General features: G+C 43.5%; 2 protein-coding genes across 9 annotated transcripts in view; one reads left to right on the top strand and one right to left on the bottom strand.

Annotated features, from left to right (window-relative positions):
- The window catches only part of thrb (thyroid hormone receptor beta), a 221,069-nt gene extending 198,389 nt beyond the window's left edge, over window positions 1–22,680 (top strand). For 6 of the 7 annotated variants that reach the window (XM_078239245.1, XM_078239210.1, XM_078239218.1 and 3 more), the window contains 2 exons: window positions 4,284–4,542; window positions 13,312–22,680. In XM_078239245.1, coding sequence (XP_078095371.1) covers window positions 4,284–4,542; window positions 13,312–13,553 — 501 coding nt within the window. In that variant the 3' untranslated portion in view covers window positions 13,554–22,680. The remainder of the gene's footprint in view (window positions 1–4,283; window positions 4,543–13,311) is intronic. The other variant, XR_013500555.1, reaches the window with a different exon arrangement.
- A 7,384-nt stretch (window positions 22,681–30,064) lies between these two features.
- nr1d2b (nuclear receptor subfamily 1, group D, member 2b) lies at window positions 30,065–59,589 on the bottom strand. 2 transcript variants are annotated; one of them, XM_078239016.1, is made up of 8 exons: window positions 59,304–59,589; window positions 44,242–44,514; window positions 44,001–44,089; window positions 39,512–39,656; window positions 38,790–39,349; window positions 38,339–38,524; window positions 36,002–36,212; window positions 30,065–33,121 (listed from the first exon to the last, which is right to left on the bottom strand). In XM_078239016.1, exons 1-8 carry the CDS (start codon window positions 59,320–59,322, stop codon window positions 32,925–32,927), a joined length of 1,680 nt encoding a protein of 559 aa, XP_078095142.1. In that variant the 5' UTR covers window positions 59,323–59,589; the 3' UTR covers window positions 30,065–32,924. The 2 variants fall into 2 exon arrangements, with proteins under 2 accessions (XP_078095142.1, XP_078095151.1); XM_078239025.1 differs by lacking the exon at window positions 36,002–36,212 and having other exon boundaries at window positions 32,178–33,121; window positions 59,304–59,576.
- Window positions 59,590–72,089: the final 12,500 nt, after the last annotated feature.

Raw genomic sequence — 72,089 nt, 5'->3', positions numbered from 1 at the left:
AGGGCCACCTGGACATCTGGACATCCAGGTGCATACCGAAACTCTTTTTTTACCTTACTTAACACAAGATATATTCAGCTTAAAAATGATACAATGTTCCTTACGCCAATCAGTTAGGTTTATCAGGAAGTTGCCATCTCTACCATTACCTGATGGGGTTGAAGGTTCGGGTGCCGTATTGAAAAAGCACCTGGACAGCCATTCACTCGCTGCAAGCCAGGAGCATCAGTCTGGCTGTTGTTCAAGAGCAAAGACCAAATGCAGAAAGCAGAATGTCGCAAAGCAGATTATCTATGGCCCGACGGCTCAATGAAGCCTGTCTGCAGTTCTCCCCCACACCATTCAGGAAAGGTGAGAGCAGACGGTAGTGTTCCCAGGGCTGGCAGCAGGAGGCCCTCTCAGCTCATCATGCCAGCCTGGATGGAGAACACAGTGGAGGTTAGTCCCCATGGAGCCCACAAGAGAACCGCCAGCAGTGTACAAGAAGGACGAATGATCTGCTGGTCTCCGCCAAGGTAAGTGGCACAATCTACTCACTGCAAACTGATATTTTTAAGTGCATCAGGCAGTGTAAGTGTGCAAGTGCACATGGGAGTCAGACAGGAGTTTGAGCGGAAGGATTCGGCAGCAGATGGGCCATGTGCACTGAATGTGTGGCAGCCACTTCATGTTCTCATTGTTCTATCAATTGCAGGACGTCCTGTTTGTTCATCACTTACTGGAGAGGTCTCAGGAGTTGGCAAAGACATGCATGTTCCTAAACTGCTCGTGCACCCATTTGGATGGCACTCAGTCCTTCTGTCTGTCTGCAGAACAAGAACAAACACAACAGGAGGGCCCAGGCCTAGGCCGAGGCCCGGGCCAGCGGCTGTTCTCCAAATTTGAGTCCTCACCAAATGTGAGGATGGGGCTGCAGAAATAATCGGTGAGGGAAGGGACTGAGCCTGACCAAAGGATAGACAGGACTCCCCCAGCGAGACAGGACTTCCCCAGCAATCCAGTGAGAATGCCTCCAACCTGTAGTTAAATGCACCAACAGGCCTCCATTAAATCTTTTCCTTCTTCATTCCAGGTATCAAGAAAAGGGGGAGATAAATTATGGAGACCTCCCACAGACCCAGCTCCAAACCAACCTCTGAGAATGATGCTTCAGATTCCACAGAGGATGCACCATTACTGCATTCACCTGCACTCTCCACCAGCACAGAGATATTCATCTCACTGGTTGCATGTACTAGAGTAGATTTGAGGTCACGATCTGGTGAGAACATCACAGACATAAATCCACAGTTAGTGGAGGAAGTGACAGTCGAGATTTCTGACGCTTAAAGGATTGCAGGAGACCAGTCTACTGCTGAGACTCATGCAGATAATGAGCCTCTAGGCTACACCATATGAGCCATGTTGGAGATGCAGAGATAGGAACATCAGGCTGAGGTGCCAGAGACTGTGCAGTGACTTGACTGAAGACTGGAGGAGTTCACCCACATTCTGTCTACTGTCGTTCTCCAGAATGCAAATATTTGGCTGTCTTCGTGGAAAGGATGGTGACAGCCTTGGAGGCCCAAATCCAGCAGAGAACACGGTGACTACTGGATGCACACTCAGACCTGCACCCCATTACTCTAGCCATGGGCAGACAAGCTCCTGACAATCCACTAGCTAACAGATTCCAGGCAGAATTAGCTGACATTAGTTATCCTTTACTATTTGATTTTCTATTCTCTTCCGACTGGTAGACTCAGCTCCGTTTTTGTAACAGGCGTTATACTTTTCTCTCGTATCTTGATTTATAGATGAATTAAATCGCACTACTTAACGTCAGCCCTGCTGGTGGTGTGATCTTTTGCATTTGTGAAACTGTGCTAATGTACAGCCCGCGCTGCCTCTTGCTACTCAGGTCATTTCCCCGCCTGGCCCTGGGCCAACCTGCACTGGTTCCCCTTCATCTACACCTGAACCAGTAGAAAGGTGGGATTGCCTGGAGCCTGCATTATCGAGGCCTCAGAGGATCTATCTAGTGATTGCACTGATCTATCTAGTGAGTAAATTCTTTGCAGATTAGCCTCCATCTCTGAGCCTCAAAGACAATGCTAAACTCTGCCTGACTTCCTTCTAAATATGGCATCCCCACCCATTCCAGCTGTCGGACATCCTAGAAGATCATTTATGACTGTGCATTGACTGGGTGATGACAGCCATGTGCTGCTGTCCACCACACTTGGAGACATCCACCTCCTTCCCTTCCACCCTGTGACAGGAGCAGATACCAATTATCACATAATGTATGGCAGACAGCTTCAGACCTTGATGGAGTGGGCTAATGATTAATAGGCCACTTAATGGCCCAAAGCGTGAAGGATTGACTCCTCCCGTATTTAATGCTGGATGAGTTTTACAAACTGTGCAAAAAGCTCACAATTCAGCATGGTGCATGTGAGGTTTGCAAAGGTCTGTTACCCTCCCCCCTCTTAACCATCAAGTTCCCCCATCCTCCCACACAATCATCGCCTTATCATTCCTCACCCTCCTGTAACCATTCAACCTCTCCCTGTTACCTGGGACCCAGTTGTAATTTTTGTGGTAATTCCTGATGTCCCCCTGTTCCCATCACTATTAATGTGCCCATGACCCTCCTGACCCCTCCTATTCTCAAGGCCAGCTGTATTCTGAATTTCCAAGACTCTCACCCCCATAAGACCATCCACTACCCATCTATGAGCCTAGCACTTCCTCTCTACTTGCTCTCCCCTGACTGTCACTGTGCCCTCAGCCTCCCATACCCTCATTCAAACCCTTTGAACTAAATGCTTGAACTCACCAACCACACCTTTACCTATCTCTCCATGATGCTCATGGACTAAAGGGACCTTCCACCACCCCACAGCATGACCAAGGCGTGTGTGACTTCTAAACAAGTCCCAGATAGTCTGGCTTCCTTTCCTTCCTGAGTCTGCCTACCCTGTCTAGCCAATGTTCCATTGTTCCTCACTTAGCCTGCCTCCCTTGTCCAGCCTCCACTCCACCCTTCCCCACTGGCCTTGCCTCCACTGTCCGAGCTCCATGCAGCTTGGCTTATTGGTACCTTAGTTATCAGGCTGACATTTACAAGGAGTCCTCAAGAAAGTCACAGCAGCAGCTAGCTACTCACTCCGAAGTCCGGGAGGAAGTCTACCTTGCCAGATGCATGCCACTTATATGACATTATAATCCATAATTATGAATGTCATAATTTCACACTGGGGGATAACGTAATTTGGAGGGGGCACGTAAATCAGGTGAGCTGGCCTTTTCTTGAGCATGCAAATACATGCAAAAGGACTTTCCAACACTGTTTATCAGGAAGCTTGACCCATCTTTTGAAGTCCCGAGAACTTGATTGCAAAAGTTCATCCCGCTGTCGGGAAACTGATGTTTGGCTTCCCACCAAATTAAGTTTCCCCCACTCGACACCCTTCCAACTCCAGGTGGACCCGGAAGATTTCAGCCACTGTGTCAACTCGTACAAGAAGCTTGCGCATTTGTACGAGGTGCTGGTGAGCACGTATGAAATGATAGCAGTGCCTTCAGGAAGAGAGTTGGAAAGAGGAGCAAAACATCTACAATATTGTCAGTAAAGTGATTATAATGGTTTAAAAGAAGAATGTGCTTTTATAAAGGTCCTCGGGACCCCCCAAAGTGCTTCACAGTCAGTGAAGTTCTTTCACAGTGTAGTCACAGTTGTTAGGTTATGGGTCAACTGGAAACCTCAGGTATAGAGTTTAAGATTAAAATCTCATAGGTTTGTCTGCTGATGACTTTAGGCATGCAAACCAGAGACAGACAGCCCTGTGTCCCTCTTTGGCCCCTATCTGAGCCATCTCTCACTTTGAAACAGGATGATAGTAAACAGGTGAGCTACAAAGATACAGATATGTTTGAGCAGTTTGATAAATAAACTGCAGTTACTTTGGTGTTGCTTCCTATCATAATTGGCCAAAAGACCCACTTTGAGGGAATCTGAACCATTTGCTACAGCTGCATACAAACAGATTAAGTTTGCATTCAGGACGGTGCAAAGTTAAATCTTTGGACCATGGCTGGGGCCATGCTGTCCACGGTGTCAGAATAAACTCTGCAGAGTAGCCAGTTAAACATGGTCAAAGGCTGAATTAGCCTAAATACTCAGCCTACAAAATCATGCTCGCAAGAGAAGAAAAATTAGAAGAACATAAACAAATGAAAGTTATCAGTGCTCGAGTACAAATAACGTTTGATTGACTGATTCCTCCTTTATTTTCTAGCTACCATGTGAAGACCAGATAATCCTTCTGAAAGGCTGCTGTATGGAAATCATGTCTCTTAGGGCAGCGGTTCGCTATGACCCTGAGAGTGAGACTTTAACTTTGAATGGTGAGATAGCTGTCAAACGAGAACAGTTAAAAAATGGAGGCCTTGGTGTTGTATCTGATGCAATCTTTGATCTGGGAATATCTTTGTCTGCATTCAACTTGGATGATAGTGAAGTGGCTCTGCTCCAGGCTGTGCTTTTGATGTCTTCAGGTACAATGACCTTTTCTACAGTGTTTTATAAAACATTTTGCTGCAAATGGATTGCTTCTTTTCGAGTTCTTTGCAGTAACTCAAACTCTATATGTGTCCCTACAAGAAACTCTCAGGCAGACACCGAATGCTTAATGGAGGAGGCTTTATCTTTTGCTTAGTTTATTCGTAAGTGAATTAAATAGTAGAGCAAATCCACTCACCTGGTGCAGGGGATAGCAATGAAACAAAAGGTGCCCAGATTACCTGCTCAAGCATGGGTTTATCATCTAACATTTCAGAGTTTAATGTCATAAAGCTGCCCAGCTGCTACTGTCAGTGATCTGACCATCAGTGTTGGATGACATTCTTAATCACCCTGGTCTAACGTTACATGTACCATTTTCCAGGTAATTTGCAATGACATGGCAACGGTTGATGGTGGTGTTACAGAGAATTATGTTTACAGAAATCTTTTTTTAATATCGTAGACCGAGAAATTCAGGTTTGTGCAAAAATGGAAAATGTTAGAGAGTCTGGTGGGAGGAAAACACAAGTTGCCTTTTTCAGCAGTGTCCTTTCAGAACTGAAAAATAGCCAACTAATAAAAAAAGACAATGGGCAAAGGGGAAAAACAGATTTTTCAAGCATAGAATGAAGATTCAGTTAATTGGTAAATGGCCTGTAAGTTGCTTAAATGAAAAGCAGGATGGAAAGGTGCAACCCAGTTAAGCAGTAAAGACAATAATGTCAGTAGCATTGTGATATGTTACTGGACTAGTAGCTAAGACTAATGCTCTGGGGTATGAACAAAGAACAAAGACAAAGAACAAAGAACAGTACAGCACAGGAAACAGGCCCTTCGGCCCTCCAAGCCTGTGCTGCTCCTTGGTCCAACTAGACCAATCGTTTGTATCCCTCCATTCCCAGGCTGCTCATGTGACTATCCAGGTAAGTCTTAAACGATGTCAGTGTGCCTGCCTCCACCACCCTACTTGGCAGCGCATTCCAGGCCCCCATCACCCTCTGTGTAAAAAACGTCCCTCTGATGTCTGAGTTATACTTCGCCCCTCTCACCTTGAGCCCGTGACCCCTCATGATCGTCACCTCCAACCTGGGAAAAAGCTTCCCACTGTTCACCCTAACTATACCCTTCATAATCTTGTATACCTCTATTAGATCTCCCCTCATTCTCTGTCTTTCCAAGGAGAACAACCCCAGTCTACCCAATCTCTCCTCATAGCTAAGACCCTCCATACCAGGCAACATCCTGGTAAACCTTCTCTGCACTCTCTCCAATGCCTCCACGTCCTTCTGGTAGTGCGGCGACCAGAACTGGACGCAGTACTCCAAATGTGGCCTAACCAGCGTTCTACACAGCTGCATCATCAGACTCCAGCTTTTATACTCTATATCCCGTCCTATAAAGGCAAGCATACCATATGCCTTCTTCACCACCTTCTCCACCTGTGTTGCCACCTTCAAGGATTTGTGGACTTGCACACCTAGGTCCCTCTGTGTTTCTATACTCCTGATGACTCTGCCATTTATTGTATAACTCCTCCCTACGTTATTTCTTCCAAAATGCATCACTTCGCATTTATCTGGATTAAACTCCATCTGCCACCTCTCCGCCCAATTTTCCAGCCTATCTATATCCTGCTGTATTGCCCGACAATGCTCTTCGCTATCCGCAATTCCAGCCATCTTCGTGTCATCCGCAAACTTGCCGATTACACCAGTTACACCTTCTTCCAAATCATTTATATATATCACAAATAGCAGAGGTCCCAGTACAGAGCCCTGCGGAACACCACTGGTCACAGACCTCCAGCCGGAAAAAGACCCTTCGACCACTACCCTCTGTCTCCTATGGCCAAGCCAGTTCTCCACCCATCTAGCCACTTCTCCTTGTATCCCATGAGCCTTAACCTTCTTAACCAACCTGCCATGTGGGACTTTGTCAAATGCCTTACTGAAATCCATATAGACGACATCCACGGCCCTTCCTTCATCAACCGTTTTTGTCACTTCCTCAAAAAACTCCACCAAATTTGTAAGGCACGACCTCCCTCTTACAAAACCATGCTGTCTGTCACTAATGAGATTGTTTCGTTCTAAATGCACATACATCCTGTCTCTAAGAATCCTCTCCAACAACTTCCCCACCACGGACGTCAAGCTCACTGGCCTATAATTTCCTGGGTTATCCCTGCTACCCTTCTTAAACAACGGGACCACATTCGTTATCCTCCAATCCTCAGGGACCTCACCCGTGTCCAAAGAAGCGACAAAGATTTCTGTCAGAGGCCCAGCAATTTCACCTCTCGTCTCCCTGAGCAGTCGAGGATAGATGCCATCAGGCCCTGGGGCTTTGTCAGTTTTAATGTTCCCTAAAAAACCTAACACTTCCTTCTTGTAATGGAGATTTTCTCTAACGGGTCAACACCTCCCTCCGAGACACTCCCGGTTAACACGCCCCTCTCCTTCGTGAATACCGATGCAAAGTATTCATTTAGGATCTCCCCTATTCCCTTGGGTTCTAAGCATAATTCCCCTCCTTTGTCCCTGAGAGGTCCGATTTTCTCCCTGACAACTCTTTTGTTCCTAACGTATGAATAGAATGCCTTAGGATTCTCCTTAATCCTGCCTGCCAAGAACATCTCGTGACCTCTTTTTGCCCTTCTAACTCCCCGTTTGAGATCTTTCCTACTCTCTCTGTATTCCTCCAGAGCTCCATCTGTTTTCAGTTGCCTGGACTTAACGTACGCCTCCCTTTTCATTTTAATCAGATCCTCAATTTCCCTGGTTATCCACGGCTCTCGAATCCTACCTTTCCTATCTTTCCTTTTTACAGGCACATGCCTATCCTGCAGCCTTATCAATAGGTCCTTAAAAGACTCCCACATGCCAGACGCGGACTTACCCTCGAACATCCTCTCCCAATCAACATCCACCAATTCCTGCCTAATCCGGCTATAGTCAGCCTTCCCCCAATTTAGCACCCTGCCCGTAGGACAGCACTCATCCTTGTCCATTACTATCCTAAAGTTAACAGAGTTGTGGTCACTATTTGCCACATGTTCCCCTACCGAAACTTTGACGACCTGACCAGGCTCATTTCCCAGAACTAGGTCCAGTATAGCCCCCTCTCTAGTCGGGCTATCTACATACTGTTCCAAAGAACCTTCCAGTACGCATTTTACAAATTCCTCCCCGTCCGGACCCCCAGCTCTAAGCACTTTCCAGTCTGTGCCAGGGAAATTAAAGTCCCCCACTACAACAACCCTATGTTTTCTGCACCTATCCTGAATCTCCTGACATATCCTTTCCTCCACTTCCCGTGGGCTGTTGGGTGGTCTGTAGTACACCCCCAGCATAGTGACTGCACCCTTCCTGTTTCTGAGTTCCACCCACAGCGACTCAGTACATGACCCCTCTAAGTTGTCTACCCTCTGCACCGTGGTAATATGCTCCTTAACTAATATCGCTACTCCCCCACCTTTTTTAGCCCCTCCTCTGTCTCGCCTAAAACACTTATACCCCGGAATATTCAGCTGCCAGTCCTGTCCTTCTTTTAACCAAGTTTCCATCACCGCAACCACATCCAAATTCCGCATAAGCATTAAGGCCCTAAGTTCGTCTGTTTTACCCGTTACACTCCTCGCATTGAAGCAGATGCACTCCAGACCTCCAGGCCCAGTCAGGTCCTCCTCCTCCAGAGTGCTCCTCTTCTTAGCTAGCCTTGCCCTGGCCCCCAGCTCAACCCCAGCCTCAGTATTTACTGACCTCCTGTTTTGATCCCCACCCCCCTGCCACACTAGTTTAAATCCTGCCGAAACACTCTAGCAAAACTCCCAGCCAGGATATTTGCTCCCTTCCAGTTAAGTTGTAACCCATCCTTTCTGTACAGTTGCCATCCTGACTTGAAGATTTCCCAGTTATCTATGAATTTAAAACCCTCCCTCTTGCACCAGTCCTTTAGCCAAAGTTCAAATTTCACCACCACATCTGTGAGAATTTAAATTTAATTCGTGAATAAACCTGGAATAAAATGTTTGTCTCGTTAATGATCATAAAACTATTGTCTTTCAAAACTATTGTCCTTCAAGGAGGAAGTTTGCTATCCTTACCTGGTTTGGCCTACACACTAGCAATGTGTTTGGCTCTTTACTGCCCTCTGAAATAGCCCAGCAAGCCACTCAGAAAGTACTTTGGGTGCACCTACACCAAATTTATGTTCACAAATGCAGCTCACAACTACCTTCTCAAAGGCATTTAGGGATGGGAAACGAATGCTGGTCTTGCCAGCAATGCTCACATCCCACGAACAGTTTTTTTTTAAGTGCCAAACACATTAAAGGAGTAAAACTTGCAACTAGTTAATGAAGAAAGAAGGTGAGAACATGCCAGAAATTGAACGAGTCTGGCTGAAAAGAGCGACATGTTGCAGAAGCTTTCATCTTGCACTCATCAGGACAAACACAAAAATGCCAAATTTCAAACAATGACAATTTATACTACAGGGTAAATGGGTGCTGATTGGTTGGCAAGTTAATTCTAGTCAAAGTATGACCATGAAGAAAGCAACAGTGAAACCACTGGCTGCCCAAGATCCTGGGTAATTCAGAAAGGCACAAGATTTGAACATATTTGTTTTGTTTGTAAAAACCCTGTCCCTGTATATGAATGTCTGTTGCTGCTAGCAAGTTAGATGAACTTCATTACGAGCTCAACGAGAAGCTTCGGCAACATGTCTCCCTTTTCAGCAGATTGAATATACAGAAAGCCTGTATTTCGAATCTGAAATAGAAACTCAAACCTTGACAATTCATAGAATCATAAAAATGCAAAGAAATCACACAAGGAAGCTATTCAGCCCATTATGTCTGTGCCAGCAATTCCCACAAAACAAAGTAGCAACAAAGATGGAGATTCTAGCCCTGATCATCGTTATACTTGCACTTAGATGAGACTTCCACCATGTACAGTGATGGGACCATGACCCTGCCAACTATCTAGCCTTGGAGCATTCACATACTGGAGTTCTGTTTCCAGGCCAATACCACTGAATCACACCGAGCTTGAGGTGTAAAATTCAAACAGCATTTCTCAAGGACTTGCAAGATTGGCTTTCCTTTTCATCCTAATTTTACTTTTCTTTCTTCAGTCTATGCAAGACAGGACTCTGTAAACTCTTGTACAGACCCTGACCGTATATTTGCTTTAGTTTTAGGAAAATAGCCCTCTGATGGCTCGTGCATCAAGGCACCATGACTGTTTCCAGGATAGCTGGCAAATGGCTGCAAGGTCAGACACCAATTGTGGTACATTTCAGCATTTAGATGCTGATCTGGCAAAGCCTCGCGTGCAAACAGTGGCATCCTACACCATAAAGAAGTCCAGTATCCCGGAAAAGCCGCATACGCACTTTCTCCTTTTCCCTCTGTTCAGGAGGAATGTGCTGTACTTCCTTCTCCTTGCGCCCAGATTGTCAGTCACTACCTTTATGCAGCAATGGGCTGCAGGCTGGGAGATGTCACCAGTCTGGAAGGATTCCAATGCAAAGAATCTCTTGGCCATGGTCACAGTTACTGGCTGCACCACTTTTGCCCTGCTGTGAGGTCTGCCTACAAGAGGTGGCAGATTTTAGTGAGCACCTCCTTTTGTAAAACATTGTATGTACTATTTCTCACTGAGATTGAGGTAAGGGAGCTGCTTCCCATAGAAACTGGGTTAATAAGGCAGCCATTCTCCCCTCCTCCTCTGTCTGCTGGCAGCTTGTCCTCTTCTGTGTCTTCCTGTCATGCTGCAGGCCAAGGGTAAATGGGAATCACAGCACTCATGGTTGGGAGCAAGTGCTCTGAGTAGGTGCATTGAAGTGAGAACCAAGATGTTCACCATGTCAGTGCCATTTCCTGTTGACTTCACAAACTATAAACGTAACAGTAAAAAACTCTCACCACATCTAGAAATGATGTGGAGTTGTTGGCGTTGGACTGGGGTAGGCACAATAAGTAGTCTCACAACCACATCTAGAAACTTAATAGGAACCAATAGAAATCAATAACTAACCTGAAAGTAATTATGATCCCTTTGAGGGTTATGTTCGGTTGTCCATGCTTAAGAGAGGTTAATACCTGGATCATCAAGTTAGAATTAAAATTGCATTACATACTGGCTGATGTCACAAGCTGCATACTTCAGCCACTTGCTCCTAACCCCCATCCTGGCACACAAAATGACACCCATAATAGTGCTACAATACCGAACTTCACAGTCTGAGATTCTTCACAAAAGTATGGGGGAAAAAAATAGACCAAGCCAAGAAAGGAGGTATTAGGAGGAAGCTAACAGCAAAGTCATCCTAAGTTCTGGTCCTAAATCCCTTCAGGGGTCTGTATGCCTTTGATTCCTAAGCAGACACAAAGATGGATCCAATGTAAAATCTTATGAAAGGGTAGAAGGAAGTTGGAACAACTGTGATGGTCGCAATGTAATGATAAAACAGCACAGATTGCTAGACTGCTGTGAGAGCCTTTGAGTATTGGGATTTAAAGCCAAGATGAAGCAGTCTGAACCTGCTGGGTTTGCCTGGCAGCAAGAATGGATCACATGACCTCATTCTGAGCCTCCATTGCAGCAGCCTGTGCTCTAATGGATGCTGAGACAGGGCCACCAAACATTGTCACAGCTGGGTCTCTACAAGTGTGGCTATGGAGTTAACCATTAATTCCCCAATGGAAAGGATGGCCTCCGAGCTCTGTATGAAGGCCTGTGCCAAACTGGTCTGCCACATATCCCTGGTTAGTGACAACAGGTTGGTTTTTTTCAGTGACTCTGTACCTATCAGCATTCCCTTGTATGCCACCCATCAAAATTCTCATCTGAGTCCACTGCAACAGAACCTGTCTGCCACCTCGCTCTCCAGGGAGCTGGTACACATGTTATCCTTTCCCCCAGCCTGGCTAGAGCACACTCGCACCCAGTGACTCACCACGTGCAGACCCCAAATCTGTCCTGATCTCAAAGTTTGCACTGTGTCAGTATGTGAATTGGTGGCGAATGTCAGATCAAGTGATGGTGCTTCTTTATCACACATCTGCTCTTACTCGCGCTCTTTATAGTCATGCTGCACTGGCTGGCAAGGTAGCAGTTTTCGTCTATCTGAAAGCAAAAATGCAGGCGTGGATGGTTGACGTGAGAGAAGGTGGATTGGATGCAAAGCGAGAAGTCCATGGTCACCATCCAGAACTTGGGGATAAGAGTGAAATGGGATTGAAGAAGGTGCAAGAGGCAGCAACATGCCATCAGCCCGGATGATCTCCATGACGCTGATTGTAATGACCTCAATGACAGCCAGCCCAATAATTCACAGGACCATCACCTCCAGGGGTCTCAGGAGAAGCAGGCGGCACCTGTCCCCCATCAGTTCCCTGCTGCTCCCTCCTGTTATATAAGACCTTGTCCTGCAAGAGAGGAGAGAAGGTGATGTGCTTGTTACAGTTGAATAGCTGGCAGACAGTGGAATATGTGGGTTGTGGGTGTCACCTTGCAGGATGGATAAATGGTGCGGGAGGTGTGGGCCCTCTGAATGTTAGACATCAGTCTGGGTTGCTGCTGGTGCATTGAGCTGTGTGAGAGATTGATGGCGTAGCTGTTATGATATGACATTGGTAGGATGATCTTGACTACCCATGTGTGGTCATTGAACTTTTAGTGACACTGCATCCAGATCCTTAAGCGAGACTCCTTGAATTAACCTGCCTGGCTCCTGCTCCCATTCCCTACGCCTTGTGTGTTTTGAGGGCCTCCTGACCCATTACAGAAACATGGCCTCTCTCTCCTCCTTTCCACCTCTACACCCAAAGCTTTCAGCATCACGTCAGTGAACCTCGGAGCTTTCTCTCTGACCTGGTGCTCCATTATTCTTCCCTGAAACACTTTAGGAGACGAATCTAACCACTGTTGCACCTGGACCTATCTGCCTTTTAAGAGGTGCAGAATTACAGTACAGATTTAACTCAGACTAGTCACATACTGAGCATGCAGCCAGTCAGCAACATAATTAGTGCTGGACTGTACATCACAGTCAGGGAGGTGAGCAGACAGCACGATGTTTGTCAGCTGACTGCATCCCTTTGATCAGACATGAAGGTAATCATACATCATGATCCCATGCCCACTAACTGGCCTTATCAAATGTTTAGCCATATGGATTTTGGATGCTTATATTTGCTATTGATATGAATACTTATATTACTTTTATATTACTTACATTACTTTTTTTATTCATTCGTGGGACATGGGCGTCACTTGCTGGCCAGCATTTATTGTCCATCCCTAGTTTCCCGAGGGCAGTTGTAAGTCAATCACATTGCTGTGGCTCTGGAGTCACATGTAGGCCAGACCAGGTAAGGATGGCGGATTTCCTTCCCTAAAGGACATTAGTGAACCAGATGGGTTTTCAACAATCGACAATGGTTTCACGGTCATCAGTAGATTCTTAATTCCAGATATTTTTTATTGAATTCAAATTGCACCGTCTGCCACGGCGGGATTCAAACCTGGGTCCCCAGAACATTAGCTGAGTTTCTGGATTAACAGTCTAGCGATAATACCACTAGGCCATTGCCTCCCCAATTTATCAATTTTATTTTAACAAGATTGATAAAATTATGTTTTATATTACGACCATCATCTGATTTTTGACCTCAATTCAGACTTTACTAATTTGACTTTTATTTTTGTTGGTTTTAATAATGGTGAGCCTTTCATATTCTTGTGTAGATCGGCCTGGCCTTGCCAGTGTAGACAAGATAGAAAAAATCCAGGAATCCTTCCTCCTTGCATTTGAACACTACATCAATTATCGCAAGCACAATGTTGCTCACTTTTGGCCAAAACTACTGATGAAGGTGACTGACCTGCGAATGATTGGAGCTTGCCATGCAAGCCGCTTTCTTCATATGAAGGTGGAATGTCCAACAGAACTTTTTCCACCATTATTCCTGGAAGTCTTTGAAGATTAGGAATCAGACTTTGAACAGGTGCACTACCCGAATATCTGTGAACCGCGTTGGCACTACTGAGCAATGTTTCATTGGACTTCACAGGGTACCTTTTCCAGATATGATGACAAACATTCCATTAATGCAGGTACTGACTAGTGATTTTGTGACCGTAGCTTTTTGTACACATTTTTGCTTATCTTGTATTCATGTTTGTTTTCGGATAAGACATACGGTAGAATATCGCTTTGTGGTAAGGAACTCCAAACTCCAGATGTCATATAAATTTTCTTCTGCATGGGTCTTTAGTGAATTTAATATGACAAAGGCTACCATTATGTATGGCTGAATCAATTTGATTTTAGAGGGAAATTGCAGAGCTACTTCTTGTTCTAGAACCAAAATGCACGCACAAACAAAATTACTGCTGGAGTTCCTACTCCTCCCCCTGCATTCTTGCCATTATTCAATTTAAGTACCCAGAACTGTGAAGTATGGGTAAAATAGATGCAGCTGAAGTGTGCAGTGTAGATAAAACAAACATTAATGAATAGGCACTCATCACATTTCAATACACAACAGGAAAAATAAAATAGGGCTGAACAACACCATAACTTGCCACATTATCCTCTGGCATTCTCATCCAAGCTGCCAATTTCAGCACAAAGTATAAATGTGCCACAAACCACCATGCCAATCAGACTGATTGGAGGGTTAGCCAGAGATTCCAAAGGGAAAAGTTCACGGTTTTGCAGTTAGAATTACTCTGCTAAAGTTGGAGTTGAGGCTTGTAAGGCAGGAGTATTTAGAGCTCTTTTCTGACTCTAGCTAAGCTGCGCCTGCCATGAGAGCGTTTGTTTGGTGCTGACACTGAAAACCAGCAAGAGAAAAGTATTCTCTCCTGACACTGCCATCCTTTGAGCAAAGGAAATGGACATTATAAAGTGGCTTGTCCTTGAATATTCTACCGATATCAAATCAAAGAGGTTCAAGGAGAAAGAGCAATTTTGCTATCGCTGATATATTTTATAATATGATTGGTAGCTTCAACAGATACGCATTTAAGCTGTTGTTCTGGAACATTTATTAGGAACATGCTTGATCTTACTGCACATCCACTTACCAACTCCAAGGAAAAATACTCAAAAATAATCGTTTTATTTAGTGTTTTTTTTTGCTCATTATCCATACATGATTTCCCACAGCTTGATAGAGTTCATATTTTACATGGTGCTAATCCATTTGCAGGTGGTGCTTTAATGCCTCCAGCAAATTGAGCTCTAACTTCTGCAGCTTTATCTCTTCAAACTGTGGGAATAAATATTAGCATTAAAAATGTCAATAGATAAGCTGTTCCCTGCATGGTTTGTAGTTTACCAGTAATGGGTTCCTGATGGATGCTCACTCTAACCATGAGATACCTTGCAGTTTTTGATGCACCTTGATTTTTTTTTACCTAACAGGATATGTTGATTGAAAATTGAAGTTCCATGCACGATTGTCTTAAAAGACCAAAGCCAGACCTTTTGAAGCAAATGGTTGGTCCAGGCATGACTAAACCAAAGCTGTTTGTGTTCGTTTGATCTTTTTTGCTGCCCAAGGTCCTTCTGCTACCTGGATAGCACCATATAGCACGAAACAACAGCAGACACAGTGAAAATATTTACCACTAAGTGAGGGGTTGAGGGGAGAGAGTGAAAGAAAGGTTTTGGGGGTTAAAAAAGTACATTCAATAAGAGGACTAATAAGATTGTTTTCGAGGAAGAATTTCCCATAAAATTTTAAATAAGCTTGACCTTCTAACTGGGCTTGGTTAGTATATTACATACTTTGTCGTCAAGCTGAATGTTTTGTAAACTAAAAGGTAGTTTATTCAAATGCCCAATAGTCACTACTTAGCTGAACGCACAGGCTAAGAATATCAAATGCACAGACAATCAGGATGGAATAAAAACTGTGTAGGAAGTCTGAATTCTATTTTTGATATATTAATAACAGAATGATATACCTAAGGAAAACAAGCCACTTTTTAAAAATCATACCAGGTGTATCATGTTTGCACAGTATTAATTAAATTTATGATATTTCCTTGGTATTTTAATAAAAGAACGACCACTTTACAAAGTAGAATTTTAAAAAATAAAGAGAAATACATCTTTCTGATCTTGTTGCAATTATGTTTAAATAAGTTTAAGTGCTTTGAAAGTATGATAGTTCGCTTGTTTTCATTAGCTGTAATGTCCATTGTGTGAGGAAGACAACATTGGCTAGCAGGTGGCAAATAAGCCAGAGGAAGTGTCATTGGTTTGAACTCTACCTTAAAAAGCCATTTGAAAATTTCTACAGGAATATTCCATAAATGAAATTTCACAATGCTGTTTGTATGTTAATACATTTCTGAATTAGGGTCTTTCTTGCATAAAGTATTCATATGGGGCAAAAATGTTTTGGTGAACACATCTCTGCTTTAGCTGCCTCTAAATTTGATGCATGCTTTGATCAGTTTTGCTTTCCTGTCATCAACACCACAGTGTTATGTGGCCTTAACATAGTTTGTATGGCAATTCTGAACTTTTGTGTTTTAAAATGTAATTCTTTCTCGCACTTCATGAGAAAACCATGCTGTTGAGGTTTTTAATTATGCCAATTTTGACTAATATTGAATGTCCTTTGTATAATAGAAGGGGATGCAAAACACTTTTTTTTTAAAAGGAATTATTGCTTGATTTACTGTACAACATTTATATCAGAATTACTTCCAGACACATTCTTGAAACCAATCTGGTCTGTTTGGGCTTTCCAAACATGCATCGTCTCTCCACTATTTGTCCAAAAACCTGCAAAATCTTCCTTTTTTTTAAAGTTACCTTTATTTAAAATCAATAATTATTCAAAATAAGGCAAAGGTTTCAACTTGTAATAAACAAGGACCTTTGTTCCCAAGACAATTCTGGATCAGCAGATGGAGAATTGGTTTAATTGTATTGCATTCTCTTTTCAGTTATGTATAATTTAAATAATCTGCTCAATGGAAAACTTTGAAATATGCCGCCTACTTCACCCAAGGTTGAGTCTCTCATCCTTTGATTTTCTTGAGTATTATACCCAGTGCTTAGTCTGTAAATAATCTCCATATCCCATTGTCTTCAAATATATTGTCACAGACTCGGAAACAGTGAATGAGCTAAAATAGCAAGGATTTTCACTTGAGCATTTTTGGCACTAATGCGTAGTTAAGGCCACAGTACCTAAACACACGTTTTTCCATGGGATATTGAAAATATTTCATAAGAAGTTTGATCTAACCCAGAAATGATCGTGCTTAAGTTAGATGAGGTCAAGCTGATAATATACTTTCAAAACCAAACGAAAAAGTACTTTCTTGAATTATTTGACATGAAAGGGCTAAGAAAAAGCCATGCTTCTGTTCAGATTGTTAGAATTTGTTTCTGTGTGAAACTGTACTTTCCTTCTTGGGGACTGATGGTACTAAGTGATGGGATACTTATCAAAAGCTGTTATTGAATCACCAATAGATCTATCTGGGTTAAAAAGAGAAAGAAAAACTTGAATTAATATAGCACCTTTTCCCACCTCAGGATCTCCCAAAGCACTTTGCAGGTTAGATGGACACTTTGGATATTAATGCTCTCCCCTTTGGGTAATAGTAGTCAGTGGATGGTGAATAATGATTTTCAGAAGCTACTTTCAAAGCATAACTTTGAAAAAGTTCTATTTTTTTTAAAAAAGCATCAATATACAATCTGATGTTATTCAATTTGGTGGAGTTATCTGTAATTCTGCACCATAGGATACGGTGCGTGGAGGAATATTCGTTAGAGAAGAAGAATCTGAGGAGCACGCGGGTGTATTTGGAGCATTCTAAAGTGCACTAGAGTCACAAAATTCAGTCTCCTGTTAACCTGCACTTCACAGTATTGCTTATTAACATCCAGCCACTGATTTCTTAATTTGCCTTCAAACCTGTCTTGAAATATTCCCTCTGCCTGCCCCTACCCCCCCCCCCATTTTCAGTTTACTTCTGTGCTGTATTTTGTTATTTTCAGTTTGAATTATTTTGTATTTTATTAGATTTTATTTTTAGCAAATTATAAAGCTGGTGCATAAGAAAATATCAGTTCCAAAGAAGATATATTGATGTACTATATGCACTTGTTGATCAAAGTGCTAAATGGTGCATGCACTTTTGCCACAAGATTTGTTTATTCTCAACAGATTAAAATGGGGCTCCAGTTAGAAATAAAGGGAAAGATTGAGAATATTATTTTGGGCCATGTTCTCTCACTCCAGAAGTTTCCCCTCCTATCCTCCCCCCCCCCCCCCCCCCCGCCCTCCCCTCACCACAATGTCCATCCATGCCCCCCGCTCCCCCCCTTCCTCTTCCATACAATTCAGCTGCTGGTGAGTTCCAAACACAAAGCAGAGTCTACCTAAAATAGGCATTGTGCCCCTTGAATATGCTGGTCAGGCTGGTCTGTTTAAGGGTCCCAAATACCAAAGGTACCAAATTGAGCAAAAAGTGGTCAGAACAGCCACTGTACCTGCCCCACTTGGTTTTTCTAAACAAAAGTCCTTCAAGAGGTTGCTGAAGGTTGCCAAAAAGCTGGTAGGTTGTTGTTTCTCACTTGCCTTAACCTGGACCAGGAGGACCAAGGGTGCAGTTTGCAGCCAAGCTGCATGAGGCACCCCACCTTAACCAGCGAGCTGCGGTCAAGTGTCCAAATGGCATCAACAGCTCGCTAGTACTGTAGACATGAAGCACTAGGTCTAATTTAGAACACGCAAAGCTGCCAGACTTTCATCAGAGTAGGAACTGGGAGGAAGTGAATTTCTCTCTAAAATGTTTTGTATTTGTGGGAGAATGGGGAAAATTGCTTTTGTTGAACTTCTAATCATGGCTTTCATTTGATGGTCATGAAGTAGTGTACTGTCTGGACTTGTTTGAAATGAGCACATGATAGGTACCAACATGTAAGGAGAAAATAGAGGGGCCAATGGTAACTCAAGTTTTAACTTGATTGAATCAGACTCCAGAATCTCAATTATAAAGAACAATTATTAAACAGCATGCTATTTATTTTATATGAAACTTATTTATAATACACTCTGCTTGCCCAACCATAATTGAATTCTAAAATCCTGTATATAAGATTAATATTGCTTGTACAGAGAATGAATATTGTAAATATATAGATAAATAGTTGTATCCTGATTTACTTTCTTTGTTTTGTTTAATTAATCCATATTGTTCCCTTAATGGATTACCATCTCAGTTGATAGGGAATTGTGCTGGATTCAATTTCCAATTAAGTCTTAATATTAATTAACAGAATCAACTAAACAAAAACCAGTCTAAAAGGCTGCTTGACATTTTCCCCGATTGTACGAGATAGAAATACTTTTAGTCCTGATAAAGTCTAGTAATAGCAAACACTTTTTTTTCCATAACAAGCTTTCCCTTTGCCCTTTTAACCATTGATCTTTCTGACCCCTGAACGTATCTTTCTACAATATTGGCTATTTTGTTTTCTTTTGACGTGATGTCCAAGTGGCCATGTGAGATTTGACAATGAATGTTAGCAGGAAGAGTCCCGTCAGAATGCTGCGAGGGGAGGGGAGGGAAAGATGTGGTTGCATCACTCTGGAGGCAATGGAAATGGCAGAGGATGATCTCTGAAAGCGGAGGCAGGTGGATTGATGCCACCACCAAACACGTCAACCCCTACCTCCTCTTTCAGCTTTCTGAAGGGTCTGTACCCTGCAATACCGTGGTCCACTCCTCAAACATCGACACCCCTTCCCATCAGCACAGGAAATGTCATACCAGCCCTTTTGCCTCTTGAATTCTCACCATCCAAGGCCCCAAACGTTCCTTCCAGGTGTAACAGTAATTTACTTATTTTATTTATTCATTTGTTTGACTTCTCCTCCTAAAACGTAGGTATTTGTACTTGCATTTCTTTCTATTCAGTACACTAAATTCACTGTTCATTATGCTGTGTCCCCTACAATGGGAAACCAAATGCAAATTGGCTGACCGCTTTGCAGAACATGTCAATTCAGTTCGCATGAGCACATGCTTCTGGTCATCTTGACATTTTAAGTGTGCACCTCACCAACCACCCCCCCCCCTCCCCCTCCCCGGCCTTTCTGTCCTCAGCCTCACTCTATTCCAGTGAAACGCAGCATAAGTTTAAGGGACAGCATCTCATCTTTCAGTTGTTACTTTACAACCATTTGATCTTGTTGTTCAACATTTTCAGATCAGAATCTGTATTTGTTATTTTTATGCCCTTTGGGTATTGTTTTTCCTGTTTTCAGATGGCAAACTGAGGGTGCTGATTCTGCTTTTTCCATTTGCACTTTCTCCAAAACGAAGTTTTGCATCTTTATTTGTCCCATTCCCGAATCCCTTTGTCTTGCACTATTATCCCACTTATGCTCACTCTAAATAAACTCAGTGCTGTCTTCAGATGACATTCCCACATCTGCATTTCCAACAAGGTCACTAGATAACAATCAAAAGCTTGGTTGATTTTTCTTTTTCTCCCTAACCCACACGTATTAAAACCAATTGTAATGTCCCTACCAGTTCACCAAATGAAATCAACCAGATCAGCACAGGACTGGCTGTTTTTCACAGTTCAGCTGTTTTTTTTCTTTTTAAACAAATGTCACTCGCCCGTTGTCCCACATAATTAAAACCTTAGTGATAATATTTATTGAGGCATTATGTTATTTTGTGCCAGTGTCCTATGCAGGTGTCCTTACTAAATGCTTGCAGTCAAGCATAACTGATACTGTCCTTTGTGAAAGTAGATTGAACACTGTGAAGGTAGTGTTATAATGGAGGTGGTGGCAGGTCATAGCCCAGCAAAATAAGCTTCCTTTGTTCCCTTGTTCAAAGGTATAAAAAATGTTTCTTTATGGTTTATATATGTAACAGAGTAAAAAATGAAAAATTGACTTTTTATACTTGAGATTGTGATTTTTTTTTCATGTTTGATCATCCACCCTAAGTGTTAACTCTTATTCATTTGGTTCCCTTGGAACTGTTGAATTCATGTCATTAGAATTGATTTTTAGTTAGCAGAGTGCCTGGTGTGTAGAATTATGGCCCACACTCGAGTCTCCACATGAATAGAAATTCTGAATGAATAGAGCTACTAACATTTGCTGATATTCAGGAAAAATTGTTAGAATCCTTATAAAGGAGTTCCTCTGGAATCAAAATAACTGAGAAATCTCCAATATATCCGGTGCAATTGTGTTTTCTGTTATTTTGCTATTAAATGGCACATTATTGCTTATGGCTGGTAATTATTCTTTATGTACATGCTGATGACCGACGGTATTTTTCCTAATAAATTGTAAGATAAAATGCTGAACCCAGAAATAACTATGGTGTAAATAACTAGGCTGTGCTGAAAGTTGCTGATCAGCTTTTTGTTAATTATATGGATTTCTATTGCACACTGTGAAGAAAGAGTTATACGATGCAGTTTTTATTTGCTCTCAAATAATGTTTGGATAGTTGCTGTTGACAATCACATTGTATGCATCATGTAATGAATATCAAATATGTTTCAGCAATGTTGCAGAACAATATTTTATGTAATTGTGGATGCTGTATTTTAGTATAGATATTTTATGTAATAAAACAAATCTAAGAGAAAAAACATGGTCTGCAAAATAAGTTAGTGGTCTCAATTTAGCTTTTCATATATAAATAATTTCATTGTAATTCTGACATTTGTTACAATGCTTTTGAGTGCTTCTATGAGAATGATATTGATAGATTTTTGTTAGTTTAGGGAAATTGAATAAAGATCCATATCGAAGGAAGAGACTGAGAAAAAAGTAGATCTTCTCTCACTGAGGGAATCACCCTGACCTGTAAGTTTGAGACCTTTTGAGTGGCAGACAGCGGTCCGGGGAAGCAGATTTTGCCTATTTATTTTTAGTTGTGGAATGGTACTTGTCATCAGGAGCCAAAAATGTACACATTGTTGAAAAAAATTGTTACTTTTGCTCCCTTTTCCCCTCTAGAAACAAAAGCAGAGTTTTTTATACTCTTATGCTTCTGGTGGGTAACTTTATCCACCAGCAGCACTCAAGATCTGAATGCACTGCCCACCAATTTCTGGCCATGGTCTTGTCAGGACATGCTCGACTGACTGGCAGGTGACAGAGTGACTCGATTGTTTCTCCAGTCCCATTCTGAAACAAGATGCTGGATGTACAAAAGCATCAGAGTGTTGGGACACTATTACCATACCTGCCTGATGTAAGTGTAGAATTAGGCTTACTTGTTTCCCTTAGAACAGAGGAGGCTAACTTGAGGTGTACAAAATTATGAAGGGCATAGATAGGGTGGATAGGAAAGACTTGATTTTCCCTAGCTGATCTTCTCAGAGGCAACCAATTAAGAATAAAAACAATGTGCTGGTCTAGCAGCATCTGTGGAGAGAGAACATTAACATTAATAAGGAGGGTTAACTTTTCGAGTCCAATTTGACTCCTGCAGAACTGGAATAGGTTTAATGAAGCCCAGTAAAAAGCTGCCTCCAATCAAAATCCATCTAGTTCAGGATGCTGGGCAGACCAGTGATAGATCCAATGGAAGGGATGGCAACAATGTCCAGCAGCCAGCCCCTCCCCATGAGGTGAGTGCTGCTCTGTCAGGGGGACCTTGGCACCTCAAAATGGAGGCACTCTGGCACATTGTAAAAAGTGCCGTGCAGAGAACAGCTCTTCAATCAATCTGTTGTTACTTTGAATCCACGTGTGCAAACCACGTCTTTTTCTATTAAAACCCACAACCCCGAAAATAAGTAGGACATTACAGAAAGAAAATTGGCGATGACAACAGGATTTTGTTTCCTCGAGAATATTGCGAAAAGATTCTAAGTAGAAGAAAAAAAATCATTGTGGTCCTTACACTTTGAATATTAGAATGCTGAGGAAAAGCAACAATGGGATTAAACATTAAACTGCAAGTGCAGGAAGACCCAAGTAAGAAAAAAGCTCAGTATGGTTTTAAAAGAAGGTTTTTTTTTCTGATCAGAGTCCAGGCAATATATGGCATATTTAAAAAGAAGGAATATTTTGCTATACAGCTGGAATTGTTTGCAAAACAAAACATAAAGTCAATAGTCTCCAGATTAAAAAGGGAAATACTGGGATGACAGGAAAAAAATAAAAACATATAAACTGAACAGTCTGGAGTTGCTAGTCCTGCAAGAGAAATGATGAGTCAATTAGGATCCATGGGCCCTTTCAATGAAGAAAATGAATCTTGGACTGCCTATGCAGAGTGTTTTCAATACTTCATACAAGTGAATAAAATTGCAGGTGTGTTGCTCGTGCCAGCTCTTCTCAGTACCGTAGGATGTAAAACCTTTAATTTGCTCCAAAACGTACAATGCCTTGGCAAGGATCATTGAAGAGCATTACTCTCCAAAGCCACTGATCACTGTGGAATGGTTCAGGTTTCACCAAAGGAATCCAGTGCAAGAATGAAGATTCACAAGTTGAGAACTGCCTATAAGAAGTCAAAACAGCAACAAGCATGTCACAGATGTGCCAAAAATGGGCCATTCTGCAAGTGAATGCTGGAGCAAGGATAGCCAATGCAAGAATTGTGGAAAAAGGGGTCACATTGCAAAAGCTCACTGGGCTAGACCATCTTCACATGAGAAGAATATTCAGAAGAAGAATCTGGATGCCTTAAAGAAGAAGAACATGGTGTATTCTACAAACATGGTTATTTTTGGTGGCTGGGTCTGGATGCTCAGATTAAGAAGTGGGAGAACGTTCATCTTGTGCATGAATAAGAAATAATGTGGAGATGCCGGCGTTGGACTGGGATGGGCACAGTAAGAAGTCTCACTTGTGAGACATGCGGCACGGTAGCACAGTGGTTAGCACTGCTGCTTCACAGCGCCAGGGACCCGGGTTCGAGTCACTTTATGTGTGGAGTTTGCACATTCTTCCCGCGTCTGCGTGGGTTTCCTCCGGATGCTCCAGTTTCCTCCCACATTCTGAAAGATGTGCTGCTTAGGTGCATTGACCTGAACAGGTGCCGACTGTGGCAAATGGGGGAATTTCACAGTAACTTCATTGCAGTGTTAACATAAGCCTTACTTGTGACTAATAAATAAACTTTACTTTTACTCTTAATGAATAAGAAATACACCACTGTTGTCTCTTTTACATCCTTGGGGGTGGCCTAAAATGCCATGGCATCAATTAAATGTAGATTTTGCCGGTCTGTTTGGGGGTCATAATTGATGCACACTCAAAGTGGCCAGAAATTATGAGATCCACTACCACTGAAAAAAACATTGACAAACTTGACAACATTATTGCAAGGTGTGGTAAACCAGAACAGGTTTAGTGATAATGGTTCACAGATTACTTCACAAGAGTTTGAGGATTATCATAGAATCCCCACAGTGCAGAAGGAGGCCATTCGGCCCATTGAATCCGCACCGACCACAATGCCACCCAGGCCCTATCCCCGCAACCCCTCGCATTTACCCTGCTAATCCCCCTGATAATAGGGTCAATTTAGCATAGCCAATCAACCTAACCCGCACATCTTTCGACCGTGGGAGGAAACCAGAGCACCCAGAGGAAACCTACGTAGACACGGGGAGAATGTGCAAACTCCACACAGACAGTAACCTGAGGGTGGAATTGAACCAGGTCCCTGGCGCTGTGAGGCAGCAGTGCTAACCACTGTGCCACCGTGCCACCCAATCTCAAAGTACTGATATAAAATGGACACTTTATCATCTATCAACCAATGAATTAGCTGAAAGATTTGTACAATCCTTGAAACATTCTTTAAAAGCTTCAAAAGGGTAGAGTTCTTATCATGTCATGCACATGTGCTTTTGGCATCTTACAGAAACATTTCTCATGCGACTACCCAAAGTTCACCTGCATTACTACTCTTAAAGAGAAATTTGAGAACTATGTTTGATTTGTTAGAGCATCAACAACAATCTCAAGTTGCTAGATGAGAAGTGAGGGCAAAACAATGCTCATTTCAACAAGGAGGTTGAGTGTTAGCGCGTAATTATGCCATGAGTGAAAAATGGGTACCAGCCATAGTTTTAGCACAAACAGGTTTGATTTCTTACATGATTCAAACTGAATGCTACACTGAACTATTGTTGTCACCTCAAAATGGTTTCTCAGAATCATCTCCAGAGGTGCCAACTTTTTTAGTCTCTTGTTTAATGAATACTATTTCAGAAGACTTAGCTGTATCTGAATGGCCTGATTGTGTCTCTGTTACTTTCCAAGAAAAGTGTCTACTGAAGTTCCAAATCATACTTCTGTGGTCAAAGACAACTAAGTTCCAGAACTTCATACATAATCGAAGAGGAATAGACGTCCTCCTGATCAACTTTCTTATTGACTGCGTATAATGATAAATGATGCATAGTACTGTATCTAGAGTATTGTTTACATATAACATCATTGTAATTTGTTGTCATGACTACAGACGTAAAGGAGGAGGGATGTTATTTATTTAAAAGGGTTGCAGGTTGCTTCAAGAGCTGATCACATGATTTGATGGTGATGTCATTAAGGTCTTGCAGTGGCTTCTGTTTTACTTTCAGTTTCGTACTCTGTGTAAGTGCAGAGAGCAGCCCTTTAATAAATCTGTTGTTGCTTTGAATCCACATGTGCAAACTACGGGGGGGGGGGGGGAGGGGGTGTGACCGATCATCCCCTGGGGGGTGTGGGAGGGGAGGGGGTGTGACGTATCATCCCCTGGTGGGGGAGGAGAGCGGGTGTGACATATCATCCCCTGGGGGGGAGGAGGGGGCGGGGGGGATGGAGGAGAGGAGTTGTGACGTCTCATCCTCGGGGCGGGGGGGTCGGCTGCCAGTCTGCGGCCGATCCCTCCTGACGGAGTGGACATGCGGCCATGCCATCCCACGAAACCTTCCGGATTAAGCGATTCCTCGCTAAGAAGATGAAGCAGAACCGGCCGATTCCACAGTGTAAAGGGATACACCATCACTGGTACACTACCAGCCACAGCCATCTCTCCTGCTCTCTCGCCTCTGCAGGGAAGTGTAATCTGTGGCTGGTAGTGTACCAGTGATGGTGTATCCCTTTATACTGTGGAATCAGCCGGTTCTGCTTCATCTTCTTAGCGAGGAATCGCTTCATCCTGAAGGTTTCATGGGATGGCATGGCCGCACGTCCACTCCATCAGGAGGGATCGGCCGCAGACTGGTAGCCGACCCCCCCCCCCCCCAACCAGAGGATGAGACGTCACACCCCCTCTCCCCCCCCCCCCCAGGGGATGATACGTTACACCTCCCCTCCTCCTACCACCCCGACCAGAGGATGACCTGGGTCAGAGAGCCGTTGCAGTCTCTGACCCCGCTCTTCGGAGGCTGCAGCGGCGACTTCGGACTTTAATTTTGCAGGTGGGAAACAGCGCGGATGCGGATCGGGCCAGAAGACGGTAAAGTGGGATTTGGCGGTAGAGTTGGGCGTGCGGTTCATTAAGTCGATTTAAATGCATGCGAATGCATTTAAATCATTGCGCCGCCCGATTCGGGCGTGGGCCGGACCCACGCCGAATCGGGTGTCGGTAAAGACGTGATCTGCTCAGATTCGGGTGAAGATCATGTTAAAGGCCCGACGCCCAACTTTACCATGATTTCGCGCCCAACAACGGGTGCGAAGCTTTGGTAAAATCAGGCTCCAAGTCTTTTTCTATTAAAACCTACAACCCCAAACATAGTTAGGGCATTACAGCTATCAGATCACCTATACTTCTGTAAGTAGGACAGTTGGATATAGGATCACTTTGAGACACCTGCACCTTCTGTAGCCCCTCTTGCCACTTCCCTACTGTTAAGACATTCAGCGGAAGCCAGCCACCTGTGAGGTTGTTTGCAGCTTACATAGTCTCATTCCCCAGCATGATGTATCCAGACGAGAGAGACTGTTGGAGGTTGAGGAAAATACACTTGTGATAGAAGTTATATTTGATCTCCAAACGCTCAACTAAAAGCAGAGGAGCCTGCAATAACAACACTTTATACTTTATTGCAACTTAGTCAGACAGCATACAACTCTGCATAGATATAAGTTGTGGATCAAACCGCCCCTTGACACCCCACACTATTTAAACTGCCTGACAAACTTGCCAATGCTGACAGTGAATTTCTAAATCATAAGCAGGCCCTGTGAGAATCTGCATGTCTGAGTTCTGCAGCTAAGTCATCCCGCAAACTGGTTCTCTGGCCAGCAGGCTGCAGTTTACACTTGCTCTTCTACTTCCTTGGTTATGCTCTATGCTTCACTAAGTGCTTCCTCCTGCAGCTCAATAACTCTCCCCAATTAGATACAACTATGCTGGTGTTTGCCACTGTAGGAAGAGGTGGCATCAGATGTAGCGAGGTGCTCAGTTGAGAATGGCCATTGCACTCAGTCACCTACTCCACCTGGGAATCTAGAGTAGATGGAGTACGTAATTATAGAATAGCCTGATAAGATACCCTAACAACTTATGATGTATTACAGTGTAATGTGTGCCTCTTTGTGAGGAATGAATGACTGAAAAGATTAAAAAATGATACTAGTTAGACCTTTGACCTCTACTACTCACTTCAAGGCCCAGAAACTCCATATTCCTCTCCTCAAAGACTCAAGAGCCATAGATTCATTAATTTCTCCCTTTTAAATTTGTTGGCATCATTTGCAGCCTTCTCACAAAAGGAGGAATTTCTGAGAGAAGATAGAGTCCAAAGCAGCAACACTTCTCATGAATGGAGTATACATACAGGTACATAATGTAAGCAGCATCTTTGGTGTCTGTTATTTTCCACATTTACTGGTCACAAGACAAATGCGTTGTCCTACCAACAATTCAGAATGCAATTAGAAAAGGAGGGTATGCCAATGTATCCAGAAAGCTCCCAACTAATTGGCAGAACGCCTTGTATTTTCTCTACATAATGCAGCAACAAGCTGGTGAAGCAGTGCTGTTAAGTTTCATTGTAGGAAAATAGGGGCAGCTGTTATATTGGCAACGTGCCAGAGGCAAGCAGATTGGAACTCCCTGCCAGACAGGACTGTGGGAATATCTTCACCAGATATACTACAGCAGCTTGCCCTCGCCTTCTCAAGAGCAACTAGAGAAGGGGTGTCCCCAGTGTGAATGAAGAAATCAAAAAAACAGTAAGATTCTGCTCCTGTTTCTATTGACAGCTGAGTTTGCCCTTTCAATCCATACTAATCTGGCAGTATATTTCACTGCAAAAGCAACCTTTGTCCAATTGGACTACTTGCAATATTAGTTCTAAAGTAGATTTATCAAATGGATCTTCTCTTGTTGACTTATTCCAACCCTTTTAGCATCTGTTCCAATGCAGGGCATCTGTAAATTTTTAAAAAGGAGTCTCTTTAAGAACAGCAATTTCCCCTATCTGGCCTTTCTACACTCCCAGTGTGACATTCACTATGTTCTAGAAGCATCATGCTGGTATTTGCATTAGCTGATCTTGTATCATAGAATCCATACAGTACAGGAGGCCATTTAGCCCATCGAGTCTGTACCGACCACAATCCCACCCAGGCCCTATTTCCATAACCCTCATTTACCCTGCTGATTCCTGACACTAGGGTCAATTTAGCATAGCCAATCAACTTAACCCACACATCTTTGGACATATGTGGGAGGAAACCAGAGCACCCAGAGGAAACCCAAGCAGACACGGGGAGAATGTGCAAACCCCACAGTGACTCAAGGCTGGAATTGAACTGAATCCCTGGCGCTGAGGCAGCAGTGCTAACCACTGTGTCACCCCTATCCAGTACTATCGAGCAAAGTCAGTTGTCTGCATGCCACAAATCCCTTTTCCACCTCCACGATTTTCAAATGGGAAATGCTGGACAGCAACGAGGATCAGGAACCCTGGTTGGAAAGTCTAATTCATAAAGACATGATCGTCATTAGGTTGAGGCACCTGACATCGTAAAACCAATACTTAAAGAGTCATAGAGGTTTACAGCATGGAAACAGCCCCTTCAGCCCAACTTGTCTATGCCACCCAGTTTTTATCATTATGCTAGTCCCAATTGCCCACATTTGGCCCATATCCCTAACTTACCCATGTGACTGTCTAAATGCTTTTTAAAAGCCAAAATCGTACCCACCCCTACTACTACTACCTCTGGTAGCACATTCCATTCAACCGTGAGAGAAAAAATTGATCCTTTTGTATCTCTCCTCTCTCATCTTAAGCCTTTGTCCTTTAGTTTTAGATTCCCCTACCTTTGGGAAAAGATGTTGACTATCTCTGCCCCTCATTATTTTATAAACCTCCATAAGATCACCCCTAAACCTCCTACGCTCCAGGGAAGAGTCCCAGTCTATCCAGTGTTCAGCAGGATATAAACCCTAAGAGGAGTATTGTCAGAAACATAATAGTGACCATGCAGGTAAATCAAACCATCAGGGACAGAGGGGCATGTTTTGGTTCAAGTGGCATGTTAAATTTGATACAGACCTCAACCCAAGGCAATGATGGTGGCCAACCAATGCACTCTCAGGAAGCAGTTCCGTCAGTCAAAGCTCATAGGAGGGTGTATACCTCAATTTTAACCACCATTTTTACTATTTTTACTGATTTATTAGCTGTACTTCCTGAGCCTTGAGAAACTTGGCAAGTAAAAGGATGTGAGAAGAGTCAAATCCACAAGGTAAGTGTGTGTACAAAGAGTCTTTCAGTCAGGCTCGACAAGCTCACCTCTTCATGAAAACAGAAAATGCTGAAGTACTCAGCAGGTCTGACAGCAGCTGTGAAGAGAAACAGTTAACAGACCCAATTTTAACTCAAGTCAAAATCCATTCACTTGCACAAATTAAAATTGGGCCAGCTAAAAATGTTTCTCTCTCCACAGATGCTGCCAAATCTGATTTTTTAAATTTCTTTTCAGATTTTTAACAAAAGTGGTAAGTTGCTTTGTGTGGAGCTATCCTACTTTGATCTCCATCCCTAACAGCGCAGCGGGCATACCTAAACGACATGAGCTGCATCGGTTCAAGGCAGCGGCTCAACACCTCAAGGACATTAGGGATTGAAAATAAGTGCTGGCCTAGCCAGCAATGTCCATATGCCATGAAAAATAAAACAAACAAAACTTGCTTCGTCCTGGTTATCAGCCAACTCTTCCAGCCCCACCTCCATCCACAGACTTTCCCTGCAGTTTCCCATCTCCACAATCTCTCTACCCTGACAAACCTTCCACACCCTCCCCATGACCACTGCCATACTTAAAGTTTCCCACCCAAGTCTCCTCCTCTGTCACTTCCTGTAAATTGACCCGAACAGGCACCGGAGAGTGGCAACTAGAGGAATTTCACAGTAAATTCATTGCAGTGTTATGTAAGCCTTACTTGTGAAGATTGCCATAGCTTATTAAATGTGGCCTATCAATATGATTTCCATAACAGAAGACAATCTCCAGAGTTTTATGCATATTGGCAGTATTTATTCCTTAGCTGTGCATGTTTATACAGTGCTATATCACATATACATTATGAAATGTTTAATGCAGTCTGTGCCCCTGGAGTTTTTACTTCCATTAATAAGCACATCAGATTAATTTCTCATCAAAACAATCGAGCAAATACACAGCATTCAAATAATCTAGAACGCAAATCTTTTTCTGCCAGTCTTCATGAAAAAGCCTTTGCAAATGAAAAAATCTCTCTTCCCAGAAAAACCACCAAACAAAATGATACTGAACACCACATTGCATCACATCATTCACATGCAACGTCAGCGAGATAACAAATGATGCAGCTTTCCAGGCTCTGCTTCCTAAATATATTTGCAAAACACTTTTTCGTTAAGACATTACCTTTTTCAGCAGGTGCTCTTTCAGCATGGATTGCAAGGTATAAGGGGAGATTTAAAGAGCTTTTTAAAAAAAGAAAATCATAAATATTATATGCCTGGAAATTAGAGCAGTTATATGAATGTTTAATATACTTTCATAAATGAGTTACACTCTCCATTAAAATAGCAGAGATAGAGATTTTATACAAGAGTTTTAAGTGTTCATGCGATAGCTATAATTTCCAGGTTATACTTCAATCTTATTGCAGTAGCCAATTTCGGGTGGCATAGACATGAAAAGGTGTTAGATCACAGTTAACAGTAGTCATGGGCAGAAAATACATTAGTCTTGGGGCATTAGATCTGTAAAACATAATTGTACCTCTGGCTCCTATGTACTTCAAACTGCCTGAAAAATTAATTCCAAAATGTTTGCATCAATGATTAGGATGCAGAGTGTAAGGGACCGATATTTTGAGCACAAAGATTAAAAAGGTCAAGACCACCCAGGAAGAGCTGCATTTGTTATTAATCATTATACAAAATTATTGTATAAAAGCTGTGATAGTGACTGACTGAAGTATTTAGATCAACCTGACACAACCATAAAACGCATGCCTATACAACATTTACTTGAAGTCATCATTATTCTCCACACTATGAGTAACATGCCTTTTCTAGTTTAACATTACTCTCCCCTCTGAAAAGACATTGAATTGCTTTGACTGCTGGATGGTAACTAATACTGGAATTCCTATCAACTAATAGCCTGGTCTATTGATCCAGCAAACAGCTGAGTCATACACGTAAGGGGGCAATTTTAACTTTGCATACCTGACAGAAACCAGCTAGATTGGTAGTAAAGACCCCACAGGTTTTTTACTAATTCAAATACCAACCTTTTCATCTCATTTCAGATTTTTAACCTTCATCCCTACAGCAGACAAGGGTCCCACGAACTTATCGTGTACAAAGAACCTGACTGGGGCTGAAACAGGAAAGGAAAAGTAGCCCACCTATTGGAATGAAGCATTCCAAAAAACAGAAGAGGCCCCCTAGTACAAAATTTTCTTTTCTGTGGCCAGGAGCAGCAGTGCTCCAGTGGACACCTTAAGGAAAGTCATAGGTTGGGATTCTCTGGCCGTGCTCGCCCCAAAATTGGAGAATCCCACCCGAGTCAATGGACCTTTGCATGGTCCACCCCCTGCCCACTATGACTCCTGTGGCGGGCGGGATGGGAGAATTCCCCCCATGGTATCCAATGACCTAGATAATTCACTTCCTTCCCAGGAGACCCTCCTGAAATCAGATCCCCATGACTTATCTGCTTCTCTAAGTGCTGCCAGCAGTCTCTGCCGCACTTCTCAGTTGGTTTCAGGCAGGCAGCTGAAAAAGAGCATGTTGATGATGCTCAGCAGTTAAAATACCCTGGGCCTCAAGCACTAGTACATGAGCACATTTCATATATGCACCTCGCTTCTTCCCCCCCACCCGCCGCTTCATCAACCCAAAGCATGACTGCAGTCAAGATACTGTCAGTTCCCAAGGGTAAGAGGAGGGAGTAACAATATCAACCAGGGATTCAGCTCTTGATCTTTTTCCCAATCCATCTTAAAATACACACATAATCATCTTTTTGCATCCAACAGCCTGCTATAGTGAGGAACCGGATGGTGACCTTCGAGTACCAAACTGACTCATTACACAACACACAGACAAGAATAAAAGAAAGTGCATTGCATTTCAAACCATTACTTTACTGCATTGATTCACATTCAAAAATAATAATAGATTAAAGCACATTTTACAGTAGTCGATCCAGAAGGACAATATTAAACTTTAAAATGTTACGCAGGTACAAGAACGGTTGCATTATATGTAGATTTGCTATCAGTGGATGCGGCAGCTAACAAAGATAAGACATATAGACATGCTAGTTGCAATTTTTTGCTCAAGCGCTTCAATTTAGTGATTTTTTAAAAACTGAAGCACCAAGAGAACTGGACATTGATCACAAACTCTGCTAGTTACTGCCAAGCTGTTACAAATTTTAAAATGGGACAGGAAATTAGTTATACAGTCGAGGATGCAGTCCAGGTTCCTTAAGCTGTGCTCTTATTGTCCCACTGATATTAAGACACAGCACCACAGAACATGAACTTATGTTAAAGCTCTAAAGTAAAAAAAATACATAAGTGGAGTCATAATTACCTAAATCATCTTCAAGGATGAAATGTAAACATTGAGTCATATTTATACATATTCAATAGTCTCAGGTGACATACAAGTTAAAATTTCAAAATATATTTTAATTAATATCTTCTGTATACTTCTAATTTTCAATATTTGATTATATTACTCCCTTTATAGCTCAAAAATAATGCAGGAGAAAAATGCACTTTATATGTACATAAATATGCATACTTGTTCACATAAATATACAACAACAGAATAGAAACAAAAAGTGGAGAACATGTTCATAAATTTAAGGGTGTATTTTAAAGGCCAACAATTCTTCTGAATGCATATTGTTAAGAGAACGCAGGTCAGGTAATTTCAATAGGAGCTTTGTAAAGATAGAGGATTCATTAGGATGATTTTTCATAATTAAGGTTCTGAGTGCCCGAATGAGAGTTTCCTGCAATTGCTCCACCGAGTTGACATTTTCTATTCCTGAGCGGTCTAGAAGAGAAATAAACAATTCAACATCAAATAAAAATCAATCATGTTTGTTTCTATGACGAAAGTAAGTTCATCAATACATTGATTTTAATGACTAGAAAATGAACTAAGTGTCTTACTACAAAGCAAAATAGTGAGAAATTGGGCCTGTTTTTAGAGCATAATAGCGCCAAAATGGCATCCATGGGTGTGGGGAAAATCTCAGCCAGATGCCATATTAGTCCAACAGCCAGCACGTGCACAATGAATGTCCACCCGAAGTCGACACTGCAGATAGATCATTATATCAGTATACAACAGGCACTCAGTAGTAGGATGGACCTCTCATCAGTGATGTTCAAAGGAATCATCAACTACTATAGCTAGGTTAGTTGCTGACCGATTTATTTTATTACTACAATTTTACAAGCCTTTGGCATTTTTCATTGTTCTTTCAGGTTGCAGAAGTGTACAAGGAGTGGTGTGGCTAGTGCTGAAGGGGGTTTTTCAGATATTAGTAGCTCCCAAACATGGGTACATTAGCAGGTATTCCCTTTGGAGTAAAGCATGACTCAGAGAATGAAATGTAGCCAGGTAGGGCAGGACAAGCTGCTGGAAGAAAAAGGAGAGAGTGGGAAGAGGGGTTCACAGCTCAAGGTCATATTTGCCTGGGGTATTCAGGGATCATTTCTCCGACCTGAATCCCAGCAGGGAGTAAAGCAATGTGGTCCTATGAAGGTAATAGTGACAATAAACCTTTTCTGCTCTGGAGCTGGAGACATTTTGCAGCTTGCCATCCAGTGTAGTAATAATTGTGATGCTGTAATTTCTCTGACCATTTAGAGCCCTTGTTGCTGTAAGGAAGCTCAGCAGTACTCTCCACTCAAGGATAGATAATTATGTTTCATTATTTCTTGCCAGAGAAGAACAGGCGAAGTGAACCAGACTTCACAGTGGTGCAGGATGCACACATATAGCTCTGTGGACTTTGCAAGTCAATTCTGCTCTCTGTACATCAGGACTGAAAAGAATTTCACTCCCTCAATGTCCAGTTGGTGTGATTTGTGTTGCTGCATTCTGCACAATCTCTTCTTCATGAGGGAACATTTCTTACCATCAGCAACAATGCAACTAATGAACAGGAGGATGAGGTGGAGGAGTAGAAAGTGAAAAAGGAAGAAAGGAGGCAACCTACTGGGTCCTTTTCTGTCTGCAACGTCCAGAAATAATTCATCCTAGTCTGACACAAGTAACCTTAAATCCAATTCCCCAGTCAAAAAAATAACAGTTCCATATCATACCCTGCCTCTGTCAATGACCTCAACGCAAAAATAAAAGGCAGCATAAACATTACAAACCAAATTTATAAATGAAATCATGACATACTGCATGCAGAAGTTACCTAATCATTCTTGCATTGTCTTCCTGCCTGTCAATCATGTGCCTTTTCCTGTCCTAATGGTTTGAAACAATGCTACCCCTCTGGCTGCTGGAGGAAGACTGCTGACTTTCGGTGGAGGAGAATGTAGAAAGCTTTGGCCAAAGAAAGCAGGTTGTGATTAGCAGGTTTTGGTAGGGGCAGCAGCTGTTTGGGCTGGCTGGCTAACAGGCAACAGCAAGGGCACTGGTGAAAGGCAGGGCTGGGAGGATGAATGATGTCTACTTGGGAGAACACAGTAAGAAGTTTAACAACACCAGGTTAAAGTCCAACAGGTTTATTTGGTAGCAAAAGCCACACAAGCTTTCGGAGACTTAAACCCCTTCTTCAGGACTCGCCTGAAGAAGGGGCTTGGAGCTCCGAAAGCTTGTGTGGCTTTTGCTACCAAATAAACCTGTTGGACTTTAACCTGGTGTTGTTAAACTTCTTACTGTGTAAACAGCACAGTTTATGCTCCATGGAGGGCAAATTGCTGGACTGCCAATGACACCCTACAAACCCCTCTTCATTCTGTAATACTCAGCCACAATGGCAGTCCAAGCTCCCATTTTAACACTCAGATGCTGAATGACTGCTCCGTGTGTTGCACTGGAAGCCAAGGTTTTCTGGCAGGATTCCTAATGCACTGAGCATTTCACTGTACACATCCACTAGTCTTCTGTCGGCTGCCTGTAGGATCCATAAATAACCATTTCCTCCATCAACCTGACACCTTTGCTATCCTTGGAGCCTCATGCCCAGTATCAAAGCACATGCAGATTCCAGCTCCTACTCATCTTCAAAAATATGTGCTGTGTTAAAATGTGAGCCGGCAGCTGCAACTGTAAAAATCAAATGATGGTACTGATTTTTCATCATCAGTCCCTTCTTGGTGATCCTCCATTGCCTGACCAGATTGCATCTCTGGGAGATATGAAAGGAGAAAGGCACATCTACACTAGCAACATTAAAATTGGCACTTGTATGCCGTCAGCACCCCAGCATATTTGCACTGCTGAGTCAGCGGGAACTTGTTGGCTGGGTCATGTGAGCCGAATGGATGACAGCTGCATCCTCAAAGACACCCTCTATAGTGGGCATGCTATCAGCACAAGACCACATCTGTGATACAAGGATGTCTTGGAGACTCCAAGTTGACAGGGATCAGCATCACTGCATGGGAAGTCCTCACTGTTGACCAAAGTACCTGAAGGGAAGCTTCACGAAGGGTGTAGAAAAGGCAGAGGACAACTAAATGACCAGATGGCAGAAAAGAGAGCCCACTGGAAGGAAAAAACATCAGTCGAACACAGGCCAATATTCATCTGTGCAAAGCCGCACAAGAGACTGTCACTCGTGTAACGGCTTCTACAGCAATAACAGGTGATGTTCAATACAGAGTGACATACACCATGGACACAGTCCATCATCTCCTGAGACCGACAATAATAATGATCAGACACAATTATAGTAGATTTCCTTACCAGCAGAAACCAGGACAACAGCTGTGAATAAGCTCATCTCCTCCTCACTGAGCTGTAGGGCACTAAGCTTCTCACTAAACTCAAACATGGAGATCAACAGATCACCAGCCCCCAGTAGCTGTAGCTCTTCCATTCCATAACTCTTTCCACTCAGAAATGTGACCGTTCGCTCATGTACATCAAATAAAGCAGCAAAGCGTACCATTAGTACCTGCCAATGACAGAAACCAGTATTCATCAGCACATCATTCAGCAAGACACTGGTTATAACATTATTGAACTTTTAAAAGAAGAAAAAGGGTTTCAAAAATTACAATTCCAATGGTCTGAATTTTCCCATGTGAGTTGCAATCCTAATGGTGGCCTGAATTCCAGGTCAGGAACCCCAAAGTGGCTGTATCAAGATGTTGGATGTGATCTTCCCCTAGGCAGCCATTTAGGAAGCTGCTCTGGGAGACCAATCCACTTAGGGACAGTGGTGGGGTTCCAAAGTGGAGAAGTCTGTTCAGCATGGCTTGTGGGGAGGGTTGCCAGTTGCTTTTTGCAGTGTGGATGTGGCTGAGGAGCCAGCAAAAGCAGCAGCAGTTGGCACCATGGAGGCACCGATGATGATGAATAAAGCACTGCCATTGTACATTCGTGCAGATATCAGTCTCAATGAAGTGGCTATTATAATATGCCTTCTGCTTGCGAAACCCTGAGCACTGCATTTAATGCTAGCAACTTAATAAAAGGCCTCATTCACAGTTCAGAGCTCCCGCTGTGTAGCCACTTATGTTCCATTTATGGGCTCCTTACAGAGCAGGGACACATGCTGCCCGAAAATTTTCAATCCAATTCCACAATAGGAGCCAACTGTCGTTTTAAGCACCCTAATTGGCTACCCGCTGTTGCAGGACATGTAGACGTCGCTGCTAGGATCCTGCCTCGGAGAAAAATGCATAAATGCAGTAACATGTCGGAGAACTGACCTAAAGCGAGTCAATGACAAATTCCCCATCTCCACAAGGCTGGAAAAATTCAGCCCAATGTCTCCCAAAAAAACTCATCATTAGCAAACAAAGATGTAAATATTCGTGTCACAACTGACAGATGAATACTATTGAGCCCAAAGATTCCCTATAAAATTGGTCAAGGCTGGGATACTAATTCTGGTTCTTTCAGTTTAGACTCAAGAATGTTTTTTTCTTGGTGGTTTTGGGTGGGGGGTGGTTTGTATTTTCTTACCATTGGTTTCAGACATGCATGGGAAGGAAACAAATATTGTAGAGGGGGGAGCCCCTGGGGTTTACTTTCTCACAGCTACATCCAGCTCCAGAATTATTAGCAAGTGGATTCTCATTCCTATTCTTAATTGGAACATAATATTTCACAGTCTAACAAAAGGTGTCTGATCGCTAACTGTCCTTTCTCTTAGGAATTACCATGCAGTGCAGGACATTAGCTATATGCTGCAAATGGATGCTCAGGTTAGGATGATACTGAATAATATGAGATACAAAATCCACTCACATGCTTTACCATCACAGTAGAAAGAGTACGAACCTGAAATTCTGAATTCCCTACTCTGCTGCTGGAAGGAGTAGTGTTGGACCATAGCCACTGAAGCAGATCTTTACTTGGCACACAACAGAAGTCAACATTCTGCTGCAATGATTTTCACTGGCCTAGTGTAAGCATTCAAGAGCAGAATTCTCAAGGATTATCTGGAACTTTGCCAGTCAAACTGCAAAGCAAACATTGGAGGCAGGGATGGGTGGAAGACAGAGTCACTACCCCCTCCAAAATGTTCCAATCTGTGTTTCACATAGGGAGGAACTTTGAAAGAATCTACTTTCTGCCCTTTTTGAGTGATCCACCAAAGTTCTGTTCTCCTGTCCCAGCAGAATGTCTGCTCCAATCTGTCCAAAATCATCAATGGAAATTCTGCAGAAATGTTCAAACGCCTTTATAATGTTCATACTGAACCACACAAACCACAAAAGGACTGGGTTTGGATCCAAATGTCCTGAGCCAACCCTCATCAGTGGAATGACAATGGGACACAACATCCCTTTATCCAGTTGCTCCTATTCAAAAGGGTGAGGTCAGGACCGTTCTTATATCTTGTTCTCACCTCTGTTCTACAAATGATCAAACAGCCTAACACACACTGGCTTGCACATGAAGGTTATCCATTCATCAGAATGATTGAAAAAAATGTAGACTAGATATATTGCACTTTGTATTAGTCAAAACGCAGACTATTTACTTGTGCTGAATTAACACAATTTCTGATCATTTGGTGCTTCAACAACTACAAAATATTTGGAAATGAAGAAAATCTTCTGCACATACCTCAAATGTTCCAGCTTTCAGCAAGCTAACTTGATCATGTTGTGATAGATCTTTGAATCCTGGAACTCGTTTTGCAAACTCTACCACCTCTCTAACTGCAGGTGTAAAACTCATGGAGAATTCTTCCCAGATTTCCTGCTCTGATTTATCAGGGTTTACGTAGGGAGACATACTCATTGGGCACACCTGGCCAAAACAATGCCAAGATTTAATATGAAAATCATAAATACAAGTTTTAAACTTAAGTAAATGTTTTAATTTTCTATTCAAAAATGTAATAAGAAAATTGCAATATTAAATCATGCTTTTAAGATTATTTTGCAAATATGAACAATTCTTTTCTTAATATTATTATTTGATCTTATTTCAGAACTCTCAAATGAGTAAACATCCCAATAGTCAATCAATTTGCAAAAGTACGGCCCTTGTCTCGTACAGATGGCATATTTACCAGATGCATTCTTCTTTCCGTGGTCCAAGAATGTTCATATGTGGTGCTACTTTGGGAAAATCCATCTTCTGCAAATGCATTTTGTGTATATCCATTGGAAACAGTATGACAATGCCTGCTTATGAATCTATCTGTGTGACCATTTGGACAAAACATATGGTTATTAACCTTATTTGTGTTACAGGCTTTGGGCTGGTTTGCATTGTTAAAACAGTGGATTCCATTAACTCCGCTTGTGGGGTAACCAATCATCCAGTTATCATCATTGTTTTTCTGAAGACTTTCTCTGTTCTGGAACTGCATGGCTTCAAGCATTTTGTCTGGCTTATCTTGAGTACAGAAAAAAGTTTCCTTATGGGCTTTAGTCACTCTACCAATTACATCATCTTCAACATTTTGAAGTCTCTCTGGCTGCAGTGGTGGGGAAGAGGTCTCATCTTGTAATATCTTTGTTTGCAGGTAGCCATTCAGCTGATTATTCATCATGTTTTTCATTGCACTTTGCATTTCAATCAACATTCTCTGCTTCTCACGCTTAGGAATGCGTCCAAATCGAACAGCTGCAAAAGAATACACCATTCAACGGTTTTCAATATTATAGTGGATGAGATAATGTCCATCGCAAATTTATCTTCCAACATTTAGGAATTATGGTAACATTTGATTTATGCTTTTCAGTATTTTACAAAATAAGTTTGTTCCCAACTGCAAAAGGGACTCACCATCTCGGGACATGCCAACAGCCAGGCACTTCTTAAAGCGACACTGTTGACACCGGTTCCTATTCATTCTCATTATGGAACAGTTTTCATTTTTCAGGCACTTCTTGTATTGGATATTCTGCTGAATGCTCCTTCTGAAAAATCCCTGAAAAGATGAGATGAAGGATGTTCAAGCTAAAAAGAAAAAGCTGCACCAGGTGGCCTGTAGCTGCAATTGTCCAAACCTTTAGTTTCAAACACACAGTCTGCAATGTTAGTCAGTTTGTGCTCCTTTAAGTTAAGTGCTAATGGTACAAACTACAGAGAGATACCTTAGGCTGCATAATATCACATTCTCGATACTTTTACACTCTACTCTGTTCAGTCCCTTAATGATTTTGAACACCTCTATCAAATCTCCTCTTAGCATTCTTCTATCCAAGGAAAACAGTCTCAACCTCCAACCTATCCTCATAACTGAATTTTATTTCTAGGATTCTTAGTTCAGCTCCTAATTTTACCATACAGTGTTATACTTTGATATGGATCACACAACAAAGTTCACCACAATCTATGAATTACTATGCAGTGCAGATGTTTTTGGCATGCATTCACATGGTAAGGATAGATATTTTTGCTGAGTTAAACTAAAGAATACTTCATGCATGTATCTTAGAATAAGGATGCACAAATGCAACAGAAATTGCATCTAACATGCGTGACATGCTGTAAATGTTCTAATTCATTTGAAGAGGAGGGAAAACAAACATATTTCACTGAAGCACAAGTGTGCTTCATTTAATGAAAGGAATATAAATGTTTGTCTTACTTTTTCCCCCCATTGCTAAAATCTAGCTCACCACTCATATGTTTTGGAATACAAGTTTTAGTTTCCGGAATAAAAGTTTTCAACACGGTAGCACAGTGGTTAGCACTGCTGCTTCACAGCTCCAGGGTCCCGGGTTCGATTCCCGGCTTGGGTCACTGTCTGTGTGGAGTTTGCACATTCTCCTCGTGTCTGTGTGGGTTTCCTCCGGGTGCTCCGGTTTCCTCCCACAGTCCAAAGATGTGCGGGTTAGGTTGATTGGCCAGGTTAAAAATTGCCCCTTAGACTCCTGAGATGCGTAGGTTAGAGGGATTAGCGGGTAAAATATGTGGGGGTAGGGCCTGGGTGGGATTGTGGTCGGTGCAGACTCGATGGGCCGAATGGCCTCCTTCTGCACTGTAGGGATTCTATGATTCTATAACTGTGGAAAAACGGGTGCATCTGGTTGAGAAACTGGTAAAAACAACTTTGAAAGAAATACAACTCAAGCAAGCCTGGGTTGATAGTGAAAAACCTAAAGAATTGAAGGTCTATCTCTAGTCTTGTAATGGAGTCGGGAAGTCTGGAGAAAGGGTCATAAAACTGTTCTCAATAAAATAGATTATTCATATGGGCTAACAGAATCAAAGAGTTGTGTTGAAGGTAAAATAATTTGTTTGCTATCCTGTTTGAACCATCCCAAAACATGCCACATTGCCATTGAGATAGTGACTTAAGAATGGAGCCTTGATTGGAAGGTTATTTTGTTTAATTTATGGGTGCGCTTGCTGACAGAAGCAAGGAGCTCTGTTTGGGAACAGACAGTTGAGATTCGGTCCTGTGTAGGCTGCAACTCACAGAATGGGGAGAGCTAATGGAAATGAATATTAAGTCAGTTAGGCCGACACTTACCAGCTTCATCATTCATCACGTGGTGTGCATGTGGGGCTCTCAGTTTGGATTTAATGAGGGGAAACGCAGCTGGAAGATTTGCTCGAGCTTGCAGCTAGTGAAAGAAATCTAGAGTGTTCCTCACAGAGCCTAATGGCAGGAAGCAGTCAGAGGAGTTAGCTTGGAAGTCTGTGGGAAGGCAGTTGGGCATTTGCTGGCAACCCAAAAAAGGAGCTGAGGCATCAATGATCAGGAGGCCTGTACAGAAAAATTGGAGATCCATGTAGCCAAAACCTAATGGAATGACTCTGTTGGAATCTTACCTCAGATAACTGGGACACTGGGGAGAACTAAAGTGAATTCCAGAGGGCCATGGCATACTTTTGAGTTGGTCAATTGCTGGGATTTCAGATTTCTTTTTTAAACATGAACGTCTCTAACAGGATCATAACGCCTCACTGACTGAGTGAGTGAGCTGTGACTGACAGTGTAATAAGCTTTCCCGCAGGACAGCACGGTGGCACAGTGATTAGCACTGCTGCCTCACAGCGCTAGGGATCCGGGTTCGATTCCCGGCTTGGGTCACTGACTGTGTGGAGTCTGCACATTCTCCCCGTGTCTGTGTGGGTTTCCTCCCACAGTCCAAAAATGTGCAGGTTAGGTGAATTGGCCCTGCTAAATTGCCCCTTAGGGGGACTAACTAGGGTAAATGCATGGGGATAGGGGGCCTGGGTGGGATTGCGGTCGGTGCAGACTCGATGGGCCGAGTAGCCTCCTTCTGCACTGTAGGATTCTATGCCTTCTTCTACGACTCAAAGCAAGGATTTCACAGAAAATAGATAAGATACAACAGGATAAAGTGAGCCTGGAACAACACACTCAGATCTGCCATGGTAGAAGTGCAGATTCTAAACTGTGAAAGGTGAATTTAGGACTTAAGCCAAGAAATATTTCTTTATGCAGATTGTAGTCAACAAATGGGACAAGGTTGTCAAGGCCAAGACTCTGGAACAAGTTGGTAACAGGCATTCTGGAAAACTAAAATAGGTTTGGCTGCAAGTCTATTACTGATACATACATTTACACATCAAAATAAGTACATAAACTAATGGCCCAATCATCAGCTGCTTTATCAATGACTTTCCGCTCTCACAAGGTCAGAGAAACTGAGTGGTTTGCTGATGATTGCAGTATTCAGTTCTATTTATAAAGCTCAAAAATGAAGCAACATGTGCCCACACAACTGACATCTTGGATAAGCAGCAAGTAGCATTCACAAGAGTCAGGCAATAACCACCTCCAACACGAACAGCCTAACCATCTCACCATACCATATAATATTACTGTCAGTCAGTCTCTCACCATCAATACCCTAAAGGTCACCACTGAACAGAACCAGTCACATAAATAGAGTGGCTACGACAGTAGATCAAAGGCTAGGAATTCTATAATGAGTAACTCACCTCCTGACTCCCCAAAGCCTATCCACCATCCATCTGTCTGGACGACTGCAACTCCAACAACACTCACAAAGCTTGACAACATTTAGGGCAAAGCCATCCCCTTAATTAACAGCACCTTGAGCGCGAGTATAAATACCTATCTCTTTACTCAACATCACACGATGAACGCAGTGTGTACCATCTGTAAAATGCACTTCAGCATCTCAGCAAGGCTTCTTCAGCAACAAGGGCAGCAGTTGCATGGGACCCACCATCATTTCACCCCATCTGGACTCGGGCGTCTATCATTGTTCCTCCACCTTCTCTGGGTTGAAACACCCTACTTAAGAGTGCACCCTCACTACATGGATTTCACCTTCTCAAGTGCAGCAAATGCCAGTCTTGCATTCCGAAAGCATGCATTCAAAGAAAAGGTGATTTATAGTAAATCCTCAGATCTCTCCCATCCCCAAGGAAAGAACCTACATTATGAGCCCAAGTTCTCTAACTCGGCAAAATAAATAAAACAATGTTATAACCTGCCTAATATACAGTGAGTCACACATGATTTACAATCTGGGATATGGACATTACATTAATTTTCAATTAATGAATCATGATTCTGCTACAGTATAATAATGTGAACTCGCTTTCCTCAGTCAAACAATAATGGGAGCATATAAGGAAATTTGGCATGCCAGCTACAACTCTCACCAACCTTTACAGATGCACCATAGAAAGCATTCTTTCTGGCTGTATCACAGCTTGGTATGGATCCTGCTTTGCCCAAAACCACAACAAACTACAAAAGGTCATGAATGTAGCCCAATCCATCACGCAAACCAGTCTCCCATCCATTGACTCTGTCTACACTTCCCGCTGCCTTAGCAAAGCAGCCAGCATAATTAAGGACCCCACACACCCTGGACATTCTCTCTTCCACCCTCTTCCATCGAGAAAAAGATACAAAAGTCTGAAGTCACGTACCAACCAACTCAAGAACAGCTTCTTCCCTGCTGCTGTCAGACTTTTGAATGGACTTCCCTTGCATTAAGTTGATCTTTCTCTACACCCTAGCTACGATTGTAACACTACATTCTGCACTCTTTCGTTTCCTTCTCTATGAAGGTATGCTGTGTCTGTATAGCACACAAGAAACAATATTTTTCACTGTATGTTAATATATGTGACAATAATTAATCAAATCAACATGCTGGAAAATTTTTAGATTAGTACTTTAATCAATTCCATTGATTCAAATAGTGGTCCAATAAGTATATAAGTATTGCTTGGAATATTTTATGAGTTTCTATTTCTTAAGAAATACCACATCTCATTATTTATATCAATTCACAGAGAAACTGTGCCTTACCTTGCAACCTTCACATGCATGCACACCATAATGGAATCCGGATGCCACATCTCCACAGACTTTACACAGAAGAATCATCCCATTAATTTCTAAAAGAAAACAAGGATCCAAAAGGATAACAACAGAAGCATCTTATTAGTTACAAAGTAATACTCATATTTCTCCATTGATTTTGTGATGTCAAAACAGCATAATTCAATAATTCTGTGATCATGTTATTATAAGGACGTTATCAACTCACTAGTAATGCCACTGGTACTTTTGCTCAATGGGCTTGTGTTTGGTCCATCCCCTTTAGCTGAACATGCAATCTGGATGTTGCTGGAGCCTCCTAGTTTCAATGCACAGCTATCCGCAAGCATGTCATTGGGGATGTGGTTATCGGATACAAAGCTGTTAGGTGATGATGGAACAGGAGACGAGATTGGCTGGAAACTGTTCTCCGAACTGTCACTGTGATAAGAGACAGGACTACAGCTGGAACTTGATGAACTTATATATGTAATGACACCACCTGCATTAAAACAAACAAAAAATGAAATGGAGGATAATTATAAAAGTTAAATGGACAGATCAGAAGTCCTTCACACTTTGTTCAAACTTTCTTTTTTCAAAGGGGTGTTGTGAATGTTTCCCACGTTTTATTTCTCTTCTGTTTCATTTAATCAATTTGGTCTACCCAGATCTGAAATGTTGTGCGAGGAACTGCAAGACCAGAGGGGAATCTCTTTTTCCTTGGAATCGTAGAATACTTAATCATGTAAGAATGCCATTCGGCCCTTGAAGCTAATGCTGGCTCTCTGCAAGAACAATCCAGTTAGTCTTACTCACTGCCCCAATCCTTTCCCAGGGTCCTACGTTTATTTCCCCTTCAGGTAATCCAATTCCCTTGCGAAAGACGTAGTTAAATCTGCCACCACCACTCATTCAAGCAGTACATTACAGATCACTGGCCAAGTAAAAAAAAAATTGTACTTTATGTCATCGTTGGTTCTTTTGTCAATCACCTTAATTTGTGTCGTCTAGATCTAGACTTTCCTGCAAAGGGAACAGTTTTGGTTTTTCTCTATCTCCTCTTGCTAGATTCCACATGATCTTGAACACCTCTATCAAATCTCCTCTCAAACCTCACTGCTCCAAGGAGAACATCCACAACCACTCCAGTCTATCCACATCCTTGTCTCTAGCACCATTCTAGCAAGTCTAAGGCCGTCACATCTGTCCAAAGTGTGGTGCCCAGAATTGGACACAATACTCCAATTGTGGTGTCACATATTGTGGTATTTTATCAAAATGTTTTTGAAAGTCCATATAATCCAGATCAACCATAATCCCACCATCAACTCTCTCTGTTACTTCCACAGAAAACTCAAATGGGTTAGCTAAACAATCTGCTGTTAACAGATCTATGCTGCCTTACCTTAATTAATCCACTTGTCCCAGTGACGTTAATTTTGTCCAGAATTATCATTTCTAAATGTTTCCCATTTCTAAAGTTAAACTGACTAGTCTGTAGTAGCCTGGGTTGATCTTTACATCTCCTTTTGAACATATAAAACTCCAGTATACAAGGAGATTGCAAGTTTATGGCCAGCACCACTGCAATTCCCACCCTTTCTTCCCTCATCAACCTAAAATACATCCCATCCTAACCTGGTGACTTACCTGCTTTAAGTAAAACCAGCCTTTTGAGTACACCCTCTTTATCATTTCTTATACACTCAGTATCTCAACTACCTCCTTTTCCTGTGACTTTGACAGTACTTTCTAAGATGGTGTAAGGTACTCATCAGGTACTTCGGCCCTGCCCTCTTTCACCATATACTGTTTTTGATGCTTAGTTGGATCCACACTTCCTCATATTACCCATTCACTATTTATCTGCCAACACAAGATTTTTGGATGCCCTTTATGTTAGCTGCTACTCTATTATTATACTCTCCTTTTCTCATTTCTCCCTCAGAACTTAACTCAACCTTCTTCTCACTTGTATTATCAACCTGGCATCTGTCATATATTCCCTTTTGCTGCAACATCTTACTCTCTGGGTGGAATTTCCCTGTCCCGCCCACCACAGGAATTGTAGTGGGTGGGACACGGACCACACAAAGGTGGTCCATGTTCCACGGACACAGCCGGAAAATCCCGCCCTGTATCAGCATCCAGGATGTTGTGATTTTGGTTGCCTTCCTGACTCTTTTTATGGGAACGCAATATGATTGTACCTAAACCAACTCCGATTGAAAAGCAGTCAATTGCTCAATTGCATTTTTGCCTGCCAATCTTTGGTTCCAATTTACATACAAACATGAAGCAGCAATAGGCCATTCAGCCCCTCGAGCCTGCTCTACCATTTAATAAGATCATGGCTGAATCTGATAGTAATCTCAAATCTGCATTCTGCCTATTCATGAAATTTAAAAAATACAATCACATTACTACAGAAAATAGTGCACTAGGAGAATTCATATCAGTTCACGGAAATGGCAGAGAGAGATTACCATTGTAGTTTGCGCATGTAACTCATCCCAATTGTGTATAATGGTTTAAGGATATAACATTGCTTACCAAGAATCTATCCACCCCTGCCTTTAAAATATTCAAAAACTCTGCTTCCACTACCTTTACAGGAAGAGAGTTTCAAAGACTCAATACCCTCTGAAAGAAAACATTTCACCTCATCTGTTTATTAAACAGTGTCCCCTAGTTCTAGATTGCCCACAAGAGGTTCCACCTTCTTCACATCGACCCTGTACGTTTCAATCAAGGCACCTCTTACTCTCGCCTAAACTCCAGCAGATACCAGCCGAGCCTGTCCAACCTTTCCTCATAAGACAAGCCTCCACAATCCTGGTGTTAGTCTGGTAAACATTCTCTGAACTGCTCACAATGCGTTTACATCCATCTTTAAATAAAGTGACCAATAAGGTTTACACAATACTCTAAACGCGGCCTCACTAGTGCACCAGCACAAATGAAGCATAACCTCTCTACTTTAGTATTCAATTCCCCTTTGCAATAAATGATAACAAGTAATTAGATAAGCTAATAGAAATGTTATGTCTGCGATTCATGCACCAAGGCACCCAGATCTCTCTTTTAAAACCTCTGAAGTCCATCAGAACCCAGGCACTTGCTAAACAATAACTCCCAACAATTTACTCAGTACCACTTCTCCGGAGACTGTAAATTTCCTGAGTTCCTCCCTTCCATTTCCTGCTGCTTCTGGGTTGTTGCTTATATTCTCTGATGAAAAATACCTGTTCAATTCATCTGCCTTGTTTTCCATTATCAATTCTTCAGACACATTTTCTATGGAACTAATGCTCACTTTGTTAACTCTTCTCCTTCTTTAAATATTTATTTAAAAATCTTACTATCTATTTTTATATTTAAGGCAAGTTTTCTTTCATACTCTAACCTTTCCCTCCTTATTAATCTTTTAATTATCCTTTGCTGTTCCCTACAATTCTATCCAATCTTCTGACCTGTCACCTGTCGTTACATGATTATCTGCTTTTTCTTTAAGTTTAATACCATCTTTAACCAAGGATGTCTGTTCCTTGAACTTTTTCTTACTCATTGGAAAATGCCTACTCTGAGCATTCTGAAATATCCCCTTTAATGTTTGCCACTGCATCCCTTTTGACCTATCCCTGGACCTAATTTGCTGGTTCACTTTCGACAGCTCAACTTTCACACCGTCATAACTGCCCTTATTTAAGTTTAAAAACATAGGCCGGAATTCTCCCCAAAAAATTCCAAGTTCCCAATATGAGGGAAAATGGGAGTAAATCCCGCTGTTTTTTTTTTTAAGCGCAATTTCTAGAATGAATCTCTGTGATGCAGAGTGCCCAAGTGTGATTCACTTTGGAAAGCAGAGGGCGGGGCCTATTCCTGTCCGAGAGGCCAGCAGCATAGTGCTGAGTGGGCCACTGCGCGCGCGCCGATCTGTCCCGAGCTGAGTCGGCACATGCACAGTGGCCAACCACAGCCTCCAGATCGCTGGAAGATCAGAGGTCGAATGCCCGTGTCCGCTGAAGCGTTCCCCAACAGGAAGAGAACACTCTTGCCTGGTGATTGTCGAGCGGTGTTCATTCATCCGTTGTCGCAGCGTCTCCCAGCAAGGGGGGTGGGGGGGAGCGGTGGGGGGCTGCATGCTAGCAGGCCTGGAGAATTCCATCCAAGCCCACTAATCATATAGAAATGTCAATTACCACATGACATTTCCTTCTGATTATCAGCTCCGCGCTGATTTCCGGCATGGAGCTGACGACATCAGAAATCTTTGCCTGGGAGACGCACGGAGGCCATGAGGCCTAGCGGGAAGCCTGCAAAACGGCCGTCGCTGATGTCTCCCGGACTGCTGTATTGCTCAAGCAGTGCAGCGGGCTGGGAGAATCTCCCCCATAGTTTCAGAATCACTTCTCTCTTCCTCAAACTGAGTATAAAATTCAATCAACCATAGTATGGTTTCTGCTATCTAGGGGTACCTTCACCATGAGATCCTTAATTCTTCCACTTTTATTACAGAATACCAGGTCTAGTACAGCCTGCTCTCTGGTTGGCTCCAGAACATGCTGTTCTAAGAAACTATCCTGGAAACATTCCCTGAACCTCTCATCTCGGCTATCTTTTCCAGTTTAAACGTAAACTAAAATCACCCATGATTATCGCCATGCTTTTCTGGTAAGCTTCAATTATTTCTTCCTTTATTCTCCATCCTACCATGTGGTACCTATGCAACCTCCCACAAATGACTTCTTGCCATTACCATTTATCAACTCTACCCAAACCATTTCCACACCCTGGTTTCCTCAACTTAGGTCGCACCTTAGGTCCCACTGATGCTAATACCATCATTAACTAAAAGAGCCATCTCTCATCTTTTCATCACTTCCTATCCTTCCTAAATATCCTCTACCCTTTAATATTCAGGTCCCAGGCCATGGCCTCCTGAAGCCACATCTCTGTAATGGCTATCAAATTGTACTTATTTATTTCTACGTGCATCTGTTTTGTTTCAAATGCTACATGCATTTCCAATACAGAGCTTTTAGCTTTATCTTTTTATTACCTCGGTCTCATCTGTTGATTTACTATTAAATCCTTATCCCTTCCTGTCTATTTTTCATTTCATGTAATAATACCTTCCTCTTTTGCCACTCTTTTATTTATACATCTTCCCACATCTGATCCTTGCCCCATTAGTTAGTTTAAAACCCTCTCTTACTTCCCTATTCATGCAGCTCGCAAGAACACCAATCCAGGTGTAGACTGTCCCAACGTTACAGATCCCACTTTCCTAGTACTGGTGCCAGTACCCCACTAACCAGAACCCACTTCACTCACACCAATCTTTACCTGAAAATTTTCAATTTACCTGGGCCAGATCTGCTCACAAGCCACTAAAATTGGCACTTCTCCAATTAAGTTTTTTTTATTCCAGATTGTTCCTTGTCCTTTTCCACAGCTCCTGATACTTGCTCCATTTATCACACTTCATTTCCCAGGAGCATCAAAGCCTCCTTCCTTGTTTGGCCAGAAACGTCACACACCTTGAACATGTGAGTCTAACCTCAGTGGTTGGTAAGTTGATGGAGAGGATCCTGAGAGACAGGATTTATGATCATCTAGAGAAGTTTAGTATGATCAAAAGTAGTCAGCACGGCTTTGTCAAGGGCAGGTCGTGCCTTACGAGCCTGGTTGAGTTCTTTGAAAATGTGACCAAACACATTGACGAAGGAAGAGCGGTGGATGTGGTCTATATGGACTTCAGCAAGGCGTTCGATAAGGTCCCCCATGCAAGACTTCTTGAGAAAGTGAGAGGGCATGGGATCCAAGGGGCTGTTGCCTTGTGGATCCAGAACTGGCTTGCCTGCAGAAGGCAGAGAGTGGCTGTGGAGGGGTCTTTCTCTGCATGGAGGTCAGTGACCAGTGGAGTGCCCCAGGGATCTGTTCTGGGACCCTTGCTGTTTGTCATTTTCATAAATGACCTGGATGAGGAAGTGGAGGGATGGGTTGGTAAGTTTGCTGACGACACCAAGGTAGGTGGTGTTGTGGATAGTTTGGAGGGATGTCAGAAGTTGCAGCGAGACATAGATAGAATGCAAGACTGGGCGGAGAAGTGGCAGATGGACTTCAACCCGGATAAGTGTGTAGTGATCCATTTTGGCAGATCCAATGGGATGAAGCAGCAGTATAATATGAAGGGTACCATTCTTAGCAGTGTAGAGGATCAGAAGGACCTTGGGGTCCGGGTCCATAGGACTCTTAAATCGGCCTCGCAGGTGGAGGATGCGGTCAAGAAGGCGTACGGCGTACTAGCCTTCATTAATCGAGGGATTGAGTTTAGGAGTCGGGAGATAATGCTGCAGCTTTATAGGACCCTGGTTAGACCCCACTTGGAGTACTGCGCGCAGTTCTGGTCACCTCATTACAGGAAAGATGTTGAAGCCATTGAAAGGGTGCAGAGGAGATTTACAAGGATGTTGCCTGGATTGGGGGGCATGCCTTATGAGGATAGGTTGAGGGAGCTTGGTCTCTTCTCCCTGGAGAGACGAAGGATGAGAGGTGACCTGATAGAGGTTTACAAGATGTTGAGAGGTCTGGATAGGGTAGACTCTCAGAGGCTATTTCCAAGGGCTGAAATGGTTGCTACGAGAGGACACAGGTTTAAGGTGCTGGGGGGTAGGTACAGAGGAGATGTCAGGGGTAAGTTTTTCACTCAGAGGGTGGTGGGTGAGTGGAATCGGCTGACGTCGGTGGTGGTGGAGGCAAACTCGTTGGGGTCTTTTAAGAGACTTCTGGATGAGTACATGGGATTTAATGGGATTGAGGGCTATAGATAGGCCTAGAGGTAGGGATATGATCAGCGCAACTTGTGGGCCGAAGGGCCTGTTTGTGCTGTGGCTTTCTATGTTCTATGTGCCTGTCTTTATTTCCCCCTCATTTCCACAATTTCAAAAACAGCAGAAGTATCCCAGTAAGTTCACCCATGGTTTGTTATAATTATGAGTTTCATAACATAATACTTTGGGAATGTATCCTTAAATTTAGGGTAAATGAAATGGGTCTTGTGACCCATTCTGCAGTCTGCCTGGGTGACTTGATTGAAAGGAGGCTTAGATTGCTTTACACTTGGAGACAATGATAGCAGTCTCGGAGTAGACAAAGCCCCAGAAATATGTTAGTAATATTGGGTTGTAAACAGCTATGCTGTAAATAGTTAATTTACTTCTAAGATGAAAGGGAGAGAGGATCAAATACAAAACCCTAGTTAGACCCCACTTGGAGTACTGCAAGCAGATCTGGGAACTACTGCCTCAGAAAAGCAGCCAGCATAATCAAGGATCCCGCGCACCCCGGACATTCTCTCTTCCACCTTCTTCCATCGGGAAAAAGATACAAAAGTCTGAGATCACATACCAACCGACTCAAAAACAGCTTCTTCCCTGCTGCCATCAGACTTTTAAATGGACCTACCTTGCATTAAGTTGATCTTTCTCGACACCCTAGCTATGACTGTAACACTACATTCTCCACTCTCCTTTCCTTCCCTATATACGGTATGCTTTGTCTGTATAGCGCACAAGAAACAATACTTTCCACTGTATACTAATACATGTGACAATAAATCAAATCAAAAACCTCAGAAAGGGTATGCTGGCCTTGGAGGGAGGGCAGCACAGTTTACAAGAATGATACATGGACTCCAGGAGTTTAATTATAAGAGATTTCCCAAATTAGACCCATTTTCTCTAGAATTTAGACAGCAATGGGTAATCTGATATTCAGCTTCAAGACACTAACAGGAAATGACAGGGTAGAAAAATAGATAAACTATTTCCACTGGTTGGAGATTCCAGAACTGGGGGTCATAATCTGAAAATTAGGGTCAGATTGTTCAGGAGAGATGTTAAGAAGCACTTCTATACACATTGGGTGGTAGAGGTTTGGAACTCTCTTCCACATATGGCAGTTGATGCTAGGTCAGTTGCAATCTTTAAATCTGAGATAGATAAATTTTTGTTAAGTAAAGGTATTCCCGGCTTGGGTCACTGTCTGTGTGGAGTTTGCACATTCTTCCTGTGTCTGCGTGGGTTTCCTCCGGGTGCTCCGGTTTCCTCCCACAGTCCAAAGATGTGCGGGTTAGGTTAATTGGCCATGCTAAATTGCCCCTTAGTGTCCCGGGATGCGTAGGTTAGAGGGATTAGCGGGTAAATATGTGGGGATAGGGCCTGGGTGGGATTGTGGTCGGTGCAGACTCGATGGGCCGAATGGCCTCTTTCTGCACTGTAGGGATTCTATGATTTTTTTAAAAAAAGTATTAAGGGATTTCAAATATGGAGTTTAGCCACAGATCAGTCATGATCTCATGAATGGCAGAACAGGCTCGATGGGCTAAATGGCCAACTCCTCTTCCTATGTTCTTAATTAGCCTTTCTACCTGGGTATAAGGTTACTTAGTTTCACGTTACCATGGGGAAGAGGAAGCTGTTTTTGAGATCAGGCCACAGACTTCCCTATGAATCAGTGAATATCGCAGACAACAGTTGGTTTGCTGTGGTGTGCAGCCACCCGAAGGGCAGAAGGCAGGACTTAGAGGTAGATAGTAGTGCAACTGAAGCAGAGAAAAGGCTGACTCTATTGTTCACCGGAGGATGCAGGAGGAAGTTCTCATTCTGAAGAGGCCGAGTTTGTGAGGTTTTAAAGGAGGCTGCAAGATTCGCTCTGCTTGGGCTAGAAGGGAGGAATCTCCAGTGTAACACAAACTGAAAGTTGGTTCTGCATTAAGTTTTGGGAACTCGCTGACGTAAAGCATTAGAACATAAATAGACATTACTGCAGAGCAGCAGGATGAGGAGGAGATTGAAGATTTCAGGGAGAAAGTTCAGAAAACAAGAGGAAGGCCGGGAAGAGGAAAGAGGACTGGGCAGAAAGGCGGGACAAGGGTGGAAAGTGACTCACAGAATAGAGGCTGATCTGGCTTGAAACATTATGAAACGTGATGCATTGTCATAGCTGTGGATCCCCTCAAAGCTAACTCACGAGTCACCCAGCAGTGTTGGGGTAAGTAAGCCATCTCCAAGCAGAAAATAATACAAGGCAGAAAATAACTGAATTATTACCCTCACAAAAATTACTAGGCAGTTACATAATTGGAGCACAGTGGGTAATGGTTATGTTGCTGGACTAGTATTCCAGAATAATAACGGCAGACACGAGTTTATATCCCACCATGATAGATGAATTTAAATTCAGTTAATTAAATAAATCTGCAATAAAGGGCTAGTGTCAGTAATGGCGATCACAAAAACTACCAGATGGGTCTTTAAGTGAATCCTTATCTGGTCTACTTGTGACCCCAGATCTCCAGCAACAACTTTAATTTATGCAGCATCTTGAAAGTAATAAAACATCCCAAAGCATTATAAAACAATCTATAGCATTTAACCACATGAGGAGATATTAAGGCTGAAGACCAAAAGATTGGTTAAATAGGGAGGTTTAAGGAATGTTCTAAAGGAAAAAAGCAAAGTAGAGAGTCGGAGGGGTTAATGAAGGGAATTCCTGAACTGAAGGCCAAGGCAGCTGAAGGTACAACAACCAATTGTAATGCAATTAAAATTAGGGATGCCCCAGTGGCCTAAATTAGAGGACTGTAGGTAAATTGGAGGACTGATGGGAATATGGAGATAGGGAGGGGACCAGGCTACCAAGGAATTGGAAAACAAGGATGAGAAGTTAAAAACTGAGACATCGTTTACTGGGGGAACCAGATCAGGTCAATGAGTACGAAGTGATGGGTGAACAGAGCTGGTTGTGAGTTAAGACAAGGGTACGAGTTTTGGATGACCTCATGTTCACAGGGAGTATAATGTGCAGGACGGGCATGGAATGTGTTAGAAAAATCAAGCCCTGAGAGCTAACTAACAGCAGCAAATGAAAGATGCCCATAAAGATCTAGCACTCTATGGCATGAATTTATCTCTAGCCAATCTTAATTTGACTCTGGTGCCAAGGTAAGGGGATCTACAGGCACTCAGTACGTAATGTCACCAAGTAAAGTTAGTAACCCTGGCAATCACACTGTAGAATTCTCACAGACTCCTAACTAGGAAGAAAATGCACAGACTGTCCTTCATTTCTTAATCATCTCACAGAGTGAAATATCTCTCTGGAGCATACACGAGATTAAAGGAAGAAACAAGCTTTAAAAGTATATTAAAAATTTATGGAACTTTTTTTTAATAATGGAAGAATTTGATATTCCACAAATATAAAATTAGTTTATTTTAAAGGACCAGAGAGGTTGTCCAAAAGTAATTATAACTTAATAAGCCAGTTATACTAGTTGGCACAGTGGTTAGCATTGCTGCCTCATGGCGCAGGGACCCAGGTTCAATTCCGGCCTAGGGTGACCATTTGTGTAGAGTTTGCACATTCTCCCCTCTCTAGATTAGGGGGATTAGCAGGGTAAATATGTGGGGCTATGAGGTTAGAGTCTGGGTGGGTTGCTCTACTGGAGAGTCTGTACAAACTCGTTGGACTGAATGGTCTCCTTCTGCACTGTAAGGATTCTGTGATACTCATTAACAAGGTGTAACGTTTTGGGGTGTTTAGCCAGGTTGAGGCATAAAATGGAAGTTCATGTCAAATCAAGTGATTTCTAAAATCTTCCATCTATGAGGGCTCCTGCACCCTGAAGAGAAGGGAACCACTGACAGAAACCTCTGGATACTACCAGAAGTCGTCATCAGCTTCAAAGTCGTAATGACAGCAAACACTGGCTGTTTTGCTATCATGACTATCACAAAATCTAGGTCATTATAATTTTTCATCCACTAAGGTTGTCAAAATTGATCACAGCCAACATGTACATGGTTAGATCTGCCAAAATAATATCTTCTTGAAAGTTTATTTTAAACTGTGTTCTGATCAACTATGGAAAATAATTTTAGTCTTTCATTTAAAAGTACAATATAACTTGAAACGTCACAGCAATGGATTTTGTTTTATAATTCTCATTTCAAAAATTATCCACTGTCCAATTCATAAAATTGTCCACGGTGCAGTTCTATAAATCATTCAGCTAAGTGGGATGTAAAAGGATTTAAACAGACAAAAACTTCTACAACCATTGGAGTTTGATTACAAGTCAGTACTATTCCATATTGCAATGGTCATTCAGCACTTGATTACCTCAGCACTTTACCTACTCTGCGGATGGCTTACTAACCTAAACAATATGAAAATGCATCCACTAACTGTTTGTTTGCTACACAGCAAAAGCTCTGCAGCACAACGGCTCCCCACTCACTACCTTCTAAAGGGCAATAAATGCCAGCTTCACCTGCAATGCCCACATCCCGTGAATGAATAAGAAATATATGCTGAAGGAGATCAGCTTCAATAAGACTATGCAGAAAACCACAGCAATGAATCCCATAAACTAGGGAGTAGAATTGGGCCAAAATGTTTCTAAAGTTTGTTTCAAATCTAAGTTTGATGGCATACGAGTCAACATTGTTGATTTTAAAGTGCCTACTTTATTTAAGGCGCATGTGTACGTGAGGTTATCAACCAATCTCTTTGACAACTGATAGCTGGTGTTCTCTGCTGGTTGCGGGACAGGGTTTGTTCTCTGCTTTATATTCACAAAATCTACAGTGCAGAAGGCTGCCATATGGCCCATCAAGCCTGCACCGACAAACATCTCACCCAGGTCTGAGAGGCAGCAGTGCTAACCACTGTGCCACCATGCCACCCCATTGTTTAACGTTGTCAGAGTGGAGGAAGGGTCTGTCTCCGACGAGGTGCGAGGCCCTGTTGAGCTGACAGAAACCTCAGCCCCACCCCCCCTCACACAGCCCACCTTTCAATCCTGAAATAAAATGGCTTGCACCTTATTTTTAAATAAATTAGAATAAGTTTCCTTCACTCCAAACTCTCTCCCTCTCCTCTGCTGGTTATGGGACAGAGTTTGTTCTCTGCTGGTTGTGGTAGAGGATCTGTTTGCGGGGCAGGGTCTGTCCCCTTCTGGTTTGCGTGGCAGGGCCTGTCCCCTTCTGGTTTGCGTGGCAGGGCCTGTCCCCTGCTGGTTTGCGGGGCAGGGTCTGTTTGCGGGGCAGGGCCTGTCCCCTGCTGGTTTGCGGGGCAGGGTCTGTTTATGGGGCAGGGTCTGCCCCCTGCTGGTTTGCGGGGCAGGATCTGTTTACGGGGCAGGACCTGTCCCCTGCTTGTTTGCGGGGCAGAGTCTGTCCCCTGCTGGTTTGCGGGCAGGGTCTGTTTGCGGGGCAGGGTCTGTCCCCTGCTGGTTTGCGGGGCAGGGTCTGTCCCCTGCTGGTTTGCGGGGCAGGGTCTGTTTATGGGGCAGGGTCTGTCCCCTGCTGGTTGGCAGGCAGGATCTGTTTACGGGGCAGGATCTGTCCCCTGCTGGTTGGCGGGCAGGGTCTGTTTGCGGGGCAGGGTCTGTCCCCTGCTGGTTTGCGGGGCAGGGTCTGTTTCCTGCTGGTGGTGGTGGTACAGGGTCTGTCCCCTGCTGGTTTGCGGGGCAGGGTCTGTTTACAGGGCAGGGTCTGTCCCCTGCTGGTTTGCGGGGCAGGATCTGTTTACGGGGCAGGGTCTGTTCCCTGCTGGTGGTGGTGGTACAGGGTCTGTTCCCTGCTGGTTTCCGGGCAGGGTCTGTTCCCTGCTGGTGGTGGTGGTACAGGGTCTGTCCCCTGCTGGTTTGCGGGGCAGGATCTGTTTACGGGGCAGGGTCTGTCCCCTGCTGGTGGTGGTGGTACAGGGTGCCTGTCCCCTGCTGGTGGTGGTGGTACAGGGTGCCTGTCCCCTGCTGGTGGTGGTGGTACAGGGTGCCTGTCCCCTGCTGGTGGTGGTGGTACAGGGTGCCTGTCCCCTGCTGGTGGTGGTGGTACAGGGTGCCTGTCCCCTGCTGGTGGTGGTGGTACAGGGTGCCTGTCCCCTGCTGGTGGTGGTGGTACAGGGTGCCTGTCCCCTGCTGGTGGTGGTGGTACAGGGTGCCTGTCCCCTGCTGGTGGTGGTGGTACAGGGTGCCTGTCCCCTGCTGGTGGTGGTGGTACAGGGTGCCTGTCCCCTGCTGGTGGTGGTGGTACAGGGTGCCTGTCCCCTGCTGGTGGTGGTGGTACAAGGTGCCTGTCCCCTGCTGGTGGTGGTGGTACAGGGTGCCTGTCCCCTGCTGGTGGTGGTGGTACAGGGTGCCTGTCCCCTGCTGGTGGTGGTGGTACAGGGTGCCTGTCCCCTGCTGGTGGTGGTGGTACAGGGTGCCTGTCCCCTGCTGGTGGTGGTGGTACAGGGTGCCTGTCCCCTGCTGGTGGTGGTGGTACAGGGTGCCTGTCCCCTGCTGGTGGTGGTGGTACAGGGTGCCTGTCCCCTGCTGGTTTGCGGGGCAGGGGGCCTGTCCCCTGCTGGTTTGCGGGGCAGGGGGCCTGTCCCCTGCTGGTTTGCGGGGCAGGGGGCCTGTCCCCTGCTGGTTTGCGGGGCAGGGGGCCTGTCCCCTGCTGGTTTGCGGGGCAGGGGGCCTGTCCCCTGCTGGTATGCGGGGCAGGGGGCCTGTCCCCTGCTGGTTTGCGGGGCAGGGGGCCTGTCCCCTGCTGGTTTGCGGGGCAGGGGGCCTGTCCCCTGCTGGTTTGCGGGGCAGGGGGCCTGTCCCCTGCTGGTTTGCGGGGCAGGGGGCCTGTCCCCTGCTGGTTTGCGGGGCAGGGGGCCTGTCCCCTGCTGGTTTGCGGGGCAGGGGGCCTGTCCCCTGCTGGTATGCGGGGCAGGGGGCCTGTCCCCTGCTGGTTTGCGGGGCAGGGGGCCTGTCCCCTGCTGGTTTGCGGGGCAGGGGGCCTGTCCCCTGCTGGTTTGCGGGGCAGGGGGCCTGTCCCCTGCTGGTTTGCGGGGCAGGAGGCCTGTCCCCTGCTGGTTTGCGGGGCAGGGGGCCTGTCCCCTGCTGGTTTGCGGGGCAGGGGGCCTGTCCCCTGCTGGTTTGCGGGGCAGGGGGCCTGTCCCCTGCTGGTTTGCGGGGCAGGGGGCCTGTCCCCTGCTGGTTTGCGGGGCAGGGGGCCTGTCCCCTGCTGGTTTGCGGGGCAGGGGGCCTGTCCCCTGCTGGTTTGCGGGGCAGGGGGCCTGTCCCCTGCTGGTATGCGGGGCAGGGGGCCTGTCCCCTGCTGGTTTGCGGGGCAGGGGGCCTGTCCCCTGCTGGTTTGCGGGGCCGGGGGCCTGTCCCCTGCTGGTTTGCGGGGCAGGGGGCCTGTCCCCTGCTGGTTTGCGGGGCAGGGGGCCTGTCCCCTGCTGGTTTGCGGGGCAGGGGGCCTGTCCCCTGCTGGTTTGCGGGGCAGGATCTGTTTACGGGGCAGGGTTTGTTCCCTGCTGGTGGTGGTGGTGGTACAGGGTCTGTCCCCTGCTGGTTTGCGGGGCACGGTCTGTTTGCTACACTCTTTGCTACATTTGTTTCCTTTCCCAGGCGGCGCTTGTTGCCATTCGGCAGGAGGGAGGGACACGTGCTCCGGGGAGGCTGCAGCCTCGCGGCAGAATCTGGGTCACACAAACACGGGGCTGCTCCGGGTCACGTGCGGCCGCCGCGAGCTCCGGGAGGATGTTCCATTGTGATTGTGACGTCAGGCGGGCCGCGCTCAGCCAATGTCGGGCCGCGCTCGGGCAGCGTAAACACAAGGCGCACGTGGGGCAGCAGAGCAGGTCCATGTGAGCAGCTGCAGGACTGGAGCAGCCCGGAAGGGGCCAACACTCACCTTCTGGGGGGGGGGGGGATGGGGATAGCATTTAAAAAACTGACTTATTTTGCAAACGGCTTCCAAAATGAAACCAAATCTTACCGAGTCAAAAATAAATATTCTTAAACCTCTCCCAATTTCCACATGCAGTGAATCCGAGCTATTTGCAAAAACCTCCAGTGACTCCTCTTCAACTGATGATCCAGCACCCTTTTTTTATTAAAAAGCATTTTTGAAATTAGTATTTTGCAAACGGCTGAAATGAAATAAAATATCCCACAGGCTCAAAAAATAAACATTTCTTAACGCCCCTCAATGTCCAGCCCCGCGGTGAATTCCAGCTACTCGCCCGCAAAAAAACCCTCCAGTAACAACTTCTCCCAACTGACGATCCAGCACCTCTTTATTTTAGCAATTTTTCGAATTTAGATTCTGAACGGAGCAAACCGAAACACCCGCTTCATCCATTTTTTTAAAAAATAACTGTGTTTTGGGTTTATTGGAACCGCGTCCGCGGTGGGGAGGCGAGGGAAAACACAATGCAGAAAAATAAATATCTTACCTGCACCGTTGCCATCCATCGCATCAGCAACTGGAAACCTTCCGCTTTCCGCGAGTAATCTTACTAACAGGTTCCCTTCGAAACAAAAGATTTGTTCCCGAGCCCCCACTTTTCGGTCGCGATGTCTCCCCGTTTCTCAATCCCCATATGTGTCGCTGTGGGTGACTTTCTGAATCTTCTCTCAGTGTATTATATTCACACTGAGTGAGGTGCAGTGCCTTTCCGGCTGGTACTTCAATCCGGACTCATGTAGCAATGACTCAGTGTCTCACTGCTTTGCTGCTACAGTTTCCCACGTGACCCGCTCTGTATTAGCCCCGCCCCCTCTGCTTGTCTCTCCCTTTGCCCCAGTGACACACTTTCCAAAACAAGTCCATACTCAGCCAGGCTGCAGGCTCCTTTCAAACAAAAACAAGGAACTCAGGGGGACCCAGGAAGCTTTTTAAACCCACCTAAATAATCTGCTGACAGTCCAATCGAAGTCCTCACTGATTTTTGAATTGTCCCTCTCTCTCTTATATCTCAACACTTCCTGGTACCACCCTCACAAATGTTGGGTCAGGCAGAGCTGCCAATTCAAAAGCTCACCAAAGCTATTTTTCCCTGCTGCTACATTTTACATCATAGATGTAGGGATCAATCCAAGGCAGCTGGAAAATAATAGCCACCAGCTTCAGGATTTTTTCAAACCGATATGCATCACTGAGTTATGAATATATGAAGCGATATAAAGTTTATTTGTTTATTAGTCACAAGTAAGGCTTACATTAACACTGCAATGAAGTTACTGTGAAATTTCCCTAGTCGCCACACTCCGTCGCCTGTTTGGGTCAATACACCTAACCAGCATGTCTTTCAGACTGTGGGAGGAAACCGGAGCGCCCGGAGGAAACTCACGCAGACACGGGGAGAATGTGTAAACTTCGCACAGTGACCAAAGCCTGGAATCGACCCAGATCCCTGGCGCTGTGAGGCAGCAGTGCTAACCACCGTGCCGCCCCTGAGGTTGTGGAAATTTGATTGAAGTTGATACTAAGTATTTGGTGTTTGTAGCAATATCTGGAATGTTATTCTTCGATAGATCATGATTATATTTTGTATATAATTCAGTTTTTGTCTGAACTGTTTAGATTGGTCAGTTGAAGGCATGTTTTGGTGGGTATATTTGATGGGCAGCACTTGGTACACACAAAAACATATGAACGCGTTTTGTTTTCTGATTGGGTCAGGGATTACAAATTTGTAAAATGTTGTTTTCAGGAAAGTGGTTGCAAACAGCAATTATTTTAAAATCCAATTCCATTTATTAAATTAAACTTTGAGATATATGAGCTTTGTCCAGATAAGCTGCTAACAGTTGATGCAGTGAGGTTAGAGGCTGTTGTTGGTGGAGAAATAAGATAGGGGGAGGGAATGGTCAGTCTAGGTGGCAAATCTCTCTTTTTGGGGTACAATCAGACAAGTTACCAACTCTCTTATTCTCCCCAGAGTACAACCAAGTACAGCCAATTCTTTCCCACACCTAGGGATATGATCAGACGAGGTGCCGACTCTCTCTCCACGGTGCACTGGAGATGGCAGGGGATGGCATGTAGCAGGTGGGGTTGGCTTGGGAGGTGAGGGAACAGCATGAGAGTGTGGCACAAGAGATGGAAATGGGGGATGGGGACAAAGGTGGAGACATGAAAAGAATTGGCATGGGGATGGCATGAGAGGGATGGCATGGTAAGAATCGAACAGCAAGAGAGCAAGGAATGGCGTGGGACGACTGGATGTGAAATGGAATTGATTAAGTGTGGCAAACTGGCAGGGACTATTATATGATAAAGTCTTTCGCCAGCGGGCTGTGTTTACTTTCAGATTGGCACATAAACAGAATCACAATACCAAGAGTGTTGAAGTGGAAACAGTGAACTTTAATACAGCCATGAAAAATAACAGTACAAAGCAATGAAATTAAATGGTCATGCCTATGCGAAAACCCAGGCTCCCAGCTATCAGCAGGCAATGATTTATGGTGACATAACCTCTTTCTTTCTCATCTGTATATCACCTTTCCATCTTGTGCTACTAACAGTGCTAAAGAGAAACAACTGAAATGAAGATCTGTAAACAACATCCTTGTATCAAAATGCACTCACAAATCAACATATGTGGCCAAAGAATGCAACATGTAAACATAAGAAATAAAAATATATTTGCAAAAGGCAGTCCAAAAACATGCATAGGAATTACAACAAATTGTGTGCATACTGGGCACACAAACACATTTCATAGGGTTGAACTGCAGCAACAACTCTCGGATAGATAGAAAATGTGCTGAAATGTATAAATGTTCCTGTAACTTCATAATTAAGGGACCATAAGAGGAGTTAAGGATTGCAAGCCTGTGAGTGTTGGGAGGTGGAGGATGTTGGTGAACCTGCCAGATTGAGCACAGATGTGTACTCCGCATGCACAAAATTGAAGGGGAAATGGCGTCCCAACAACGCACAACCCAGGAGATGGGCAATTACCTCTATTACAAAGTGATACCGTAAAATCTGTGTTGGCCACTCTGGGTTGGTCGCGCACATCAAGTTTCTAGATCGCGCATATCGACACAGACATCAAGTTTCTAGATCGCGCATATCGACACAGACATCAAGTTTCTATTCTTACTTGGTCACTCTAGTCAACCATCTTATAGCCACTGAGGCCGATTCGGGTGGCACGGTAGCACAGTGGTTAGCACTGCTGCTTCACAGCTCCAGGGACCTGGGTTCGAATCCCGGCTCGGGTCACTGTCTGTGTGGATTTTGCACATTCTCCCTGTGTCTGCGTGGGTTTTCTCCGGGTGCTCCGGTATCCTCCCACAGTCCAAAGATGTGCGGGCTAGGTTGATTGGCCATTCTAAATCGCTCCTTAGTGTCCCGGGATACATAGGTTAGAGGGGTTAGTGGGTAAATATGTAGGGAAATGGGGATAGGGCCTGGGTGGGATTGTGGTTGGTGCAGACTTGATGGGCCGAATGGCCTCTTTCTGCACTGTAGGATTCTATGATCTAAGTGCCAGCATCAGTCCAGAAGTATGAAATCTGCTAGATAGTCTGGTGGTGGTGGTGGATGGGTGGGTGATAATGGAGTGACTTAAAACAGGCATAAAAGGAAAATAGCTAATGATTCACATAGACAGCTGGCTAGATGTGTCAAAACTCAGGAACCTGGGCTTGGAGCTACAGGACTGGAGTAGGTGATAAAAACTGGAGCCCTGAATCAGTTATCAGTGTCTCTACATTGGTGAACATCTGAATCTGAGGTCTGGTCCATGAAGGGACAGACATAGCAAGGGGGTCCTCACATCAGGTGCATTGTGGCTTTCAATGTCCAAAGGGATGGTCACAGATCCACACCTTGACAGAGGTGTGCTAGTGACTGACTGTGGAAAGATAGTTAGTGACATGAGGACCAACAGGAAATTCTCCCGTGAGTAGTTTCTTCAAGGCCTGCACACAAGGTTTGCTGTCTGTGATGACAAGGACGATGTTTGGACTGCACAATATATGGGCTGGAGTGCTTGATGGAAGCTGCAATGGATAGAGCTTCAAGTTCACCAGGCAACCAGATGATTTGATGACTATGCAGTTTGGCACTGAAAAAAATGTCAAATTTGGGCCTGTTGCCATGGGTCACATACAGGGTTCATTCTTAACAACACCACCTGTGAGCATGAAGAGAGGATGGCCACATGGCATGAAGGTTAGTGTGCAAGGTGCCCAAGGATAGTCATAGTCTTGGAGCAAATTACTGTTTTAGGGGAAGATAGAACAGAGCATGTGGTACATGTTGTGAAGACATTTTCAGGACTGTTACCACCACAGTAGAAGTCATCTACATGTCTGATGACTATGCGTTCCAATAGAAAGTCAGCTAGGACACGGCACATCAATTCCTTAAGGGTGGTTTCAGATCCAGGCATGTCCATATCAGCTTGAGTCTATACATGAACACCTTTGCAAAGTGTGATTGTCCCACTGTTCTCCATAGAAGATCATGTTAATGGAACCTGGGAAAAGCATTGGTTAGATCTGTTGAAATGATGGATTTCCACTGGGTAATCCTGTGTAAAGTTGAGTCAACATCTGGCATGAGTGATGGCTGAGGTTTAATGTCATACCCAACATCAGCAAATTCTGTGACAAGTCAATAACCCCCATTTGACTTCTTCACAAGAAATGTTGGTTAATGTGCTCCATCGTAATCTGCACATCTTCAGGATCAGCAAAGACTCCATGGCTTTCAATAGCATTAAATTTTCATTGCAACTCAACGAGTTTATCTCTGGCATACTGGATAAGGCAACTCTTTCAAGGTGGATGTTGTATGGATCCTATGTTGACACTAACTTTGAAGGGTCCTGCTTTGACACTGTAACCTGGAAATGCTGGATTAAAGACATCATCATACTCCAGAAGGAAAGCGTTTAACTGAGAATGTGTGTGTTGAGACAGGATGTGATCGGATCCTCAAGAACAGATTTGGAAAACAGTTGATAGTGTTTACATTTTGCTGCTTGGTTGTGGCTGTGTCATGTTGTCCTGAGAAGATTGAGAATCTTGGTTGCTGGGGTGAATCAGGTTGTATCTGAGCAAAATGTTCATTGTGAGGTAGGACTTGTGGTTCAAGGGAGAACTTCACAATGTTAATCTTGTCATCAACACTAGTAAAAATATATGGTAGAGGCCAAGTTTTTGGGTGACTTGTTACACTTTGGTCCTAAAGGAAGAGAAGGAAGTTCAACTGCAAATACCGTGAGGTCCACATGATCATCAGGTAGCATCGTCTTGATGAAATGTCCCAGCCAGGTTGTTGTTAACCTTAAGGGAGCACAAGTACATGGGTTTGTCTCACACTGCATGGGCAAAAAAAAAGAATGAGATTCATAAATATAGATCATGGAGTCAACAACTAGCACTAGGTATTTGGTCAATTGAATTGATACATCATTGGTTTCCATAGATGGAGTGCCTCAACATCAAGATTCTCCATGACCACGCCTTCAAAGATTATGATTGTCCATGGACAGAGGGAAGCTTGTTTCATGAACCACATGTAAAAGTGACAAACCATCAGCCTGGGGAGTAGACTGGGATGAACTCTTCACTGGGACATCAAGTCTCATAGATGTAGAAACATGGATTGTGTTGCTAGTGACTTCACTGTCAAGTGATTGTGCGAATAGCATGGTGCTGGAAGCATGTGTCTCGGTAACATGAATCTTGGATCTGTACACAGAGTGCAGCTGATTCCAACAAGACATCAACAGGTGCCATGTTTCATTCGTCTAAACAAATTTCCATGCTCCTATTATTATAATCATCACCAAAGATGGCAGCTTTCTTACAAGCTTTAGTCATGTTTTAGCAGTCTTGATCTGACAGGAAATTACATTTGCTGAGAAAATGCTTATATGGCCTGTAAACGCTAGGTATTATTTGAACTTAAATTCTAATTATGTTCATTTGAGGCTTTAACTATTTAGGCACCAGATTACAGCTTGGTGAAGCAACTCAGGAAATCTTTAATAAGTCGTAAATACCTACTAAAGATAGGGCAGGACTTGACTAGCGAACCACAGCTCCTGCTTTCCAGTTCGACCTTGGGTGCAGCTTGACACTTGACCTCTTTTCGCTCTCTGTAACTTCTGCTTCTCTCTGGACAGCAGTCACTTGCTGCACAACTTGCTCAATGAAAGCTTCCGCTTATTAACTTATTCTAAGACATAATCCACAGCGTGATCAATGATATTAGTGCATTTTAATTGGCCTAAATAAAACAAAGATAAGTCTTAAATGGCTTAAGTGATCAATCTCTGTGCTTGGTCTAGATGGGCATGATCAGTTTCTAATTGGTTTCTCAAGGATGATGATCATCCATTGATATAATTCCCCATAGTCTCCTGACTGGCCCTTTAAGATGTCAAGTAGTTGTGGGACCCCCCACCCCACCCCACCCCACCCCCCACCTACACTCCCCTCCCCTCCTCTCAGCCTTCTCATTAAAATTTGTTTCTGTTACTTCCTGCTAAAATACAAGAATGTTTTGATATCTCCCTTGCCCATTTGTCCAGGATGGGGTAAATATGCTGTCATGTGCCCATGATTGATATCTTGAGCTCATTGTCTCACCTCATTTAATTGGTATTAAATCAGACCCCTATCATTGATTCTATGTTTTGTAGATTATTTGAAGGTTGCTGTTACTTCTCGGAATGACTTACTTTTAAAACAAGGGATAGAATGGTAAAGTTGCTTATAATCTTAAAACTAATAAAGAGGTTTACAGAGTATCAATATGAAATATATAATGTTATGTATAAAATATAAGTGAGAATAGCTTTCATGTCTGCTTTTACTTGAGATAAGAGAGCATGCAATGTCTAAGAACACTAGTAAAAATATATGGTAGAGGCCAAGTTTTTGGGTGACTTGTTACACTTTGGTCCTAAAGGAAGAGAAGGAAGTTCAACTGCAAATACCGTGAGGTCCACATGATCATCAGGTAGCATCGTCTTGATGAAATGTCCCAGCCAGGTTGTTGTTAACCTTTCATTGGATGTCTAACTGATGAATAGGACTTGATTAATACAGACACATATCAATGTGTTTTTGCTGAGACAACTGCTTTGCTATAGTACTTTTTGTTGTATCTGTTGTACCTGTGAAATGTCAATTAAACTTATAGAATAGTTTTGTAAACTTACAAAGTTACAGAAACTACACAAAGTCTATATAAAATACGTATCAGTGCTTGAAAGTGATTGGTGTGCTAAACATAGCAGCATACATTCAATTAATATATATTAAATTTTTTTAAACTACAGAGTTACAGAACTTGTGCTCCAGTGAGAGTGACATGTCCTCGTTGTTGTCAAGAGGTAGACTGTAATGACTGAGCCCACCTTTCTGCAAGAGATTATCTTTAAATTGGCATCAGACACTGCTACAGAACCTCATGCCTTTCATGTGATTGCAATCTGAAACAGCCAGGTCTAAGAGGGGGGCACCCATGACCTAGAAACTACAATGTAGATGATGGTGTGCCATATTGAAGCGAGAGATGTAGATGCTTTAACTATGAAATTGTGTGATATAATTAGGCAGTGATTCATTATCAACCCTAGTATCAGGTCCACTAAGTTCACTTTTTGTTGGGCAATGAGTCCTGCAGATGTCCCTTCACCATCTGTGTTTCTAAATCATGGCGAGGGGTAACCTTGGCTCTCTTCTTCCAGGTGAAACAACCAATGGAAAAATGCGAAAGGTTAGTAACAAGCATCAAAGTTAGGTTCTGACACCAATATTCAAATGAAAAGACTGTCTCAATCTTTCCTAAGCACTACTGCTCTGGTCCCCGATGCGTGGCTGCCATAACTTCCACCGTTACTATACTGTAATATAGAGGTCAATATCCACCAATAGGTTCCAACTAACCTTACCAATTCATTTTGAAGAGGGCTGTGAAAATGTTTCGACGCTGCCACCAGTGGGCAGCATTTACTTTCAGATTGGCACATAGGGTGGCATGGTGGCGCAGTGGTTAGCACTGCTGCCTCCAGCTCCAGGGACCTGGGTTCAATTCTGGCCTTGGGTGACTGTGTGGAGTTTGCACGTTCTTCCCATTTCTGCATGGGTTTCCTCTGGGTGATCTGGTTTCCTCCCACAGTCCAAAGATGTGCAGCTTAGGTGGATTGGCCATGGTAAATTACCCTTACTGTCCCAAGATGTGTAGGTTATGGGGATTAGTGGGGTAAATGCGTAGGGTTATGGGGGTTAGGAAGTGGGGAGAGAGCTTGGGTAAGATGCTCTATCGGAGAGTTGGTGCAGACTCAAAGGGCCAAATGGTCATTTCTGCACTGTAAGGATTCTATGATATAATTTTATCATATGATACATAGGTTCACAATACCAACAATGTTGAGGTAGAAACATTGAACTTTAATACAGGCACAGCCAAAAAACGCAATGGTATAAAGCAATGAAACAAGACGGTCATGCCCATGAATGAACCCAACTACCAGTCACTAGAGTGTGATAACATATAGTGGCATTTGGTGAATGAATAGCCAGAAATCCTGTCTTTAAAGTATTGTTGCAATAAAGACACTGAATGGGATTTCCTGGCTCCTTTGCAGTGTGTTTTCCGTGATGGAAGGTAATGGTAAACCATCATTGACAAAAGCTGCCTAGAAAATAGGATGATGCATCAGCAGACAATGAGCCTTTGGGGCAGCATACACACGAAATGCCTAATGCAGATATACATGATTAATTCATGGTCTCAGCAGGACTCTCACACCAGAGTTTTTTGTTGCAAAACAAGGAGAAACTCATTCCCCCCAATTATCCCTGCTCCAGTTTTCCTTCTGGCACAGCTATAATTTTCTCTCTTTCAGCTTGGCGAGATCGTCACTCCATTCAGTACTTTCCCATAGAAAAACAGCTGCAAAAACAAATTCAGAATGAGGGAGGGACTGAGACTTCATCCTCCTGCTCTCTACTAGAGCAATTTACACACCCCATGTTATTCTGATAATTGTCGTGTTCACTTTTCTAATTTATTTGCAAAATGTGCATGAACTAAAATTAATCCAAAGGCTTAAAATGTTCTCCAAATAATAGTCACTCAATGTTATTTTTTGAAGTTTATTTTTAAGTACCTGTAATCCAATGTCAGAGCCATTTGTTTAGTGACTGCAAGAATGATCCAAGTGCCATTTACTTCACTGAGTTTGGAGATTTTAATTACTTTTTGTGGATCATGTTCTGCAATTCCATTATTTTTCCTAAGAACTGCAAAATAATGGTTTTGTGACTGATGCATTGGCATTTGAAATTGAAATCTCAAAATAAGAAACCACAAATAAACAATATTGGCCATTTGATATCACAGAATAATAGCATCACAGAATTGTTACGGTGCAGAAGGAGGCCATTTGGCCCATTGTGTCCGCACCGGCTCTCCAAATGAGCACCATGGCTTGGAGCCATTCCCCTGCCTTTTCCCCATATCCCTGCACATTGCTTCTATTCAAGTAATCATCTAATGCCCTCTTGAATGCCTCAATTGAACCTGCCTCCACCACATTTACATGCAGTGCATTCCAGACGCAAACCACTCATTGTGTGAAAAAGTATTTTCTCACATCACATTTGCTTCTTTTGTAAATCACTTGAAATCCATGCCTTCTCATCCTTGATCATAGAAACAATACAGTGCAGAAGGAAGTCATTCGGCCTATCGAGTCTGCACAGACAACAATCCCACCTCGTCGCTATCCCCATAACCCCACATATTTACCCCACTAATCCCTCTAAACTATGCATCTAAGGGGCAATTTAGTATGGCCATTACACCTCACCCACGCATCTTTGGACTGTGAGAGGAAACCGGAGCACCCGAAGGAAACCCACACAGACACTGGGAGAAGGTGCAAACTCCACACAGACATTGACCTAAGCGGGAATCAAACTCAGGTCCCTGGAGCTATGAAGCAGCAGTGCTAACCACTGTCACCGTGCCGCCCCTCCTTTTACAAGCAGGAACAGTTTCTCCCTATCTACCCTGTCCAGGCCTTCATGATTTTGAACATCTCTTAGTTTCCTTCTCTCCAAGGAGAACAATCCCAACATCTCCAATCTATCCTCATAACTGAAGTTTCTCATCCCTGGAACCATTCTCATAAATCTCTTTTGTACTCTCTCCAATGCGTTCAGAAGCTTCCTATAGTGTGGCACCCAGAATTGTGCACAATATTCCAGCTGATATATAACTAATGTCTTGTATAAGTTCAGCATAACTTCCTTGCTGTTGTACTCCCTGCCCCTATTAATAAAGCCCATTTTATATGGTTTATTAATTGCTCTCCCCATCTGTCCTGCCTTCAATGATTTATGCACATATACACACACAAGTCCCTCTGCTCCTGCACCCCTTTAAGAATTTTGCCCCTTATTTTATATTGTTCATTCCCACCAAAGTGCACCACTTCTCCACGTTGAATTTCATCTGCCACCTATCTGCCCACTTGTATATGTCCTTTTGATGTTCTACACTGTCCTCTTTGCAATTTACAATACTTTCAAGTTTTGTGCCATCTGCAAACTTTGAAATTGTCCCCTGCACACCAAGATCTAGATCACTAATATACATCAGGAAAAGCAAGAGTCCCAGTATCGACCCAGGGATCTCAATACAAACCTTCCTCCAACCTGAAAAATATCTATTGGCCATTGCTCTCTACTTCCTATTATTCAGCCAATTTGTATCCACATTGTTACAAATTTAATTCCATGAGCTATGACCTTTCTCACATGTCTATTGTGTGGCACTGTACCTAATGTCTTCTGAAAGTCCTTGTACACAACATCATTACCCTCATCGACCCTTTCTGTTACCTCCTCAAAAATCTCCAGCAAGTTAGTTAAACATGATTTCCCCTTTAGAAATCCATGCTGGCTCTTCATAATCAACCCACATTTTTCCATGTGACTTCTAATTCCATCCCGAATAATTGTTTCTCGAAGTTTGCCCACTACTGATGTTAAACTGACTGGTCTGTAGCTGGGGCTATGCTTCCAACTCTTTTTGAACAAGGGCTTAACATTTGCAACTTCCCAGTCCCCTGGCACCTCCCTGAGTCTCAAGAAGACGGGAAGATTATGGACAGCACCCCTGCAATTTCCATTTTCACTTCCTTCAATTACCTTGAATGCATCTTACCCAGTCCTGGTGCCTTGTCAACTTTCAATACTGCTGGTCCATTCAACACTTCATCCTTATCAATTTTGAACCCTTCTCGGGACAAAGTTTCCTTCTTTGTCACCATGTCCTGGGTAGCAGCTACCTCCTTGGTAAAGATAGATGCAAAGTATTCATTTAGTACCTCAGCCATGCCCCCTGTCCTCATGTGAAAATTCCCTTTTAGGTCCCTAATCAGTCCTACTCCTTTTACCACCTTTTGACTATTTATGTGGCTACAGAAGACTTTGGAATTCCCCTTTATGTTCGCTGCCAGACTTATCTCATAATCCTTCTTCACTTCCCTAATGTGCTTTTTCACCTCCCCTCTGAACATTCCATATTCCTCTTGGTTCTCGACTGTAATTTCTACCTGATACCTGTCATAAGCACATTTTTTCTTCCTTATCTTAATTTTTATCTCCTTTTTCATCCAGGAAGCTCTGGGTTTGTTTGCTCAACCTTTCCCTTTAAGGGATTATACCTTGACTGTGTCGGGGTCATTTCTGTTTCCAAGGTAGCCCATTATTCAGCTACAGGTTTGCCCACAAACCTTTCATTCCAGTCTAACTGGTCGAGCTCCATTCGTGCCCCATTGAAGTCAGCTCTCCCCTAGTTAATCATTTTCACTCTAGATTGCCTATTTTCCTTTTCTACCATCATCGTAAACCTTACAATAGAATGCTCACTGTCTCCTAAATGTTCCCCCACTTACACTTGATCTACTTGGCCTAACTCATTTCCAAGAATCTGGTCCACGTTGTTGGGCTGGACATGTACTGCTGCAGAAAAGTTTCCTAAACACAATCTAGGAACTATTGTCCCTCTCCATCCTTTACACTACCACTTGTCCCAGCTTACATCTGGGTAATTAAAGTCCCCCATTAAAACTACTCTATAATATTTGCATCTCTCTGTAATATCTCTGCAGATTTGATCTTCTACATCCTGTTCACTAGCTGGTGGTCCATCGACTGGACCAAGCAGAAGTGAGTCTCACTTCTGTTGTCGGCAAGATGTTGGAAAAAATTATAAGGGATAGGATTTATAGTTATTTGGAGAGTAATGAATTGATAGGTGATAGTCAGCATGGTTTTGTGGCAGGTAGGTCGTGCCTTACTAACCTTATTGAGTTTTTTGAGAAAGTGACCAAGGAGGTGGATGGGGGCAAGGCAGTGGACGTGGTATATATGGATTTTAGTAAGGCGTTTGATAAGGTTCACCATGGTAGGCTTCTGCAGAAAATGCAGATGTATGGGATTGGGGGTGATCTAGGAAATTGGATCAGGAATTGGCTAGCGGATAGGAAACAGAGGGTGGTGGTTGATAGTAAATATTCATCATGGAGTGCGGTTACAAGTGGTGTACCTCAGGGATCTGTTTTGGGGCCACTGCTGTTTGTAATATTTATTAATGATCTGGATGAGGGTATAGTTGGGTGGATTAGCAAATTTGCTGATGACACCAAAGTCGGTGGTGTGGTAGACAGTGAGGAAGGGTGTCGTAGTTTGCAGGAAGACTTAGACAGGTTGCAAAGTTGGGCCGAGAGGTGGCGGATGGAGTTTAATGCGGAGAAGTGTGAGGTAATTCACTTTGGTAGGAATAACAGATGTGTTGAGTATAGGGCTAACGGGAGGACTTTGAATAGTGTGGAGGAGCAGAGGGATCTAGGTGTATGTGTGCATAGATCCCTGAAAGTTGGGAATCAAGTAGATAAGGTTGTTAAGAAGGCATATGGTGTCTTGGCGTTTATTGGTAGGGGGATTGAATTTAGGAGTCGTAGCGTTATGTTGCAACTGTACACAACTCTGGTGCGGCCGCACTTGGAGTACTGTGTGCAGTTCTGGTCCCCACATTACAGGAAGGATGTGGAGGCTTTGGAGAGGGTGCAGAGGAGGTTTACCAGGATGTTGCCTGGTATGGAGGGGAGATCCTATGAGGAGAGGCTGAGGGATTTGGGATTGTTTTCGCTGGAAAGGCGGCGGCTAAGAGGGGATCTTATTGAAAC

This window comes from Mustelus asterias, chromosome 2, assembly GCF_964213995.1.
Source record: "Mustelus asterias chromosome 2, sMusAst1.hap1.1, whole genome shotgun sequence".
Lineage (NCBI taxonomy): Eukaryota > Metazoa > Chordata > Chondrichthyes > Carcharhiniformes > Triakidae > Mustelus > Mustelus asterias.
Note: the sequence above shows the minus strand (reverse complement) of the source record. Positions and strands in the feature narration are given on the sequence as shown.

What these genes read in the sequence shown, in the direction of transcription:
- nr1d2b (XM_078239016.1), bottom strand. An exon ending in AAGTACCAGTGGCATTACTA is followed by an intron (nt 44,090 to 44,241) that starts GTGAGTTGATAA and finishes GTTTTCTTTTAG; the next exon opens with AAATTAATGGGATGATTCTT. An exon ending in CGGAAAGAAGAATGCATCTG is followed by an intron (nt 38,525 to 38,789) that starts GTAAATATGCCA and finishes TGTTTTGGCCAG; the next exon opens with GTGTGCCCAATGAGTATGTC.